This window comes from Tympanuchus pallidicinctus, unplaced genomic scaffold (genome assembly GCF_026119805.1).
Source record: "Tympanuchus pallidicinctus isolate F22 unplaced genomic scaffold, pur_lepc_1.0 scaffold8, whole genome shotgun sequence".
NCBI classification, from domain to species: domain Eukaryota; kingdom Metazoa; phylum Chordata; class Aves; order Galliformes; family Phasianidae; genus Tympanuchus; species Tympanuchus pallidicinctus.
The window spans coordinates 47225865-47286812 of record NW_026294802.1 but is presented as its reverse complement, the minus strand read 5'-3'; the positions used below and the strand labels follow the sequence as shown (position 1 = coordinate 47286812).

The window sequence follows — 60948 nt, the reverse complement described above, 5'->3', positions numbered from 1 at the left end:
TCCCTGAGGTCCCCTCCTCATGTCTGCCTGCTGGAAGGTAGACGATCCACTGCTTCTTGTAGAGCGTCTCCTGGAGCCTTTCCTGCGAGGACGGCGGAGTGCGACTCCACCAATCTATATCCCTCACACAATCCCAGAGGCTCCCCAACCCCTCCACCTTTCGCTCCGTGTGATCATCCTCCACGTGTTCACACGGCGCACAGGCGGTATCTCCGTTGCCCTTGCGTAGCAGTGACAGTGTCAGGCGCTCTTTGCAGCCTGAGACCTGAACCGCTGCGTGGACGTCTGGTGCTGAGTCACCACGTTCCTTCTTGCAACAGCTCCCTGCAGCGTGGGGACTATGGCTGCACCTTGGTGCTGTAGAGGAGGAACAGGCTGTGAAGTGATTGCTCTTCTCCAGCGTGACCAGGTGCCACGGGCACTGCTAACTCTGTGCCCGCACTGACTGCTGTGTCACAGCCTTCTGACGTGCCACGCTGGTTTTGCCCACCCAGTTTGCTGGGAAGGTGCTGAGGAGGACAAAACCCTGTGATCCCAGCACCTAAGGCGGCCCACCTCAGGACAAGCAGAGAAGAAGCAGCGGACAAAGAAATGTGTGGGGGATGGTTGGGTTTATTGTGTTGACACCAGGGGCTAGAGCCAGCACACGGTGTTGGCACACGGCTGTTTCCGTGCCATAGTTTGGGGGGCTGAGTGTGAGGGCAGGATGCTGTCTTTGACTTTGCCCTCAGAAGTGACTTCCCGCCGGGGATACCCTCGCTGTTGGAATGGCTTTCCACGTCATCATTTTTCTGGCTGACCGTGGGGGGATGTTGGCTTTATGTTGTCCCCAGGAGCGGTAACTTCATGCCCGGGATAGCCCCTGCTGCTGAAACTGCTGACTGGAGGGGAAATGCTGGCTTTGATGTCGGACCCGGGAGTCACTTCATGCCTGGAATAGCCCCCGCTGTTGGCATTGTCTCCTGCAGCTTCCTCAGGGCCGGCTGTGGACGCCTGGGACTCGATGTGCCACTGAGGAACGGTTTCACACGCGGGCCTCCCCTGGCCGCCCAGGCCGTTCCCCAGGGTGTGAATACAGGGGAGCCCTCAAGGACCTCCGTGTCACCGGCCTGGTGGTGCTCTGGGCGCTGTCCTGAGCAGCTGGAGGTGGTGTTCGCCTGCTGCCCTGAGGCCTTCTGGTCCGGCTCTGGGAACCTGCGGCCCGACCTTGCAGCGGGGAGCGGCTTCGTGTCCGGCTTGTTCCCCGCTGCCTGGAACGCCTTCTGCGTGCAGCCACTGTGGCTGCTCTGGAGGATCGCGATGAGCCCCGTCTGGTGGCTGGCTGTGAGCTGCTTTCAGCTCTTGGGGCTGCCGTGCGTCTGCTGCCACGGGGTGCTTGGTGCAGCTCAGATGCATCCTGATGGTCAGGAGAATGTGGGGGGATCGTCCCCTGTTCGGTCCCCAGCTCACAGGTCTGACTGCTGAGCTTTGGCGGCTGGGAGCTGTGTGATGGCCCCGATGCCGCCTGGCTGGTGGGGCCGGACCTGCTGTCCTCCGGTTCCTGGGGGCCGTGGGATGGTTGCAGGCCCTCCTGGCTGGCAGTGCTGGGCCCAGCACGCTCCGGGATGGTGCTGGCGGCTGTAAGGGGAGGCGGGAAGGTCAGCAGGATGGAGCTGTAGCCCTGGGTAGGGACAGGTCGCCATCCCTCCTGGGGCAGAGAGACTCTGGCAAAGCTGCCCTGAGCACCTGCTGCCAGGCCTTGCCTGGCCCCAGCGCGGTGCCACGCGGCTGATTGCCTCTTACCGGTACCCAGGCCAGCACAGCTGTCGCACTCCCACGTGGCTGTTGTGTTGCTCAAGGGGGAGCACTGTCGGTGAGTGCCCTCAGCAGCGCAGGAGCTGCACAGGATCAGCTGCCAGGGCCTGGGGAAGCAAAGGGGTTGTGGCTGTGAGGACCAAGTGAGCAAGCGAGGGAGTCCCTGGCACAGCACATCTCTGGCGCTCCGCCCTTGCTCCCCCAGCCTGTGCTGAGGCTGAGATCCCCCGTGGAGCCTCAGCGAGCTGCTGTGGTAACTCACCCCCTTCTCTCTGCCTGCTCTCTGCCTCCAGGGTAAAGGCACCACCTGGCATCGCAGCGCTGGTGCCTCTGGAGGAGGGATTCATAGGAACCGTCGTCGTCCCATGTTGGTCTTCTACGAGAGAAGGGAGGGAAACTGATAAGCCCCCAGCGTCCCCAGCATCAGGTCTAAGGTTATCCCATCTCATCCACCCCGATGCCATTTTATAGCTTCTTCATGAAGCTGAGGCTTCATGAGACAGCCAAGGGCCAGGCCTGCCGAGACAGTGCCTGGGCAGGCCCGGCGCTTGCACCCTCTCATCTGCATGCTTGGACAGGAGGACACCAACCTGGCTGGGATTCGGATTCCCATGGTAGACATCACGGCACAGAATACTGCGTCGTCTCTGCAACTGGGGCACCGGAAGCACGTCGTGCCCGCATTCAATGCCTGTTTCTGCAGGAGAAGCACAAGCAGGGTGAGCGTGAGCAGTGCCTGGTGTTGCTGGGCACTAAGCACGCCTGCAGGGTGAGGAGAGGGCTCCCACCTGGACGCAACCCCGGTGGAACCAGGCACGTGTGCACATGGGGCACACCATGGTGTGATAGTCCAAGCTGCCCCTCACGGTCTCCTGGCAGATGATGCAGATGGTGTCTTCTGCTGGAGTTGTCACCGGTGTCTGTCGAGGGCGGTGCTCCCAACAGAAGGACCTGGGGGAAGACGGAAGGGATGGGTGGGCGCAGTGAGAAGCGCTGTGAGGACGGGGGAGGAGCAGGGAGGAGCCCCAGGCCCTGGCTCTGGCAGGCTGCTGGGAGGCGACCTTGTGGGTTCCCCCCTGGCTTGGCTACTGGGAGCTCCTACCTGTGCTGGGAGCCCTTACCTGTGCTCTCCAAAATGCTGTGTGATGCATTCTCCGTCTGCAGCGCAGGGCAGATGGAAGCTGCGTGCACAGCCGCTCTCTGCACATGTGATGGCAGCCCCCCTCTCGCCGCAGACACAGCATTGCTGGAAAAAGCAGAACAGCCCCATCAGCAGCAGGCACAGGACCTCCACAGCCGGCCGCGCACCTTTGGGCAGGGCACAGGGTGTGGGCACTTCTGGGTCACCCTCTACAAAGCAGCTTGGTGGACAGGGCTGATCCCCTATGGGCAGGCCTTTGTGCCGGAGGCGGTTGGAAGGCCGTGATTGCTTTCCTTGGGTCCGGACTAAGCTGGTGTGAGCCCCTCCTCGCACAGATCTGCCTGCTGCGTTCAGGTCCTCACCTCCTTGTTTGCCTGCTTGGCCTTGCGCGTGAGGGCAGCAAGGTCAATGCCCGTAGATTCCTCCTCTGGGGGTCTTTCTTCAAAAGCGATGTGGGCAAAAACCTGGAGGAGAGAAAAGAGCAGGGAGTCATGAGGACAGGAAGGAAGGGCGCATCCCGGCTGGAAGCAGATGGGATCACCGCTGGGGGAACTCACCAAGCAGAACTCGTGGACAGTCAGGAAATCGCCGCCAATAGTGCGCCCAAAGATGTCCGGGTCATCGTCTGCCCGGCCACACAGCACGCACACTGTTGAGGAGAGAGCAAATGCCAGTAGCGGTGAGCGCCTGGTGGGGCCAGGCGTCCCTGAGGGCTGTCCCCAGGGTCCTGCTCTGTGCCTGCCGTGCTGGCTGGAGGCGGTGGAGGGGAAGGGGCCACGGCAGGCCCAAGGCAGTCACAGCCCACGCTGGGCCCCCTTGCCAAGGAGCAGAGGGGCCCTGCCCCATGCCTGTCTGGGAGCTCCTGCCTGCCCCTTCCTCCCCTCTCAGCTCTCAGCTCTCAGCCGCAGGCAGAGCCCCGGCACCCCTCTGTCCAGTGCTGGGAGCTGTGCGCAGGGATGCTGTGCTCTCACCTGGCTCCTCTGAGCTGGAGGCCTTCCTCTTCTCACTGGACATGATTGTGCGTTGACGGTGAGCACTACCAGAGAACCTGCTCTCTCCACGCCTCACCAAGCCGCACTGACGCTCGGCCTGAGCCCGGCAGCCTTTGCTCTGCTCCAAGCTTCACGCGTCACAATGGCCGCTCCCTGACACCCACTGTGACATCACCGTCACCGCCTCACGGTGTGAGGCTGCGGTGCTGGGCTCTGGGTTTCCAAGCAGGAGAGCGGCGGCTCCACAGCTTCTCTGTGTAACCCCTGAAAGAACTTGCTTCCAACAACCTGTGTCCATCTCCCCTCCTTTTGTCAGTACTTTGTGCATCACGCCCAGCACAGCTCATTCCCTCACTTGCTCGACTTCTTTCTGCGCGGTTGTCCCCTTGCCTGGGTAACTGTCATGGTGCTATGTTTTTTGGTTTTTTGGTTTTTTGCTTGTTTGTTTTTTGGCTTTCAGTATTCCACATCAAAACATCGTGTAGTGCACGGGGCATTAAAGTGTCACTGCCCCAGTCCCTGGTACCTATCCCTGTGCATTACAGAAGTCACGGGATCTGCTCTCATCGCTCTCTTGCTGCGTTGCAGTGGGTGCTGGAGGGTGCTTTCCTAGCCGTTCCAGGCTTTTCAGGCTTGACTCGGTCTCGCGAACTCTCTCTCTCATCTTGTCTGATTTTTTAATCTCAATTTCTATTAAATTGTATTGTATTTTGTTATCTTGTATTCCGATATTATAGTAAAATAAGTTTTCCTCCGTAGCTTGTTGCCGCTGCTCTTTTCCTCCCTTCCTTTCTTCCCATTTTTGTGGGACTGGGGTGGGGGGGGAGGGCAGCGGCCTGTTGCCCCCGTGTCCCCTGTCACGGACGTAGATTGATCTGGTCAGCTGTGTGACAAGAACATACCAGATCTTCCTCAAGGAGATACCTCTTCTTCACTGCTGACAAGGATCGCCCTCACCGTGGAGAATTTCTTCCTAGTATCTCGTTTAAATCTGCCCTCTTCCATGTTTCCCGTCGTCCTGTTGCTACATGCCCATTAAAACAGACAGCTTTCCTGTAGGTCCTCTTCAGGCACTGGAAGGGCTCAGTGAGTTCTCCGCTGTGCCTTCTATTATCTAGTCTGCAGAGCCCCGGCTCCCTCGGCCCCAGTCTTTGTAGGGGAGCTGCTCCAGCCCCCTGATCATTTTTGTTTGTGGCCCTTCTCTGGACCCTCTCCAACAGTTCTCTGTCTTTCTTGTATTGGGTGCCCCAGACCTGGATGCCACAGCACTCCAGATGGGGCCTCACGAGGGCAGAGTAGAGAGGGACAATCCCCTCCCTGTCCCTGCTGGCCACCCCTCTTCTGATGGACCCCAGGTTTGCATTTGCTTTCTGAGCTGCAGGAGCACATTGCTGGCTCATGTTCAGGTCTTCATCCATCAGGACCCCCAGGTTCTTCTCTGCAGGGCTACTTGCCAGGATTGTTCCTTCCCGTTTGTACGTATGCCTGAGATTCCTCTGGCCCAAGTGCCAAACCTTGCACTTTGGTGTGTTGAACCTCATTGGCTTCACCTGGGCCCACCCTTTGAGTCTGTGGGGGTCCCTTTGAACAGCATCCCTTCCTTCCACCGTGTCACAACCGCAGCACTCAGCGTGGTGTCATCAGCAAACTTGCTGAGGGTGCACTCAACTCCATCATTGATGACACTGATAAAGATGTTAAAGAGTATCGGTCCCAAAACAGACCTCTGGGGGGCACAGCTCGTTACCGGCCTCTACCAGGACATGAACCCTCTATCACTACCCTTTGCCTGCAGCCTTTCAACCAACTCCGTATCCACCAGGTGGTCTACCCATCAAATCCCCATCTCTCCAATTTGGAGATAAGGATGTGGTGGGGGACCATCAGAGGCTTTGCACGAGTCCAAGTAAATGACACTGGTCTCACCTTCCTTTTGTCCACCAATGCCGTCACTCCGTCATACGGAGCGACGTTCCTAGTGACATGTCACCCAGGCCCTAAGCAGGCAAAACACCTCCCTGGGGGGAGGGACATGAACGGCATGTGGGGCCCTCTGTTCCCCTCAGAAGGGAGTCCCCCGTGATGACATCTCTTCTTTTTTTCTTGATGGATGGTGCGGTGACACAGGGCAGTCTGACTTGCCCAGGGCAACCCCTGCAACGTGGAGGGTCCTTCATCCACATCTCCCGTCCGTCCAGCTCCAGAGCCTCCTACCCATTCACAGAATGGCCGGGGTTGAAAAGGCCCCGAATGATCAACTAGTTTAAATCCCCCTGCAGTGTGCGGGGTCGCCAGCCGCTAGACCACGCTGCCCAGAGCCACATCCGGCCTGGCCTTGAGCGCCTCCAGGGATGGGTCATCCACAACCTCCTTGGGCAGCCTGTTCCAGTTTGTCACCACGCTCTGTGTGGAAAGCCTCCTCCTAATATCTAACCTAAACCTCCCCTGTCTCAGTTTAAAAGCATTCCTCCTTGTCCTATCACTCTCCACCCTCACAAACAGTCGAGTTTGAGAAGGACCTGGGCGTCCTGATGGATAAAAAAACATGAGCCAGCGGCGTGCTTCTGCAGCTCGGGAAGCAAACGGTATCCTGGGCTCCATCAGAAGAGGGGTGGCCAGCAGGGACAGGGAGGGGATTGTGCCTCCATACTCTGCCCTCGTAAGGCCCCATCTGGAGTGCTGTGGCCAGGTCTGGAGCCCCCACTACAGGAAAGACAGAGAGCTGCTGGAGAGGGCCCAGAGGAGAGCCACAAACGTGATCAGAGGCCTGGAGCAGCTCCCCTGCAAAGACAGGCTGGGGGAGTGTGAGAATCCTTCCTTGGTTTTTGGCTCAAAGCTTGCTTCCTGAGGTTTTTCTTGTGATAAGACTCTGAATGATTTGTTCAGGAGGCAAGCGATGGGTGTTGTGTGGCAATCAACATCACTGTGTGGACAGTTTTACATCTTTGGAGCTGTTTGCCTTCGGAAGACAGTGCTCAGGACTGTTTACTGGCAAAAGATCTAGCCTGCGACCAAAGATCTCCTGTTTGCTGTGGAAGACTGGGGCACAATGCCATTGTATCCTGTGAAGGCAAGATACAAGTTGGCACCTCCCTGCTCCCTCTTATCTGCTGGCAAGGCCAGGAGGATAGGAACAAAGCAGTTTCCTGCTGAGATCCCAGAGCCAGAAGCTGCCACTCCAAGGAGAGCTGACTCAACCACTTTGGATTTGAGCCATCACTCCAAAGACAGCTGACTCGACCACTTTGAAAGCATTGAAAAGGGGCCACCATCGCCATGGTCGTCGTCGTGGTTCTCGCCGTTGTGGTTGCCATCAACAGAACAATGCCCGACGACCCACCCCTACCGAAGATCAAAGACTGAACTACCAACCACGCTGGATCCATGGTGGTGACTATCTCCCTCTTGCTTCCTATAAAGACTCCTTGCTTCTTCTTTTCTATCTTTTCTATCGCCCTCCTTCCCTTCCCCATTACCCTAATTCATAACAGTGTCCGTCCTCCCCTTCCCCATTTCCCTAATCTTAATTTGTAATAAACTGGTCGAACCAACATTTGAGCCGTTGTTTCTTAATCTCACGCCGGGTATACAGGTATTAAAAGAACCTCCTCTCCCTCCTATAAATTGGAGCGAGACAGGGAGCTGGGCTTTTTCATGCTGGGGGTGAGAAGGCTGAGAGGACACGTCACTGCAGCCTTCTTGTGTTTCAAGTTTCAAGGATTATAAAGATGAGTGGCGTCATTTTTTTTGCTCAGGTAGATAGTGATAGGACAAGAGGGAAGGGATTAAAGCTCAGAGAGGGAAGATTGAGGTTGGATGTCAGTGGGAAGTTCTTTACTATGGGAGTGGTGAAGTGCTGTAACAGGCTGCCCGGAGAGGTTGTGGATGCCCCGCCCATCCCTGGAGGTGTTCAAGGCCAGGTTGGATGCGGCCCTGGGCAATCTGGTATCAAATGGGGAGGTTTGTGGCCGCGCCTGTGCCGGGGCGGTTGGAGCCTCATGATCCTTGAGGTCCCTTCCATCCCGGGCCATTCTGTAATTCTGTGAAACAGTCATAGCCCTCCTGTTTACACACTTCTTTCAAATACCCGAAGGCCACAGTGAGGTCTCCCCAGGAGCGCAAAGGGCACCTGGGAAGGTGGCACAGGCTGCGAGGCAAACTGCTTGTTGCCCTGAGCAGGCCCTCGTTTCCATCCCTCGCAGTCCCTGAGGTCCCCTCCTCATGTCTGCCTGCTGGAAGGTAGACGATCCACTGCTTCTTGTAGAGCGTCTCCTGGAGCCTTTCCTGCGAGGACGGCGGAGTGCGACTCCACCAATCTATATCCCTCACACAATCCCAGAGGCTCCCCAACCCCTCCACCTTTCGCTCCGTGTGATCATCCTCCACGTGTTCACACGGCGCACAGGCGGTATCTCCGTTGCCCTTGCGTAGCAGTGACAGTGTCAGGCGCTCTTTGCAGCCTGAGACCTGAACCGCTGCGTGGACGTCTGGTGCTGAGTCACCACGTTCCTTCTTGCAACAGCTCCCTGCAGCGTGGGGACTATGGCTGCACCTTGGTGCTGTAGAGGAGGAACAGGCTGTGAAGTGATTGCTCTTCTCCAGCGTGACCAGGTGCCACGGGCACTGCTAACTCTGTGCCCGCACTGACTGCTGTGTCACAGCCTTGTGACGTGCCACGCTGGTTTTGCCCACCCAGTTTGCTGGGAAGGTGCTGAGGAGGACAAAACCCTGTGATCCCAGCACCTAAGGCGGCCCACCTCAGGACAAGCAGAGAAGAAGCAGCGGACAAAGAAATGTGTGGGGGATGGTTGGGTTTATTGTGTTGACACCAGGGGCTAGAGCCAGCACACGGTGTTGGCACACGGCTGTTTCCGTGCCATAGTTTGGGGGGCTGAGTGTGAGGGCAGGATGCTGTCTTTGACTTTGCCCTCAGAAGTGACTTCCCGCCGGGGATACCCTCGCTGTTGGAATGGCTTTCCACGTCATCATTTTTCTGGCTGACCGTGGGGGGATGTTGGCTTTATGTTGTCCCCAGGAGCGGTAACTTCACGCCCGGGATAGCCCCTGCTGCTGAAACTGCTGACTGGAGGGGAAATGCTGGCTTTGATGTCGGACCCGGGAGTCACTTCATGCCTGGAATAGCCCCCGCTGTTGGCATTGTCTCCTGCAGCTTCCTCAGGGCCGGCTGTGGACGCCTGGGACTCGATGTGCCACTGAGGAACGGTTTCACACGCGGGCCTCCCCTGGCCGCCCAGGCCGTTCCCCAGGGTGTGAATACAGGGGAGCCCTCAAGGACCTCCGTGTCACCGGCCTGGTGGTGCTCTGGGCGCTGTCCTGAGCAGCTGGAGGTGGTGTTCGCCTGCTGCCCGGAGGCCTTCTGGTCCGGCTCTGGGAACCTGCGGCCCGACCTTGCAGCGGGGAGCGGCTTCGTGTCCGGCTTGTTCCCCGCTGCCTGGAACGCCTTCTGCGTGCAGCCACTGTGGCTGCTCTGGAGGATCGCGATGAGCCCCGTCTGGTGGCTGGCTGTGAGCTGCTTTCAGCTCTTGGGGCTGCCGTGCGTCTGCTGCCACGGGGTGCTTGGTGCAGCTCAGATGCATCCTGATGGTCAGGAGAATGTGGGGGGATCGTCCCCTGTTCGGTCCCCAGCTCACAGGTCTGACTGCTGAGCTTTGGCGGCTGGGAGCTGTGTGATGGCCCCGATGCCGCCTGGCTGGTGGGGCCGGACCTGCTGTCCTCCGGTTCCTGGGGGCCGTGGGATGGTTGCAGGCCCTCCTGGCTGGCAGTGCTGGGCCCAGCACGCTCCGGGATGGTGCTGGCGGCTGTAAGGGGAGGCGGGAAGGTCAGCAGGATGGAGCTGTAGCCCTGGGTAGGGACAGGTCGCCATCCCTCCTGGGGCAGAGAGACTCTGGCAAAGCTGCCCTGAGCACCTGCTGCCAGGCCTTGCCTGGCCCCAGCGCGGTGCCACGCGGCTGATTGCCTCTTACCGGTACCCAGGCCAGCACAGCTGTCGCACTCCCACGTGGCTGTTGTGTTGCTCAAGGGGGAGCACTGTCGGTGAGTGCCCTCAGCAGCGCAGGAGCTGCACAGGATCAGCTGCCAGGGCCTGGGGAAGCAAAGGGGTTGTGGCTGTGAGGACCAAGTGAGCAAGCGAGGGAGTCCCTGGCACAGCACATCTCTGGCGCTCCGCCCTTGCTCCCCCAGCCTGTGCTGAGGCTGAGATCCCCCGTGGAGCCTCAGCGAGCTGCTGTGGTAACTCACCCCCTTCTCTCTGCCTGCTCTCTGCCTCCAGGGTAAAGGCACCACCTGGCATCGCAGCGCTGGTGCCTCTGGAGGAGGGATTCATAGGAACCGTCGTCGTCCCATGTTGGTCTTCTACGAGAGAAGGGAGGGAAACTGATAAGCCCCCAGCGTCCCCAGCATCAGGTCGAAGGTTATCCCATCTCATCCACCCCGATGCCATTTTATAGCTTCTTCATGAAGCTGAGGCTTCATGAGACAGCCAAGGGCCAGGCCTGCCGAGACAGTGCCTGGGCAGGCCCGGCGCTTGCACCCTCTCATCTGCATGCTTGGACAGGAGGACACCAACCTGGCTGGGATTCGGATTCCCATGGTAGACATCACGGCACAGAATACTGCGTCGTCTCTGCAACTGGGGCACCGGAAGCACGTCGTGCCCGCATTCAATGCCTGTTTCTGCAGGAGAAGCACAAGCAGGGTGAGCGTGAGCAGTGCCTGGTGTTGCTGGGCACTAAGCACGCCTGCAGGGTGAGGAGAGGGCTCCCACCTGGACGCAACCCCGGTGGAACCAGGCACGTGTGCACATGGGGCACACCATGGTGTGATAGTCCAAGCTGCCCCTCACGGTCTCCTGGCAGATGATGCAGATGGTGTCTTCTGCTGGAGTTGTCACCGGTGTCTGTCGAGGGCGGTGCTCCCAACAGAAGGACCTGGGGGAAGACGGAAGGGATGGGTGGGCGCAGTGAGAAGCGCTGTGAGGACGGGGGAGGAGCAGGGAGGAGCCCCAGGCCCTGGCTCTGGCAGGCTGCTGGGAGGCGACCTTGTGGGTTCCCCCCTGGCTTGGCTACTGGGAGCTCCTACCTGTGCTGGGAGCCCTTACCTGTGCTCTCCAAAATGCTGTGTGATGCATTCTCCGTCTGCAGCGCAGGGCAGATGGAAGCTGCGTGCACAGCCGCTCTCTGCACATGTGATGGCAGCCCCCCTCTCGCCGCAGACACAGCATTGCTGGAAAAAGCAGAACAGCCCCATCAGCAGCAGGCACAGGACCTCCACAGCCGGCCGCGCACCTTTGGGCAGGGCACAGGATGTGGGCACTTCTGGGTCACCCTCTACAAAGCAGCTTGGTGGACAGGGCTGATCCCCTATGGGCAGGCCTTTGTGCCGGAGGCGGTTGGAAGGCCGTGATTGCTTTCCTTGGGTCCGGACTAAGCTGGTGTGAGCCCCTCCTCGCACAGATCTGCCTGCTGCGTTCAGGTCCTCACCTCCTTGTTTGCCTGCTTGGCCTTGCGCGTGAGGGCAGCAAGGTCAATGCCCGTAGATTCCTCCTCTGGGGGTCTTTCTTCAAAAGCGATGTGGGCAAAAACCTGGAGGAGAGAAAAGAGCAGGGAGTCATGAGGACAGGAAGGAAGGGCGCATCCCGGCTGGAAGCAGATGGGATCACCGCTGGGGGAACTCACCAAGCAGAACTCGTGGACAGTCAGGAAATCGCCGCCAATAGTGCGCCCAAAGATGTCCGGGTCATCGTCTGCCCGGCCACACAGCACGCACACTGTTGAGGAGAGAGCAAATGCCAGTAGCGGTGAGCGCCTGGTGGGGCCAGGCGTCCCTGAGGGCTGTCCCCAGGGTCCTGCTCTGTGCCTGCCGTGCTGGCTGGAGGCGGTGGAGGGGAAGGGGCCACGGCAGGCCCAAGGCAGTCACAGCCCACGCTGGGCCCCCTTGCCAAGGAGCAGAGGGGCCCTGCCCCATGCCTGTCTGGGAGCTCCTGCCTGCCCCTTCCTCCCCTCTCAGCTCTCAGCTCTCAGCCGCAGGCAGAGCCCCGGCACCCCTCTGTCCAGTGCTGGGAGCTGTGCGCAGGGATGCTGTGCTCTCACCTGGCTCCTCTGAGCTGGAGGCCTTCCTCTTCTCACTGGACATGATTGTGCGTTGACGGTGAGCACTACCAGAGAACCTGCTCTCTCCACGCCTCACCAAGCCGCACTGACGCTCGGCCTGAGCCCGGCAGCCTTTGCTCTGCTCCAAGCTTCACGCGTCACAATGGCCGCTCCCTGACACCCACTGTGACATCACCGTCACCGCCTCACGGTGTGAGGCTGCGGTGCTGGGCTATGGGTTTCCAAGCAGGAGAGCGGCGGCTCCACAGCTTCTCTGTGTAACCCCTGAAAGAACTTGCTTCCAACAACCTGTGTCCATCTCCCCTCCTTTTGTCAGTACTTTGTGCATCACGCCCAGCACAGCTCATTCCCTCACTTGCTCGACTTCTTTCTGCGCGGTTGTCCCCTTGCCTGGGTAACTGTCATGGTGCTATGTTTTTTGGTTTTTTGGTTTTTTGCTTGTTTGTTTTTTGGCTTTCAGTATTCCACATCAAAACATCGTGTAGTGCACGGGGCATTAAAGTGTCACTGCCCCAGTCCCTGGTACCTATCCCTGTGCATTACAGAAGTCACGGGATCTGCTCTCATCGCTCTCTTGCTGCGTTGCAGTGGGTGCTGGAGGGTGCTTTCCTAGCCGTTCCATGCTTTTCAGGCTTGACTCGGTCTCGCGAACTCTCTCTCTCATCTTGTCTGATTTTTTAATCTCAATTTCTATTAAATTGTATTGTATTTTGTTATCTTGTATTCCGATATTATAGTAAAATAAGTTTTCCTCCGTAGCTTGTTGCCGCTGCTCTTTTCCTCCCTTCCTTTCTTCCCATTTTTGTGGGACTGGGGTGGGGGGGGAGGGCAGCGGCCTGTTGCCCCCGTGTCCCCTGTCACGGACGTAGATTGATCTGGTCAACTGTGTGACAAGCACATACCAGATCTTCCTCAAGGAGATACCTCTTCTTCACTGCTGACAAGGATCGCCCTCACCGTGGAGAATTTCTTCCTAGTATCTCGTTTAAATCTGCCCTCTTCCATGTTTCCCGTCGTCCTGTTGCTACATGCCCATTAAAACAGACAGCTTTCCTGTAGGTCCTCTTCAGGCACTGGAAGGGCTCAGTGAGTTCTCCGCTGTGCCTTCTATTATCTAGTCTGCAGAGCCCCGGCTCCCTCGGCCCCAGTCTTTGTAGGGGAGCTGCTCCAGCCCCCTGATCATGTTTGTGGCCCTTCTCTGGACCCTCTCCAACAGTTCTCTGTCTTTCTTGTATTGGGTGCCCCAGACCTGGATGCCACAGCACTGGATGCCACGAGGGCAGAGTAGAGAGGGACAATCCCCTCCCTGTCCCTGCTGGCCACCCCTCTTCTGATGGACCCCAGGTTTGCATTTGCTTTCTGAGCTGCAGGAGCACATTGCTGGCTCATGTTCAGGTCTTCATCCATCAGGACCCCCAGGTTCTTCTCTGCAGGGCTACTTGCCAGGATTGTTCCTTCCCGTTTGTACTTATGCCTGAGATTCCTTTGGCCCACGTGACAAATCCTGTCTAGTACGAGATCTGGTGGTTTGTGGCACTGATTTGGAACTGTATGATCCTCTGAGTCCCTTCTAACCATTCTCTAATTCTCTGATTCTCTGATTCTATGGATAAGATGATGTTTCAGGTTTTAAGTAGAACATTTTCAGTGCCTGTGCATGAGAATTGCTTATGAATGTATTCAAAGACAAAAAGTAAACCACGGTTATTTGATATTTCTGTAATCTCTTTTTTAGACATTCATTTGCTTGTGTTTGCTTTTATTGGAGAAGTAATTCTTTATGTGCAATACCTCATACTAAATGAGTAGATTTTCACTGTCAAGTGTTTTTTGCTGCCTTCACTATTTTCATGTAGCTAGGCAGAGAGGCACACAGAAAATCTATTTTAAAATCTACAGTAACTGCACAATTAGATATTTGTACAGTATTTTCCTTATTTGTACATTCAGCTTTGACTTTTGTCACTTACCAAGTACATAATTCTCTGTCTTAAAATGAAACACCCAAGAGATTGAAAGAGAGTTCCAGCAACTTGCAGGTATGACTTATCTAGAGACACAGTGAGGTAAACAATGGCCCTTTCCTTTCCTTTCCTTTCCTTTCCTTTCCTTTCCTTTCCTTTCCTTTCCTTTCCTTTCCTTTCCTTTCCTTTCCTTTCCTTTCCTTTCCTTTCCTTTCCTTTCCTTTCCTTTCCTTTCCTTTCCTTTCCTTTCCTTTCCCTTTCCCTTTCCTTTCCCTTCCCTTCCTTTCCTTTCCCTTTCCCTTCCCTTTCCCTTCCTTCCCTTTCCTTCCCTTTCCTTTCCCTTTCCCTTTCCTTTCCCTTCCCTTCCTTCCCTTCCCTTCCCTTCCCTTCCCTTCCCTTCCCTTCCCTTCCCTTCCCTTCCCTTCCCTTCCCTTCCCTTCCCTTCCCTTCCCTTCCCTTCCCTTCCCTTCCCTTCCCTTCCCTTCCCTTCCCTTCCCTTCCCTTCCCTTCCCTTCCCTTCCCTTCCCTTCCCTTCCCTTCCCTTCCCTTCCCTTCCCTTCCCTTCCCTTCCCTTCCCTTCCCTTCCCTTCCCTTCCCTTCCCTTCCCTTCCCTTCCCTTTCCTTCCCCTTCCCCTTCCCCTTCCCCTTCCCCTTCCCCTTCCCCTTCCCCTTCCCCTTCTTCCCCTTCCCCTTCTTCCCCTTCCCCTTCCCCCTTCCCCTTCCCCTTCCCCTTCCCCTTCTTCCCCTTCCCCTTCTTCCCCTTCCCCTTCCCCTTCCCCTTCCCCTTCCCCTTCCCCTTCCCCTTCCCCTTCCCCTTCCCCTTCCCTTTCCCTTTCCCTTTCCCTTTCCCTTTCCCTTTCCCTGCCCTGCCCTGCCCTGCCCTGCCCTGCCCTTGCCCTTGCCCTTGCCCTTGCCCTTGCCCTTGCCCTTGCCCTTGCCCTGCCCTGCCCTGCCCTGCCCTTGCCCTTGCCCTTGCCCTTGCCCTTGCCCTTGCCCTTGCCCTTGCCCTTGCCCTGCCCTTGCCCTTGCCCCTTCCCTTGCCCTTCCCTGCCCTTCCCTGCCCTTGCCCTTGCCCTTGCCCTTGCCCTTGCCCTTGCCTTTTCTTGACTTATTCTCTCTTCTGATTTGTTTTAGTTAATATTCACCTGAAAACTGTATAAGTGAAGACTTGTTGCTCATGTTCCAAGCTTAGTGCAAAGCACTTTTGAATTATATCTTTCAAAACATCCCAACATCCTTCCTCAGCTCTTCATCATTTTCTTCAAAAGAATGAGGCTATTCATACCTATTTTTAAATTTCTGTAGGATGTTCTGACTGCAGAATGACAACTATATTTCAGTTGAACAGACACAACAGAGGAATAATGTACAGGCTATTTTAATAAAGCTTATCCTTGTCTTCTGCAGTTCTTTTTTCTTCTATTCCCCAACTTTATACAGGAGGAAATCGAATGCTTGTGATATCAAAATTTGTGATATCAAAAAAGAAATTGCTAGCTTCTTGGGTAGTGAGACCTCAGCTTTTTATGATCATCTTAAAGATCAATTGGAAATCGATGCAGGTCATTAAAACATAGGCATAATATGCTATCTGTATGAAATACTGTCAAAATAAATAGGCATAACTGCTTTGGTGTTCTGTGGGTTTAAGACATACACAGTGCACATTTGCACAGTAAACTTCTGCAATGAAGTCAAATGCAGGTGAAGGGCAATGTAAATTTGAAGGCACTGGTCACTTTTTAAGTACCACTCCTAAGTGCACATGAGCAGGCAAATCAAAAACATCAGAAATCAGACAGGTGGAGTGGAAGGCCAACTTGTCAGAACAGGGATCTTCTACAGCTTAGGTGGAAAAAGTATGTCTACTGCAAGCAAGGTCAGGCAACATGGAAGGACTGTAGGGATACTGTGTCCCTTACTATAAAGAACATCTGCATGCCCAAAGCTCAGTTAGATTTGAAGATGGCCAATATTGTGGGGTACAATTAGAAACATTTCTTTTTCAAATGTGTCAACAGCAAAATGTAGACCAGAGAGAACATTGGTCTGCTGCTTGATGAGAATAGTGACCTTACAAACAGAGACAAAGACAAAGCAGAGACATTTAATGCCTTCTTTGCCTCTGGCTTTTATGAGCTCTAGGATGCCAGGTGCTCTGGGTTGGAGGACAGTGATTGTGTTAACAGTAAACTTCCAAACAATTCTGAATATGCTGCTCTACCTGGGTGCATATAAGCCCAGGGGGCACTATGGTGTCCATTCCAGGATACTCAGAGAGCTAGCTGATGTCATTGAAAGACATCTCAATTATTTATCAGTGGTCTTGGGGATCTGGAAAGTTCCCAATTGACTGGCAGCTGGCAAACATTGTTCCAATTTTCTGGAAGGGCAAGAAAGAAGACCCTAGTAATTACAGGCCTGTCAGTCTCACTTCAGTGCCCGTTAAAATTACATAGAAAATTATGTTGGAAGTTCTGAAAAACACATGAAGGGCAATGTGGTCATTGGTTAAAGCCAATGTGTTCATGAGGGGAATGTTCTGTCTAACTAAATTCCCTTTTATGACAAGGTCACTCATGTAGTTGAACAAGGAAAGTCAGTTGATGTTCTCCTTTTGGATTTCGGAGAAGCTTTCAATGCTATTTCCCACAGTATCCTCCTGGACAAAATGTCCAGCATACAGCCAGACAAAACCATAATGTGATGAGTGAGCAACTGACTGAAGGGTTGGGCCCAAATTTTAATAATCACTTGCATTTTCCCAACCACTTCATCTGTTTGAAGCATGACATTTAAACTGCTGCAATGTGGTACTACTGTGGAAGGCATTATTGCTAGCATTGTTAATTATTTTGGCTTAAAATAGGTTATGCAAGAGACAATAGATTGTCACAGAGTTAACTAAATCAGTCTATGCCAGTGACGGGGGCAGTAGGACCCTGGGATCTCCCTGGCCCCACAAAATGGGAAGGGAAAGGGAAAAGGGAGAGGGAGATGGGAGCTGGGCTCTAGGAAGGAAAAAAACCAGTGGCAAAGATCTATGGAGGAAAACTTATTTTACTATGATATAGGAATGCAGAATAACACAATATAATACAATCTAATTGAAATTAAAACTAATAAATCAAATAAAATAGGAGAGAGAGTTCCTGAGACCAAGTGAAACCTGAAAAGCTTGGTACAGCTAGGAAAGCATCCTCCAGCACCCACTGCAATGCAGTAAGAGCCCGCCCAACCCTGAAGGGCCCATGACTTTAGTGATGTACAGGGATAGGTACCCAAAATTGGAGCATTAACACTTTAACTCCCAGTGCACTACATGATGTTATGATGCGGAGTACCAAAAACCAAAAAACACAAAACCCTGACATAGATGCTACCTGTAAATTATCGTACAGGATGTTAAAAAATATTATTTTTCCTTCTAAGAAATATTGATATGGATACACTGCATTGTAGCAATGCATTTCTTACTGTAAAGAGTTTTTATGTTATCACTACCAAATTTTCATTCTGTTGTTGCTACATTGGAAACCACAAAAGTAATCCTTATGTCATATTTTAATCTGAACTCATGTCTTCAAAATTACACAGTCTACCACATTAGAGGAACCAAATATGCCAATCTTCAGTTTCAAACTTATATACACAGATGTGTATTTGTTGAAGAAAGATATTTGTAACTAAGACTCAAATATTGACATCCAGTACTTAAGTATTGATATACTGACTCAAATAATAATTTCTTTACTCTGAGCTAGATAGCATTTTCACTCAGAAATACAAAACAGCTAAGAAATATGTCCTAATGTTATTTGCAAAGAATTGTCCTCAGAATTCACACAAACCTTGAAAGGATGTAGACGGATTCATGAATTTTGAGCGTGTTGATGAAACGTTTGAACTGAAGCATCAAAAGAGATATTGCTAGGGGAACATGGAAACTCAGGGGAAAAGTTCACTGAGACACTATTCACAGACTTTCAACAAATAGAGCTTTCCTGAAAATCCCAGCCTGAGTGGAGAACGCACAATAGTCAGTATTGCTTACTCCAATGGTTTAATTTACAAGAGTTTCTCCAAAAGTAATGCCTCCTATTTTATTATGTTGGCCCACTGCATCAGAGGTGGATGTTGGTGGTGTGACAGTAGAACTGGAGCTTCCCACCAAAATCCCGTTACATTTTTTTGCCATGCGACAGATGACAGCAGAGGGGCAGCCTGACAAAATGGCGTCTGATATGGAAGTGCAAATGAAACAAAGGTGTGTAGCTGAATTTCTCCATGTCAAAAAAATTGCATCCATTGACACTGATCAATGCTCGCTGAATGTTTCTGGAGGTCAAACAGTGGATGTGAGCACAGTGAAGCCATGGATGGTGTATTTCAGCAGAGGCTACAATATGTCACCTCTACTGCTGCAGTTTTTTCTGAGCACAGTATGCAATCTCTTGTTTATTGCTGGTGAAAACACATGGTTAGATGTTGACAATGTTGAAAAATAGTGTTTTGTAGCTGCAAATTTGCTCTTTCAAATATTGTTATTGTGTTCTTTGGTCTACTTTCCATGGAAATAAATATGGAGTATTACTTTTCAGAGCAACTTACTTCTGATTTTCATGTCTGCACTCCTCTACACAGAAGACCATAGGCTAATTTGTCCATCTTGCGAGAAAACCCACTTCTAACAGGATCATTTCATGATCCCCATTCATAATGTGTTCAGTTTTTTCCACATCTCTCTCAAACTGATATATTTGCAACCTGGTTCTTGTCTGTCTTCACCTCCATTTTACCAATGCATTTCCACTAGGACATACTGAATAGTTTCACCCAGAAATAATTTTAGGAAACTAGGCTTGCTGCCTTTCATTTCACAAAGGAGAGGACTCTGAGCCATAGCAGTATGAGTTTCATATGAGAGATAGCTTTTCTTAGCAAAGAGCTAATGCTGAAGCATCCAGAGTCTTAAAATATCTAGGTCTGACTCCCTTGCAAGAATCTTATATAATCTGAATTAAAATTGTGTATTATGTGTATGGTTCTCTACAGGTGGAGATAACTGCAGAAAGGCATATGGGATTAAATCAATCTAATAAAAATAAACATTCTTCCTGGAGAGTTATTGACTAGTAACTATCAGATTACAACCATACTTGATAGTGTTCAAGAGAAAATGGGAAAATATGTCAGATCTCTTTGGGTAGTTTTGTAGTTTTCAGAATTAGAAGCTTAATTTTAAATTTTGATTAAATATTTCATATCAAAATTGCTGGGCATCAAATTTTCTGCCAGATTCCCATCTAACCTTGGGAGATTAGCATCCACTGAGCATGTTCAGTTCATTTAGTCTTGGGAAGAGCATCACTTGAAGCTACATTTGACTACTAAAAATAAAATAATTTTAAAATATACATCAAGGCAGAAATGAATGACATCTTGAATTACGCAGTCATTGTAGATACTGTAGCCTAAGTAAATACAATCGTACCATCAGAGTTTTATTCCATGTAACAGTTTCTTTTTTCATATATAGAAGTCTACAAACCCAATCTACGGCAATACACGTTGTGTAATACTTGGAAAACTTTAATATGCCAGCTGGCACTATTAACATAAAATAAGTTTTCTATAAAAGACAAGCAGGGATTTCAAAAAGTAATGCAGCTAAAAATGAAGATTTTTATTTTTTGTAATTGTTCAAAAATGCAAGGATAATGGAATTGAAAGATAATCCAGAATATTACATGTATCCCAACCTCCATCTTCCTTTACAGAGCTAAGCACTGTGCTATCTCTTTTGTATTTGGCACTGTTCAAATGTTTTCTGTGGATGTTGTATTCCTTCATCATTTGCGATAGTAGTCCACTATTTTCCTGCTCTCAAGTTTAAGTAATGTTTAATCATGGGCTATTGTCTTTTTCTCAAATTTAATTAAACTCGCTATAGCAGATTTCCCTTTCTTAGTAGTTGAATATGCACAGAAATACAGGAAGAACAATTCTGATGAACTACACGAAAGTGATAACTCACTTTTCACCCTCAGGATCTGATGCACTAAGCACAGCAGAGCCAGATGGTCAAGAGAGGTGATTCTCTCGCTACATTTAGCATTTGTGCAGCTTCACCTTGAATATTCTCTGCAGTTCTGGACTCTGCAATCTGAAAAGGATATTAAGGTTCTTGAAAGCACCCAGAAGAAAGCAACAGGGCTGGAAGGCATACTCTATACAGAGAGTCTGAGGACACTCAGATTATCTAGTCTGGAGGGGAGGAGGCTGATAGATGGCCTTATTGCCCTCTACAACTTCCTGAGAAGTGCAGAGTGAGGTGCTAGGCTCTTCCCCCGGTATCTGACAGGACACATAGGAATACCACAGAGTTGTGTCAGGGGAGGTTCAGATCAGACATCAGGAAACATTTTTTTACCCACGAGCATGATCAAGCTTTGGAACAGGCTTCCTAGAGAGGTGGTTGATGTCACATGCTGTCCCATCTCACTCAGTGGATAATTGTAAGGTAACTTCAATTCTCTGTGTGTTAACTAGGAGTAACAACAATTACTCCAGAATTTTAAACAAACTACAAATTTACTTAATACTCAGTGGAATTACAACACATTAGCCTGGCTAAATTTGCAACATTACTTTTTTTATGTGCCAGCAACAAAATCAGAGAAAGAGGCAGCGAGAGGTGAGAATCCACTGGATTGGGTCCAGTGATGGTTTCTGCTCATAGCGGTGGTCCTCCAGTGGTGGGCACTCACAGAAAACTTGGGTTTATGTCTTCTATAAACCAGATCTCTGACACTCGGTCCATTTTCTAGGAGCTTCCAGAAGGGAGTGGACTCTACTTCCGTGCTCTCCCCTCTCTCTCACGGTAAATTAGTCCCTGAAAAGTGCTATCTGGCCTTCACAAAGTATCTGCAAAATCTCTCTTCTTGTGCTGAATATTTGAGACATTAAAACTATTTTAGCAACTCAATCTCTTATTCATGCCTGTCAGTGTTCACAAAACATGTGGACAATGCTCTGATTAATATGCTCTAAATTTTGGTTAGCCCTGAACTAGTCAGGAAGTTGAACTAGATAGTCTTTGAATGTTCTTTCCAACTGAAACCTTCCTTTCTCTACATCTTATCCTATCCCATCCCATTCTGCTCACTGGCCTCTCAGAGAACTGCTGTACGAGTCATTGTACTAAATACCCACTCACTCTCTGCTGAGGGTACGGTAAGAATAAATAAAACTCTACGATCACAGTGAAAACCCAGGCTTAGCTACAGAATTGGTGATTCTGGCTTACATTTTCTCCTTCTGGACCTTCCTATTACACTGCAACAAAAAGACTTCTGAGCAGTCATACTCAAATCTGTTCTGCAGGGAGTCTGATCCTACCTACAGATCTGTCAGGCATGGTGGCTATTACTATCTCTCTTCACAGCTAGCGAATGCAATTTTGTACTGCAGTTGCTGCCCAAGAGAGTTGTACAAAACACAGAATCTCCCACAGTAATATGAGTCTTGTGTGAGCTGTGTTAGGCAAAATTTACTTATGGACTAAGTCTGAGTTACATTTTGCTAAAATCTACATTATTTGAGAGTTTGAATAAGTGTCTGAGCATTTCTGAATAAACAAAATAATATTTTGTGCAGACTGTGTCATCTTTCCAACTTTCCAATCAAACATGTCCCCATGACAAACGTTTTTTAGGAGTCCTTTCTGGGAGTATAAGAGCAGTGCAAGAGATGTATTAAAATGAAAGGAAGTGTAAAATATATTAGTCTAGCTATACAGCTGCTTTCATTTCATTAATCTCTCTCTCCCTGTTTTGGCTGCATATCTTCATTTAACCAGGAAGTGCACTAAATGTAAGAGATGCTACTGCAGTGACATTTTGCAGTGTCACCTGTACCCAAAAAACAATCCTATAAGATACTAAATAGAGGTCTGCCATTTAAAAGGAAATGGCAATTGGAAATGAAAATGAAAAGCATACCATAAAAATCAAATTGAAGAACATTTTGGAGTGCTAGTTTATACAGAAGAGACTCTCTAGAAAGCCATGGGTCAAAATCAATCAATTTTAAGAAGATTAGTACTAGCATATTTGAGGGATTGTATAACCACAGGTCATTAAATTCAGAAAATTATTGTGATATATTTTTGGTGGCTATATGCGGCAAATTCTCAACCATTTCAATGTTGAAATACAAAGGAAACATCACGTTATATTACTTGCAGTGATCCATACCTTTAAATCATTAATTTGATCATTACAGAGGCAACTGAGAATTTGTTGCTGAAGACAAATATGGGTCACTGAAATCCGCTGTGCAGGCAAATGCCAGGGTCTATTTCTACCATATATTTTTTTCTGCTTGTTTGAGAGTCATTCCTTTGATGCAAAGCAAAATGAATTAGGGCTGCAGAATTTACAAGAGAACTGTTTTGGCTTAAACCAATGACTTAATTGGTGCAACTTCCTTTTCAGAAAAATAAGTAACGTCCAGTTCTTTTGAGAAGAACTGACTAGGGGAAAAATTTATTTCTTACTGCAGGCAGTTTTGTGTTTGGCTTATGCCCTAAAGCATAAACATTTACATGCTGTATATGTTTTGATTTGTTTTATGAAAAAGTTGCTGATTTTAATATAGCTATACATTTTAAAACATTTTTAATCCCAATTTTTTGACATCCTGTTATGTGCCTAGGTAGTGTTTAAGAGCTCATTTGAGACAATACTCAGATATTGATACCCTCTATTGACTCTGTTTATACATGAGTACTTTAAAACTTGGAGCCCTACAAAAATATAGGTAGATACATATAATTTCTGTTCTCTGAGCAGGTTGGAAAATGGAGATGTGTAGCATCATTGTTTTATAATACTGACATCTTCTATGGTACGGATTTCATCTTCTGTTTCAAATTTCAGAGTGTGATGTGTCAGACAGATTGGAGCAAGTGATATCCAGATCTTCAACTGTGAGAGGAACACTCAAGGCACCTCATAAGGAGAATAAAGAGAATGCAGAGGATAGGTATATGCAAGTGAGTCTTAAAATCCCATTAAAGAAACTTCTAGGAAACTTCTGTGAAAAATGTATAAATATACCATGCATACCTGTGACAAAAATGTTCAAAAAGATAAAAAGCCCAGGAAAAAGAGTGGAAATATTAGAAAAAAAATAGATAGATTACAAAATACCAATTCATGTTACTGAGCTTATACACAGCTTCCCTGATATTGTACATGGCTGCATATGAACTGTTTTTACTGAGAATATTTTATTAAGCTACATGACTAGTGGCTTATTCTTGAAATTAAGAAGGACAACCTTTGCCTTAATGATTTGATTTCTAAATTCTGTGCAATTGTCATGATTAGAAATGAAAGGTTTTCATTCCACCATTTTATGTCCAAAATAAAAATCAAACAAATAATCCCATCTAATTCCAGCATCAAATATTTCCTTAAAATACGTTAGCAGATGAAGTTGTGAGAGAAATACACAGCCTGAACTGATGAGAACTTAAATTCAAGGTCTTACAGCATTTCAAATTCTTTTGATTAGAGGGAAAAAAAAAAAAAAAAAAAGGTCATTTGTGAGTCTACAAAACTAGTGAAGGCAATTATAGGGAAATTAATATATGCTTCTTCCTGTCAGAAAATAATAGCTTCTTTCAAAAGCATTAGAGTAAAATAGAAAATAGTTAGGTAATCCTGTACACAGCATACCCACTAAATAATATATAGGAGCAACTGAGATGAACTCTTAGATAAATTCAAGTAGATGAAGAGATCTTTCAGACACTGATTGGATGACCCTTATTGAACTCCATTCAATAAATCCTGTTAAAAGGTCTTTTCATTTTCTCTGCAATACCAAAAAATATGATATCTTCCTTATGAATAAAACCTACCACTTGAAGAAGATGCATGAATTTTGGAAAGCAGAGTTGCAAGCAATTTCCCCCTTACTTTTGACAACTGATTTCTCAAATACCTAAATATGCTAATATCTTCTGTATGGGAATATCCTACCCATATGAATGGCTTTTCTTTTGAATTCCATACATGAATGAATGCACATACAAGAAACTTCTAAAAATCTTGAATCTCATTTACTTGTTTGTGTGTTTGCTTGCTTATTTAAGCAAATAAGCTTGACCTGTGTACATGTTTAGATAATCATAAGGAAATCACAATAACGTTATAGTTGGCTCACAAAAGGAAAATAAGGACTATATTCTTCAAACACTCCATAACAACAGTATCAAGCCATGCATTTTGTATTATTCCCATAGAATAGCTGCATTTTCTGTATTTTGACTCAGTCATGAATATAGTCCAACTGACAGAAAGCTGATATGTAATGAATAAAACAGTGGTAAAACAGATGTGGTAATAAAATGAAAATAGCATGACAAGATGTGTGTGTATTTTACAGTTTATGTTCTGTAACAGAGAAAGCCATTTAAGGCATCCTATATACTGAGAGATTTCAGTATAGAATCATAGAATCACAGAATCACAAGGTTTGAAATGACCTATAAGATCATCATCTAGTCCAACCATCTTCTCATTACCACTGTACAATCATTAGAGCCTAGAATATGATTATCCTTAAACAAAGGTAGAATTTTGCTGAAAGAGTCTTAATGATTAAGCAAATGAACAATTTATAAGTGAGGTACTCCTAGATTAATCTACAATTTTACATTGTAAGGCAATAGTAAATACAAAGCAAAACAAAACAAGAAAGAAGAAACAACACAGAAATAAATAGACTAGATATAATTATACTACATGATCTACAGGTCATCCAGTCTGGCCATAAACATGACCATGAATGGGGCATCCACATCTCTTCTGGGCAAATTGTTACAGTGCCTCACCACAATCATAGTGAAGAATTTCTACTGTTTCTAAATCTGCTTTCTTTCCATTTAAAACCATTACTGTTTTACCTACCACTACATGCCCTTGCAAAAAGCCCCTCTTCAGCTTTCCTATAGGATCCATTTAGAATCATAGAATCGTAGAATCGCAAGGTTGGAAACGACCTGAAAGATTATCTAGTCCAACCATTCTCCCACTACCATTGCAACCACAAGCCTCTAAACCATGTCTCGTAGCTCCTCATCCAGATGCCTCTTGAACACTGCCAGAGATGGCGACTTAGGTACTGGAAAATTGCTGTAACGTGTAAGGAATCTCCAGAGTCTGTTGCAAAGGTAACTCTGAAAGTAATGCTTCTTATTTATTTCCCTGAAACTACAACAGATTCAAAAAGCACAACAACATTATTTATTATAAGAAATAATCAGTTGTTAAACACTATTTTTCAACATAGTCACCACCATTAGCTATGCATTTTTTATTAGTGATCAGTAAGAACTTGCATGCCTTCCTAGTTAAAATCTGCAGCAGTGCAGTTCACCTACTGTTTCACAGTTGCTTTGATGGTGTAGTTGCTAGGAAAATGTTGCTGAGACAGTTCATCTTTCAAGGGCCTGAAGAGATGGGTGTCAGAAGGTGTCAAAGCTGCACTGTACTGTTGGTGTGGTAGGACAGTCCAGTCGAGATTGGCAATGTGTTCCATTTTCAGGCTGGTGTGAAGCCTGGTATTATTAAGGTGTAAGAGAAAGTCATTTTCTTCTCTGTCTCATTCTGGAAGTTGGGAGTGTTCAGCTTAGTCAGTGTCACGATGTAGAGCTCAGAATTGATAATTTGTCAAGGTTCCAGGAAATCCAGAAGGATCAATCCTTTCCTGTCCAAAAGCCAATGCAAATCACTTTACCCACAGAGGGCTGTGCCTTAAATTTTTTCTTTGATAGAGAATTAACGTATTGCTGCTCCATGGACTACTAGTTTTAACTTCAACTCATAGCAGTGATATCACATCTGGGCACTGGTAATGGTGCAATCCAGGAAATTGTCACCTTTAGTCTTTCGACAGTGTAGTAGTTCCTGAGAAGCTTGCATGCAGTGCTCTTTCAGTTCCTGTGTGAGCATTCATGGGATCCACCTGGCACAAACTTTGGAATATTCTAGTGTTGCCATTATTGTTCCCAATGCACTGAAGCTGATAATCCACACACAGTTCCTGGGATGCAATCTGTCAATTTGTATGAATGTGGTGATTAAGACACTCTTCATTTCATGCACTGGCATCCAAATTACAGCCAGTCTTTCATGTTGCTGTCACCACTGTTGAAATACCCATTCTTCCCTCTCTGTGCTGACATCCACATCCACTGCTTGGTCCCCATAAACGTTCAGCAGATGTTGATGAACGTCAATGGCTGCCATTTTTTCTTCAAGAAATTCAATTCCACACCTTTGCTTCATATGCACTTTCATGTCAGGTGTCATTTTATAAGATTGTCCTTCTGCTGCCATCAGTCAAACAGCAAGAATGCAATGGAATATTGGCAGGAAAATTCAACATCTACTACTGTATTACAAACACCTGATTCTGACATTATGGACCAAAATAATAAAATAGGACTTAAGCTTTCAAAATAGTCCTCATCACAGCCCCATCTTACTAAGCCTGTATTCTCATCATTTTTGTGGCAGTCGTGAAACCTATATTAGATTCAGCAAGGATTCCAAAAGCAAAATTTACTAATCCATAGTGTAAGTTGTTCCTACATGCTATAATTATTACAATCTCTCCACTTTTTCAATCAGGCTTGGAGTTTAATGCTTAATTTTTTGGGGTTGTTACTATCAAATAAGAGGAAGTACAGTTCTGGGTTTCAATTTGCAGTACTGCTTCTTCACAAGGCAAAAGTTGTTGAAGTATAGAAATTTTCATCTTTGCTTAATAATTAATTGCCAAGTATTTTGAAAAAAAAAAAAAATACTAGTTCTCATTCAAATGGAGAGCACTGGAAAGAAAGTATGTACACTGCAGAAAAAGGACATATGTACACACATATTTTCATTCTATTTCAGTTTAATACATACATTTTTTATCTTATGCCTCTGGATCAAACAGAAGTTGAAATCTAAAACCTTAGTGAATTTGTTCATGATTAGTCAAATGAATCTGCACACAGTAAAATATGTAGATCTTTATTTGTATAGACGCACATAAATTAGTCCAATTTCTATTAAAGTGTTGCTTCATCAATCAGTAACACCCCAGAGGCCAGTTATGACTGTTACAGAAATTCATCTTTAGAGCTGAGTAATGTTTCATCATTATATTTATGTCATGATTTCTCTGACAGGCTAATTTCAAAGATAAGTTATTGAGCATTCAGGCATATTTGTCAAACAGACAAATGAAAACATTCTGTATATTCATTTTCTGAAACAACAAAACAAAACAATTTTAGAGTTGGCAAGAACTAAAGTTGAAAACTTCTACTGCATTGTGCACCAGGAATTTTTTAACATTCAGACACAGAAAAAAAAAAAAAAAGAAAAAAAAAAAAAGAGCTTTTGCTGAAATCAGTACCAAAAGTTCTGTGCAATTCCCAAGACCAAGAATATACTTGTGCAATTCTAGCTCTTTGAGCTACAGAAAATTCATCAAAATCAGAACATAACTTCCTTTTGCTTTCAAGACTTTTAGAAAAAGAATTTTTGCCTTCATGCTTTTCACATTGTTAGAATAATCTTCAAATCTTTTAGTTAAAGGATTCATATACAACGTTTTTCAAATGTACATCCAACATGGCTTTCCACTCTGTTTTTAGTAGGGGACAGTTAAACAAAATCATTCTGTGGAGGGAGTAACTAGCCCATTTTTCTATGCGCATTCATTTCCTTTTTTTTTTAAGAAGGCCTGTGTGAAATGAGTCGTCACGTAATGTTCACTAGTCACAAACACAAAAAGGAACAAGAAGGCATTCTACAGACCGAAGAGAGTGCAACTCTTTTAATAAAAGAGCCAGCACTGTGCTCTTGAAGCTCAGAATGCCAACCATATTCTGAGCTGTATCAAAGGAGTGGCCAGCAGGGACAGGGAGGGGATTGTTGCACTCCACTCTGCCCTTGTGAGGTTCCATCTGGAGTACTGTGTGCAGGCCTGAGGCCCCCAGCACAAGAAAGATGAGGAGCTTTTGGAATTAGTCTACCGAAGGGCCAGGAAGATGATTAGAAGGCTGCAGCACCTCTCATACAAAGACAGGCTGAGGTAGCTGGGCTCTTTCAGTCTGAAGAAGACTCTGGGGAAACCTCTTTGAGATCTTCCAGTATTTAAAGGCAGCTTATAAACAGGAAAAAAAGAAACAACTTTTTACACAGGTAGGTAGTGATAGGAGAAGAGAAAATGGTTTTAAACTAAAAAAGAAAAGATTTAGATTACATATCATGGGAAATTCTTCACTGAGAAGGTGCTGAGGCACTGGCACAGGCTGCCTAGAGAAGTTGTGGATGCCTTTAGATGCTTAAGAACCAGGATGGATGTATATTTTTGATTGCTTCCTCCCTTATAATAATATGAAATACATAATCATCTAGGTTGAAAAATACCCTCAAGAGCACCAAGTCCAACCCTGAATTTGAACCACCAAGTTCCATCCGTAAATCACATCTCTTAAGTACTTACAGGGAGCGGTAATCCACCACTTCCCCAGGCAGCCCATTCCAATGCTTGGCCTCTCTATCTGTGGAGTTCTTGCTGTTACCCAATTTAAACCTCTCCAGGTGCAAACTGAAGCTGTTTCCCCATGCCTTATCACTTTTCTCTTGTGAAACAGATTGACACTCTCCTCACTGCAACATTCTTTCAGGTGATTACGGAGAGGACTCTGCATTTTCATTTGATGCTTTATATGAGTCACTTGTCTTGGACTAGTTCAAGACATGCTGCCTAGAATACCAGAACAGCAAGCTCTGTTAGTTGGGTTATCCTTTTATTCAACGTGTTTGTGGAGGGTCTTACACTTTACTGCTAAATTCAACTTGATTTCCCTAAGTGCAATTTTATTTAGCAAGATTTTTGACATGTGATAAAAACAGCATAAACACTTTTAAATGATTACTTCAAAATAAATCAAGCATTGTGTAACACTGTCTTGTGTCCTATTCCATTGATGCTACGATGAAAGAGGGAGAACTTTTCACAGAAATGTGTCCTTTGATAGTCAAGTATATCAATGCAGGATGTGTTGTATGCTCTGTTCCCATCACAAAACTTATGCGTGTGTTGTAATCAGCAAGTGGTGTAACAACACATTTTGTCCTGCTTGGAAAAGCAGAAAAGTGGCTTCCTCAGCATATTAATACAATATGCCCTGAAGAGCCTTATAGTAGGAAGTAGGTGTTATATTCATACAGTATGTCTGTTCCCTCATTCTTTATCATTACTTGTGGGTCTAATAGGATCCCTGTTAATGTATTTGGTCTCCTTATCCCTACCTATCATTACACATATGTATTTTATGCTAATTCCACGATTAATGACAGTCAGCTGCCTTTTGTGTTCACTGAATAACTGCAGAAAGCAAGATGCATAGGCTTTAGCAAAGAATTAACAATTGGATGAGTGTTTCTTTTTCATGTGCTGTAGTATAGTACTTGCTTATTTGGATCAATATTCAAAATAGATTTTTCTAAAGCATTTTCAGGTCAGTGAGCAAAGGCTTTCCTCTTTGAAATACAGGAAGAACTTTTCCATTTCCTGCAATTTATATAGATCCTTATGATGAAGCAACTGCTGAATGCCTTCAGTGAGACAGAATAATTGCATTTGAAGACATTTCTTACATGATAAGAAAAAATAGGACTAATTTGAGGAAACCATATGGAAAACTTTAGAAATACATACTTTGGAATGTGATAGATTTGGGATTGTACAGTGATTATTTCTGTATCTGATGTATATACATTTGTCTGAATTTTGCAAAGGGACTGACATAATTAGGGTGATGTTCAGTTACATCATTTACAGAATTAATTCAGGGAAAGTCTGTCCATGTGCAGAAGGGTAAATGGGCCAGAGAACAACTTATCAGCAAGAACTGCTGCTGTAGTGTTCTTACCTGTGACTTCCTCTAAAAATTATCTGTGATGATGTAATCAGGCTCAGAAAAAATACCAGCATTTAGGCCAACAACAGCACATTGTCTGAGAGAGGGGAATGAAGATTCATCAGGCACTGGAGGGTCTGCAGAAATTCATACATGTTTCATACATGTTTCTATGAACTCATTAACATTATAAATACTATAAAGGATCAAATCTGGGCTGATGTACAACTCCAACAACAAAAGTAGGACACTGATGGCTAAGATATATGCAGAAGGAATTATTTCTTTGCTCTTCCTCTCTGTACCTCAGAACAGCAGGTGATGACAGGAGTAATCTTGCCTTCATTCTTCATATATTGGCTTCAGGCTCTGCCAATATACTTTATATACCCCTCCCCAACACAATAAACAGAACCAAGACATGCTTCCTTCTCAACATTTCTTCTTCCTCTCAAGTCATTCACTCTTTCTTTCAGAAATACAGCAATGCTCTGGCAATGCTACAGGCTTCCTCCTGTTCCCTCTCCTTTGTTTCCTTTTACTGTGCAACAACACAATTCTGGTTTTGTTTTACAGAGGAAAAGAAGTTGATTTCATCCATAGCTGTCTCATATATAGTGTCTGTGTCTTCAGAAAAGAAAAATTAATGCAGGTTAAATGGAACCCTCTTGAACACTAGATTGAGTGCCATCTTAAATGATATTTTTAAGAAGAGCTTTAAAGGCTATTGTATTCACTCATCATGATGAATGGTACATACCTGAATTTGTCCTCCATACTGCAGGAAATGCATTTGATCTTCCTTCTGACTGAGAGAATCACAGGAATCTTCTAAGAAAGATAAAGGCTTAGTGAGTACATGTGTATATATTTATGGAGGGAAAGGTGGAGTGGGAGAAAGGGATTCACTAAACTAGAAGTGGAAACCTCTGAGGAAGAATCACTTCGAGCCAGTGTCATCTCTCAGAGTATTTATTTATTTTTTCTTTCCTTTATCCACTGATTTAATTTGGAGGTAATTACCACTTCCAAATGTCATTTTTCCAAATAGCCATAATCACCTTTTATGCAATATAATGTTTAATATTAATATTGATTTATTATGTGTAAACTAGCAAATAATGCTAATCATATAGATGCCTTCTCTGTATTTCATTGGAGTGATTGCAAGTAACAATGATTTATGCCAGCTGAGAATGTGAGTGTAAATCAGGGACTTACATATTACAGTCAAATAAAATCAGAGGAAAATGTAAGGTACTTAAAGAAAAAAAAAAAACCTTTAGCTTCAATGTCAGCCAAAGAGACATTTCATCATTTCAGTAAATATGAAATTAGCCACCAGGAAGGGTGCATGACTGTTATTAATCCATAATTTGTCTTGGAAAGTGATTCAGAGAAAGGTTTAGGGATCACCATAGCTAATCACCTAAACATGAGCTGTTAGTGCAAGGTTGAGGTGAAAGGGCCTAATGCAACCGTTGTAAGTATGAAGTAAGTAATAACAAGAAAAAAGGAATGTTGCCCCTCTGCAACACTGACAACACTGTTCCTGGAGTATAATTCTCCATTTTTGTGTGCTCATAGCAAGCAGGATAGTAATCTTGAACACTGTGTGAACGAGATCAGCCTCAGGAATATCAAATTGTTTTCACTGATATAAAAAGTGATCTTGTAATTCCATAATTCCAATATTATTATTTTACGATCCATAAGTAATATATTTCCTAATTTCCTATCAGTACTGGCTTGTGCTGATCATAACCAAGGAAGACCATGTTGGAGATATGAAAGCAAGTGGCAGTCTTGGCTCTAGTGACTACCAAATTATAACAGAGTCCAAGGTCCTGAGGAGCTGAAGAAAGGACAGCAGTAGTGTACAAATGCTGGACTTGTGGCAAATTATGCATGTACACATGGAGGCAGGAAAATCCTATAAAATGGGGGAAATTACAGTGATCCGATTTGTTTCTGAACACAGGACGAACCTGGTGATGAACAATCTGCTTTGTACAGGGCAAAATGTAACAAAGATGCACGTGGTAATATTTGTTGTCAGATTTCTAAACCTGTATCACTTGGAGTTAATGATAATAGTTTTAAGAATATATATGTTTTAAACATTTCTATTTATTCTTACATCAAATTTTCAAGTATTTCAGCTGTGCATTACAACTAATTCAGCAGAATAGTTGATAGTCCCAACTATATATGTTAAACAAGTATACTATCTTTTAAAAAAGCAGAAATATATCACAGTAGAATCACAGAATCACAAAATGGCCCGGCTTGGGAGGGACCTCAAGGATCATGAATCTCCAACCCTCCTGCCACAAGCAGGGCCAGATTGCAATGACTGCACACACACACACAAAAAAGTGTAATTTTTGCATTCAGAGCAGCAATGCTGGAGAAGAAAGTGCTGATGAAAAATAAAAATATATTATTCCATGACTATTTGAAGAAAAAATGTGCTAATGATTTAAATAGGTATTTTTCTAAAAGATTATAAACATTTAAACATAAAGACGTCTTAAAATATTTTTTCCAGGTATCTTCTGTTTCTTTCAGAGCAGAGAACTAGAAACTGTGATAATTTCTGAGTCAGTGGAATATTATGACATCATTATTTTAATTTAAGCATTAAGCATAGAGACTAGCAAAGACAGCTTTGAATTGCCTACCTATTATTGTTGTTGTTTTTCTTTTTTTTTTTTTCTTTTTCTTTTTTTTACAAAAACTTGTCTTTGCCAGCTAGAACTAATTGAATTTACCCTAGTCTGGTAGGATGAATCCAGGCTTCAGTCCTGGTCTTCTTATGCCAAATGTTGTGAACTTTTAAAAACATATTAGAAGTTGCTTGTTCTTAAATAATTTATTCTTTTGATGACAAACTATTCATATGAAACTCTCAAAGCCAGTTTTAAGTCGGCAGAAAATAAAAGAAAAACAGAACTTAAAACCAATTCATCTTTTTGGCCTCAGTATAATGCTTAAGCAATGACATATGACAAGGAATGATGAAACTGTAATTCACACCTTGTCCAAGAGTCAGTACAACACTGAGTGTTGTTAAATTCACAAGGTGTGATATATTATACCATAATTCAACCACCAGTCAGATCTTAATTTAAGAGGGGAAAAAAAACAACCAACACATAATTGGAACTTAGTACAACAAGAAGCATGACTTCATATTATCACCTTAGTAATTCTGTGTAATAATGCACCAAAAAAAGGAGTTTCTAGGTATGCATTACTCAAATGAAACAGATAATTAACACTTTTTCCTGTAGGTTTTCAGAAGATTCAGAAATGTATCTACATACTGCTAGACCGGGTGAGCTCTGAGTGATGCATGCAGTTTACTCTAAGCTGCTTGCCACCCTGTGAGATGTGGTGGTTAGTGCTCCAGCAGTAGCTGGGGAGTAAAGCTACCCTGACTCTAAGAACCAGGCCATTCGTGCAGAGATAGGAAAGCGCAGAGGGGAAGATTTTAGAATTGTAAATTCTGAGGATATGAGTTACAGGTGCTGTAGGTAACCAGAGGGTCTGCCTTCTCAAGCCTTTGTCTGTGTACTGTATTTATAAATAGCTTCCTAGTCAGGTTACTGACTGAAATTCAGCAGCTGGTGTATATTAATCTTTTTGAATTCTCTCAAAAGATTGTTTGGCTAACTGTTCATTCAGCCTTCAGCTCAGAGAAAGAATGAAAATCTGTAGAAGTTATTGGGTTTTTTGGTTTGTTTATCATATCTTCCCAATTACGTTGTTTAACTACTTCTCTGCAATTAGTCCAGTCTAAAACTCTATTTTCTTAGAGAATTGTGTGTAAGAAAAATTATCTAGTAACCTTGCTTATTCTTTTGATGAGTTTTTCATGCAACTTTTCCCCTCAGAAATTTAATAATTATATTTTACTTTTTGTCTCATCATAATAATGAAAAAACTGGAGAGAAAGTGAGACCTGAGTTTAGAATATAAAATCAAGGTTCAGAGACACTGAGAAATTCAGTTAGCCAATTAGCCAGCCAGGAGGTCATTTTCTTCTATTACAGTGAAAATAGTGAAATATAACTAGAAGTCTGTATCGTGATACAGATTCTGTCGTTGTCTTTTTCATTCTCTACGAAGTTTAAAATCTGGGATTTTTTATTTACTCTTTAATAAAAATGTATCTATCTGAGGAACACCAATACTTCCTATGTATCCACAGACTGAAGAAGTTATCCTTCATTTCCTTCTTACTCAAGATAAATTCAGTGGTAGTTACATCAAGGGTCTTTATTCATTGTCAGCTTTGATCAATCATTAATTCTGAAGTTTTCATTAATTACTGAATTTAATTATTACTTGTCTTCAATCAGTGATTGTAAGTGGTCTTCTTTGCCACAAGGATTCATCAGTGGTTCATGGTCAAATTGTCCATCAGGACCTCCCAGTCCCTCTCTGAAGAACTACTTTCAAACTGACTGAACAATAATGTGCATTGTTGCATTGAGTTACTGTACCCCAGGTGCAGGACTTGGCATTTCACTTTTCCTGAATTTCTTGATGTTCCTGTTTACCCATTTGTTGAGGCTGTTTGGCAGCACGCACATCTGGTCTTTAGCCACTCCCTCTTAGTTTTGTTTGACATGTAATGAGAAGAATGCAGTCTTTGCTATTATGCAACTCTCCAAAGAAGACCTTAAACAGTGCTGTCCCCTAGGGCACGCTGGTGGACATCACACTGTTAATTACACCACTCTGTGAGCCACACTGCAACTGGTTTTCAGTTTGCCTCACTGTGCACTTGGCTTATACTTCATCAGTTTCTCGAAAGTGACATTATAATAGACAGTAATGGAAGCCTTGCTAAAATATCCCTTCATGCAGCAAGCCAGATTTTTCATTGTAAGAGTTTTTCAGGTCAGTATATAGGTTTCATATTTGGAAACTACATGATATTGATTGCCTCCTAGTCACTTTTTGTTCTTCATAGTTTTAGAAGTTTCCAGGATGATTTTCTCAACCTCTGTCTCAGGGATTGAGATGAATTTCACTAGGCTTGACAGATCCTCCTTCATGCCCCTTTTGAAGGTAAGAGTGATATTTTCTTTCATCTTGTCCTTTGGAACCCTCCCTGATAACCGGAAGGCCTTTCAAAGATGACCCTGAAAAACAGTAGACTCACAGAGATACTGGCAAGTCCATCAGCACTCCTGATTCCACATTTTTACCTCCCATGGACTCGTGTCTGTCCTTTTTTTTTTTTTTTTAATGCTCCAAAATTTAAACATCTGCCACTGAAATACTTCTCTGCTGATCTCAGAGCCTGGGATTTCTAAAGGAAAATCTTATGAGTAAAGAATTAAGACAGACTGCACTGAATATCCTGACTTTTTCTGGGTCTATTTCAACAACCATCATGCTTCACTCAATGTTTGGTACACATTTTCCCTACTCTCTCTTACTTGCCCTTTATATTCCAAGCCAGATTCAACTCCAGATGGACTTTTGCTTTTCTAACTTCCTTTTCCATTTGGATACTCTTTTTCTCAGGTCATCTGTTCCTGCTTCCTGCTCTTGCACATGTCATTTTCACGCTTGGTTTTTGTCAGAAGACACTTTTTCATCCATGTTACCTAAGCTTTATTTCCTGCTTATTTCGAATAGCATCTCTTCAGTTTGTCTTGTTTCCTTGTCTGGAGATCCTGAACTCCACCATCTAAGTCACTGCAGCCAAGGCTGTCACCGCATCTTCACATTCCTCCAAGTTCTTCCTTGTTTGTAAGTACTAAGTCCAGCAGAGGACCTCTCCTCTTTCTGTATCCAGATCAATATTTATATTCCTCCATCTCAGCTCTCCAGTTACATGAGCTTTCCTACCACATTTCCATGATCTTATCTGCAACTGCCCTGTATCTGTGCACAGACCTCTACCCCCCTCTGTGTGTGTTATTAATGCTTACTGCATCAATGTAGAGGCATTCTGGAGTGTCATTTACTCCTGCCCAGTAAAATAATGAGAGTTCTCCCTCGTACTCTTGTCTTAACACCTCTTAATTTTTGGGCACTCATGCGGTGTGGGATCTCTTCTTCCCTCCGCTTTGTTGATTATAGAGTCTTGCCACATAACCCTGCTCCATTTGCTTCTCAACCTGTTTCATTACTTTCTCACTTGTTTGTGAGTTACCATCTCCCTTCCCCCATCAATCTTAGTTTAAAACTTTCCTAACCAGATTTGCCAGTGTGTTGATTAAGCTTTTCTTAAACTCAGGATATATACAGACATAGTAACAGTGGCCATAAATGGCATAATTCCTGTATCCTATAGAATTTTCAATTTATTTCTCTTCCTGTTCTTTCTCAACTTAGCTTTATCTGAGTTATATATAAGCTGTTAGAAAATCTGAGGTTACAAAACATATAAATTCAATATCAAGATGTTAAACTACAAGCTGCTCTGCTCCTTGAAAAAGTAGCAAGGTTTAGCCATCTAGATGGCAGCTGTGATTGTGAAATGTCTAAATCTTAGCTGCTGTTCTTTCTCTTTAGACAATATAATAAAATGTCATGAGAGGGCTCTTAAATATTATTCAATTCACCCACGAAAAAACTTCACTGTACAAAAAAAAAATATATTTAAAGTGAGACGAATTTAATGTACCTCAAAATAAGGAAAGATCTGTGATTTGCATCTTTTGTCATTCATGGAACTGTAAGATAATTCAGGTTGGAAAGCTTCTCTGGAGGTCTGCAGATCAAACTCACCACCAAAGCAGAACCAGCCACTGTTGTTCAGAGCTTTAACCCATCAAGTCTTGAAAGTGTCCAAGAGATTGGAAAACCTCCTCCAATGATTTATTGGCTTCATGATTAAAATTTTGTTCTATACCCACTTGGAAGCTCTTTGGTTTAATCTGTTTGATTTTCTCTCATCTTCTCAGAATGCACCTTTTACAAGAGCTTGGCTCCATCTTCTTGACGACTTCTTTGCAGATAGTGGAGTTACTGTTAGGTCTGCCCAAAGCCTAACACCCCTGCAGGTTGGGCAAGACTGAATCCCTCATATGTTTCTCTCAGGACAAATGTCAGTGACTATTGAAATTGCCTAATACAGAAAGCACTTCAGTTTACCAATGTCTTCCACTTGCTGAAGACCTAATGTGGATGCTGTATCATTCCAATAATGGATTTCAACTAAATAACAGATATTTTATTAACCAATCCAACACACGTAGTACCTGCAAACACAATTACTAATATTTTCACTTAACAACTTTTCCTAATATATTTCCAAGATGCAGGTGAAGAAAGTGTGGCAAGTTGCTGGCAGAGGAGAATGGGACCTCCTGAAGAACACAGATAGCAGGAAATGAGGGCATCTAGTAATTCTCTGTAAACTAAAAAGAGTAGAAGAAATACAAGAGAAATATAAAAGAGAAAAATTCATCCCAAAAGACTCAGTATAAGTGTAATATCTCTGGTTTAAGAAATTGTTAAGCAAGAAATCCTTGGAGTTAATAAGGATACACCAGTCTTGTGCTTTAATGTTGTCTACTCCTTTTTTAGCACCAACAAAAGGTAGGCTATATAAACTTCAGTCAGACTGAGGTATCAGTTTGTCCTTATGAACTAAAAGTGAAAGCTCAAGATCATAGCTGCTCTAAAAGGTAATGTCTTCTTCTTTGAAAAGTGCTGTTAGTATCTACTTCCAAGGATAGAGGCAATATTTGAGCACAAGCAGATTACAAAGTCAATGCATTTAGGAAGCAAGGGGCATGTTGTCCTCTCTCATTTCAGATAAGTGGTCTGGAAGAAGTCATTTCACTGCAAGGTTGTGAAAGAAAAGTGATTTATCATGCAGTTAGGTAATCAACAATGCATTATCAGTGACGAATAACAGAACAGTTCATCTTGTATCTTTTATATGTAGTATTACAAATAACTGTATAAATGCTTTCCCTTTCACAGGTCTCCTGATGGTTACTTAGGTGATCTCTGGGGACTGTCAACAGATTTGAGAACAAGAGGTAGCACCAGCAAATGAGTTCACCTCAGTAAGAACTGCTTGAGGGAATAAAGATGTCCAGATAAGACTCGAAATGTCTGATTTTACTACATACCTGGAATCTTCCCGAAGTGAAAGCACAAGCAGTAACATATGCTAGATTTTATAGTCTGTTAAATAGCACACTGGTCATAGCAGTAATTACAATATGTCTTCTAAATAATGACAACTTGTGTCTAGAAGACAGTGAAATAGTGAATTTTTTTGAATTAACAAACAAAAACAATTGAAGAACTAAGAATAATCTATGAAAATATGATTGCTCATTTATTTTGACATTAAATTTCCTCTATTTTTGATATTTTGTAACATGATACACACTATAATGTGCTTTTCAGAAAAATGATAGTTTAATCGTTAGAACTGTTATTAAAGCACTGTAATGTTTAATCTTTATTAAGAGGTGGAAAGTGATAACACAACAAGCAGATTATTGAAGTTAAAGGGGTTATGCTATATTTCAAATGACTATTACTATTATACTGTATTATACTCAGCTAGTTCCTTCCTTCCTTCCTTCCTTCCTTCCTTCCTGCCTGCCTGCCTGCCTGCCTGCCTGCCTTCCCTCCTGCTTTCCTTCCTTCCTTCCTGCCTTCCTTCCTGCCTTCCTTCCTTCCTTCCTTCCTTCCTGCGTCCCTCTCTCCCTCCCTTCTTCCCTCTCTTCCTCCCTCCCTCCCTCCCTCCCTCCTACGCTTTCTTTCTTCCTGTTTCTTGTATTTGTTCTCAGGAGGCACTTACTTGGTCTGAGTGGAGAAAATGATGATGAATCCTAGTGGATCATGTTACCTCAGGCTTGCACTTTCCCTGCCATTTAGCTTTAAAACAGCTCTTTACTCCTGTTTTCAAGAAGAAAGAAAGAGCAAACACAGGAGTGGGAAATGCACGACACTAAGAAGAGGTCAATCAGACGGATTCAATCTTCACTTTAAAGCATGAAGATTTCTTGTGGCTGTGCATACTAGCAACTAGCATCTACACTTTTGAACTCTCAAAGTAAGATTGTTACATCATCATCTGTATGGGCTATATGTACAGCATGTCTGAAAACTTTGGCCAAAATGTACTGGTTCACTCATTGTAGAAGGTACTCAGAAGATGTAAAAGTAATTTCCTTAGACAATAAAGGAGCTAAGCACAATGCATCTTTAATTTGGAAATAATTTGGAAGAAGACAAACAGCCAATCCATAGAAAACAACAGATAGTATATGGAAAATAAATGAAAAAAATATTTTTTAAACTTTTACTATGAAAAGATATGTCAACTTACATTTCTGGGTAGAGATTTAGCATTGGCTGAACTGGAAAAATGTGCTACTATGGACAGTATGTTTTCAGTTATTTCTTGTATCTGAATCTTTCTCATATACTGCTAGCCTACCATAACTGCTGTTGCCTACCATTCACTAGCCTAATAATGACACGCTGTACCCGACACTGGTGAACAGATTTTAGTCCAAGTCTTGAAACCTGATTGAAACTTTACATCAGAGCCCTGAAATGATGCTGAAAGAGTTAGATTTGTCTTTAAAGCGTACTTATTCCTACTCCAACTAAGGAAGCTCTCTCTTCACAGGCGTGTGGAGTTCAGCAAGTATTTGATGTGTTTTTATTTTTCAGACAATTAATTAACTTATTACTTCATTTCAGGTGATAAGGTTGTCTATCCTCTGGAACTTTGGCTGCATCTGTGAGTCAGAAAGAACATAGGAAAATTGATTTCTTGAAGCTATACACTATAAAATACTAAAAATTCTTGCATTGATTGACGCTCCTGCTCACTTAACAGATAGGAGTGAAGCACAAATCAGTTCTCCATTGATGTAAGAAAGGCAAAACAATATGCAATATGATATCTAACAGAACTGACTAACCTATCTGAAGTTTTAAGCTATGAAATTTAAGTGGAAAAATGTTGAGATATTGTGTGTGATTAAAAACCAAATAAATGAAGGAAAGACATTTACATAGGGTATTGCTGCTGAGTGCACTGGTAATGCTGTGGTTTTTAATTAGTTAGTTAGTTTTTGTCTATTCAAAATACTTTGTAAGCAAATACCTTAAGAACAGTAATAAAGATCATATATAAAAAACTATATTGCACTTGACACATTGTCGTTAGTCTAATCTTGATAGAATATAATTGGGAGAAGTCATGCCAAGTCCCAACAACTGTATCAAACTGAGGGCTACTTACAAGAATAATCTTACCCTGCAGCTGGATGAATGTATGTATGTGACAGTTTGAGCTAAGACGAAGCATCCTTCACTTCATCTATAAGACAAATGGAAATAACAGGTACAAACTCTATGCTATGTGACAGAAGTAAATTTACTTGAGGAACTGCACTTAGTACTGATAGAGCACTGCAAGGAATATATCCTCAATGCAGACATAAGTAATAAACCGTAAAAGAAATAGGAGGAAGATAGTTATCACAAAAATAGCAGTAAAACAAGGAAAAGACAATCCCTTTTTTTTTTTCATCTACTGAATTCATTTTTTACTAACATTACAGATTAATTGAGGTCTCCCAAAGACTTTAATGTGTGAGATTTATAACTTAGGAATGTATTTTATAGTTAAATTTTAGGAAGGTAGTGAAAATATCATCTTGAATTCCCAGAATAACAGACAGGTGCCTATGAAGACCCCTCTGTGGACAGTGTGTCGGCTTTACTTAAGTATTTAAACAGGAGAAGACATACACTTTCTGTAAATTTCCAAAAGCACCTTCTATTCATGACCATCAACATTCTATCTCAGAGAACATCTTTTCTCCACTTCTATGCATATGTTAAGAGAATTGATGGAATCACAAAGACTAGTTGAGCAAACTCACTATAGATCGTACAACTAAACCCAGTACATTATTGCAGAGATATATACATTTTGTATCTATTCTAGAATTAACAAAATTATTTTTTATTAACAAAATTATTTTACCATATTCAAAAGTTGGGATCTAAATATTGAATCCTAAGAATGTGGAATTCAAAATTTAGTGCTCCTTCACTTTGAAAAGCCCTAATAGAGAACAGAGTAATGAGGAAAAAGAATTATGGATGAACTCATCAGATTAATATAATCAATGGAATTACACAAAGAATAGGTATTATTTACTGTGTGGAACAGTGGAACAATCAGGTCTTCAGACTTTTCTGTAGGCAGTCTATTAAACTGTTCTCCTTGGAATGAATTTGTTCAAGTAGGATTTTTGTTTCCTAATAAAGTTATTTATTTGAAGAATATTATGTATGACAGAGATCAGGTTTTATTCTTCTCATGAAACATATAGCAGTAGAAGTACACTGGCCTGAAGTGTAACTATGCATAGGCATCAAGAGACATCTGACCCTGCATCTTAGAATCATAGAATCAGAGAATTGCTCAGGTTGGAAAAGACCTTAAAGATCATCAAGTCCAACCACAACCTAACCATACTACCCTGACTCTAACAACTCCCCGCTAAATCATATCCCTGAGCACCACATCCAAACAATTTTTAAACACATCCAGGGATGGTGACTCAACCACCTCCCTGGGGAGCCCATTCCAGTGCTTAACACCCCCTTCTGTAAAGAAGTTTTTCCCGATATCCAACCTAAACTTACCCTGGCACAAACTTGAGACCATTTCCCCTCACCCTGTCACCTGTCATCAGTGTCATCAGTGAGAAGAGACCAAACCCGCCCTTGCTATAAGCACCTTTCAGAGGTTGGAAGAGAGCTCCTCTCAGCCTCCTTTTCCCTAAACTAAACAGCCCCAGTTCCTTCAGTCACTCCTTGCAGGGCACATTCTCCAAGCCCTGCACAATTTTTTTTTTTGTTAGAAGTTATCATTTTCATTCATTTCAGAAGACAAGCAAAAAGTGACTCATATTGACTCCACTTGTTGGTGTTTGCTACCAAGAATTTATGGAGCTTAGAGAGAGCAAAAATGTCCACTTAGTTCTAAACTCTTCTGTATGTTTGAGGTAATTACTTCATGAAGGAATTATACAGGAACTATTGCTGAAGTGCAAAGAGACTTGAAATGAAACAGGAAATCGTTTAAAGATAAAATCAGAGGTGACTGGCATATGTCTTATCCAGCTGAGTTTATTAACCTATTTTTGCTAACTTAATTACAAATAATATTTTTATGACTTAATCTTACTAGGAAGCATTGAATGAAGAAGTGGTTTATATTTAAATGAAATAAAACCAAACAGCATGTAGTAAGAAGGAACTGGGCTGTTTAGTCAGGGGAAAAGGAGGCTGAAGGGAGACCTTATTGCCAGTCAGGATAGAATGATTAGGTTGCTGGCTGGACTTGATGATCTCTTAGGTCTTTTCCAACCTGAGCAATTCTATGCTTCTACAATATTAAGGAACTCCCTATCTTTTTATAGGATGACAAGTGTGGGGAAAATCTAAGTTATAACTCTGTTCTTTCACAAATGAGACTTGTGTGTATTCAGCCATTTGAAATTGAACTCTGCCTAACAAAATCTGTGTACAATGCATGTGATGTTTGCTTTGACTAACAAAGGTGATATATTTTATCTACTATTTTCTTCTGCCAAGAAGAAAATGAAATCCCTTAGATTACTAGGTCAGTAGAGCTTGAGAGAAGCAAAGAAGAATTAAGATGAGGAGTCTAGACATAACAATCTCAATGCAGCTACTAAGGTAAGCAAGCTTTTTTCTTCAGAAAAATCTCTGCAGATTCCATGTAGGGAACATGTAAACAAGTTAACTTGAAGGAAGAAATGTAAAGAAAAAAGTAAGCAAATGCATTACCAGTCTCTGAAAGAAGTCAGCAGTGTATGTTTTTTGACAAGGCAAAAGTTTTTTGCAATTATGCCTTTAATTCTTCAGAAGATTTTGCTAGAAATAAATAAGTCAGGATTACAAACGTGTACATTTAATCACATTTTAGCTGAAGAGCAATATATTCTTTCTGAATTATCTTAATTGAAGACTAGTAGCTGCAAATTTGGTTTACTTCAGCAGCTATTCAGAAGAAATAATTCTCAAAGGCTGCAATATGACAAGGTGGATTTGAATGCTATAAACTGTCTAAATCATTCTCAAGTTTTCTTCTGTGTAATGGAACTTAGATTTTCCAATGTGACATTCATTATATTTAGGGAAGATGAAACAATGGTAGTTGATGATTCTTAAAATAACGGTGATGACAAAGTAATGAACTTAAACTATAAAATAAACTGCTGATCTGGCTTTCTGAAAAGAAGCACTGTCTTACTTCATTGCTTAGTATATTGTGATAGAGGATGTATCTAATATACCAATATTCCACAGGTGCTACGTTCATTAATGAGATGTTAGAATAGCTACTAAAGACATGAAGTGAGAGATTTCATAAGGTCAGCCATGAAGGAGGTTTTTCCATTTTCAAGCCTCTCTCTAATAGTAAGCGTGTAATACAGTGTTCATACAAAGAAAGTTATCATCTCAGCAACTTTTTTTTTTTTTTTTTTTTTTAATACATACTGCAACTATGATGCCCTCACTGAGGTGTGGTGCAGTTACATAGAGGCTAATCCATGCTGAATTCCAGTCTTCTGCAGAATAATTTGGCCAGTTTCATCTTAGGCTAAGTGCATCTTCACAGTGACTGCAATTAAAAACTTGCCAGGGATCTATTCTTTCTTTCATCATCAATAGAACATGAATCACAATTAGATTTAGAATTGGAATGGAATCAGAAATCATTGAGAGAGAATCTGAAAGGATCTCTGAGTCTTCAGAGCTTTTCCCTCTATTGTTGCAGTTGTGGTAATTATAAAAGAGAGGTCTTGTTTGGGCTAAGAAGTGTAGTATCATGAAAAGAATCACGAGGGCTTTGGAAGAAAGTGAAGACAGTTTTCAATTCAAAATTCATTTGGATTATAATCTCTCCCTGTTATATTGCCGTGATTTAACCTAGCAACTGCTCAGCACCACACAGTTGCTTGCTGACTCCCTGATCCCAGGGACATGGAAGGGAATTGGAAAAAAAGTTGAAGCCATGGACTGGGGCAAATCTCTTCACTAAGAAAAGGGAGAAAAAAGGAAAATAATAATAGTAATATTAATAATACAATATGTATTTACAAAAGAAGTGATGCACACCTGCTTACCACACACTGGCTGATGTCTTGTTAGTCCCCCGGCAGCTGCTGACCCACACTAGCCAACTCTCCACAGCTGTCAAACTTTACCTCACATGATGTCATATGGTACAGAGCATCCTTTTGGCCAGTTTTTGTCAGCAGTCTTGGTTCTGTCCCTCTCACAACTCCTTATGTCTCCTCAGTCTCCCTCACTGGCAGGACAGCACAAGAAGTTGAAATGTCCTTGGCTCTGCACAGCACTGTTCAGCAATATTGGTTTGTTATCAGCATTGTTTTTCTGCCAAGTTCAAAACACATCAGATCAGTCACATGAAGTCAAAAAAATCTACTCTGTCCCGGCTGAAATCTGGGCATATGTATTTTCATTTGTAATTGTCTTCCTCAAAATTACAAATGATTGGCATGGGAAAATTGGACCAGTGTTATATTATTCTGAGGTAAAATATTCTTGACTGTAGAAGCTATTCTACAAATGGATAAGTCATTAAAGGACATAAATAAGAAATAAAACCTACCGAATGAACATAAACCTAGGAAGCAAAGGCATCTTTTAGCAATACATAATCCATACATGAAAACACCTACAATACTAAAGCTGAAGTTTTCTTCAAACATGTATAATATTTTGAATATTTTAGTAAAATATTTAGTGAATATTTTCACTAAACACTAGTTAAAATAACATACTGTCTTCTGAGTAAGCAATGCTTACCTGCTCTAACCTATGCAGTGAACAACCAGAATCACTTCTCTTTATGTATGACCTATGTACCAGTTTTATTTGTAATTCATTTTGCTCTAATTGCACTGATTTTAAATTTACAAAAAATAAATCTTCCTCATACAGTAGAGTCCTTTTTACCATAAAAGCCCATAGTAATACTTAATAAGACAGAATTTATTAAATGAGCAGATTATATCTCTGAACATTTGGGTACTTCTGAAATTACAGTTAATTGACTTGACCAAAAGCAGAATTCTCCGTGCATGCAGAGAGCAAATTACTAGAGATACAAAAATTTACACAAATTTGAGTGTAAAAGTTTGACTTGAACTTATATTTTCTATTTATTTTTTCCAGTTCAGAAAAATGTAAAATAAACAATGATCTTATTACTTAATCCTTAATGAGAGCTGCAAGAAATTTTAAGTAGCCCAAAGTAGATGTGACACAACTGGACAGAAAAGAGATCATAGTCAGAAAGTAATTGTAAATGTAAGTTTGAAGTAGAGCAAGATTTTATTTTCAGGGCTTTGTAAGTCTCTTGCTCTTAAACTTTTGTAAAATTTTACAGCTACAGCTACCAATTTCATTATAATCTTCTAAGACAATGTGTGTATGCAGACTGCCTTTATGTTTTGAAATGAAGAATAGAAAGGATGACTACCCTTGTATTCACCTTCAAAACAAAAATCAAACTTTGTAAATCGTATGTATATTTTTTAAATTGTTTCTAGTTAAATCAAGATGGACCATTTACTGTGTTATGCTCTATCTCTTTGATTTATGATCACCAATATAATAAACGTATTTTGCATCTGAAATAGTGTCTGTTATTAAAGATTTCTTTAAAATAGGCAAGCAGCTTTTCTCTGGTCATTTTCGTATCTTCATAAAATATATTCCTCCCTATGAAAACTACATATTTAGAAATTGCACTTTTAATGAATAAATCCACTAAGTTTCCACAAAACTATACTATAAATCACTTTGACACTTAAGATAAGTATCATATTCTTTCCCTATTCCTTTGTGAAGGAGTCCAAAGATTTGCTAAAGCTTGTGTGAGATAAAAAACATCTGTTAGCCTTTTTAATAGTTGCACACACACACACACATAAAAGAGGTTTTCAGTTTTTTATGATACTGCAATCTAGACTGTGTAAAACTTTGAAAACCCACAGTTTCTTCTGCAAGTATATTCATCTTAGTTTTATAATGCCATCGATGTCATATAGTTAATTCATGTGTTTAATGCAGATGACATGGAGCATGGTGTCTTGAATGAGTTCACTGGATTTATTTTCTACAAAGTCTTAGACTGGATTAATGTAATAAGCTCATGTTCAGATTTAAATAAAGCTATGACAGATCTATATTTGCAAAACTGTTGTGATGAGCTCACTTTAAGTAGTGGTTATTAAAGCAAATTTAAGAAATGTTCCTTTCAACAGCTTCATGCAAATCACAGAATAGAGATCAGTAAGGTTAAAAAAGAAGACGCCACAAAGTCCCTTTAATGGGCATGAAGTAGCATTTAATTTATTTTTACTCTACAGAGTCTGCTCCTTTCTCACCCTCATGTACAACAAACACTCTGGAGCATTTCTCTTAGATTGCACTTGCACCTGGAGGGATTGGAAATAACTCAAATCCTCAGAGCTCCTAAACATTTTGTCACTTAAAATTTACTTCTCAGTTTGAGATAATAAGCAAAGTACACTCTGACTCAAGAGCTCTTGATCTTGATGTGGATTAAAACGTAGATTTTAATGCAGAAATGCTCTTATATTAGGCCTGAATTTCAGTGAAAGTGTTTTCCTGGTGACTGAGAGGTTTCCCAGTCATTGATTTTGTTAGAGGAAAAAAAAAAAAAGGAAAAGGAAATGGTAATGGTAATGGAAAAAGGAAAGGAAAAAAAAAAAGGGTGGAAAAATTATCAAGTTCTTGCAATAATTTCTAGTGTCCTTCCTGAAGAGTCTATGGAGCTGTATGAAATGGTAACATTCTCCACAATGTATTCTGAAAGATAACATGACATATAAAAGACGTAATTTGAATTATCAACTTTTCTTCCTCTTATTCTTGTGAATATGTACATACATATAGGTGACTCTTCATCTTGCTCCCTCTTGATTAGGCTCTTCTTTACATACTACACCTGGATATAGAATTAAATAAACAGTTGACTCATTTATTTTCCGGCAGTGTAGAGACAAATTTCATATAAAACTCCCATTTATGACAAATAGCAATAAAAATGTTGGCTGTGACTTACTAAAGCTTCTCCTAATTTGGCATCGCTGCCTTTTTATTTTGAGGAATAATCAATTTATATGAAAAGAAATTTTGTCAATAATAAAATTGTTTGTAATTTCCTCAAATGTGATGTAACTGACACATTAATAATACTTATTATACTTTTTATTATTATTAATGAACTATTACAGATATTTAATATTCCATTCACAAATTCTGCTGGCTCATATCCAGCCTGTTCTTCACCAGATCACTCAGGTCTTACTCTGCAGAGCTCCTCTCCAGCAGGTCATCCCCTCATCTGTACTGATGCATGCAGGTATTCCTCCTCAACTGTAGTATCTTACACTTGCTCTTGTTGAAACTTATGCCCAGCTCTCCAGCCTGTCCAGGTGTTGCTGAATGGCAGCGCAGCCTTCTGGTGTGTCAGCTACTCCTCTCAGCTTCGTATCATCAGTAAACTTGCTGAGAGTGTACTCTGTCCCTTGATTTAGGTCACTGATGAAGATGTTAAATAATACTGGATCCACTCCCTACCTCCAAGGAGCACTGCTAACTTCAGGCCTCCAGCTAGACTCTGCACCACGGATCACAACTGACTGAGCTCTGCCAGTCAGCCAGTTCCCAGTCCATCTCACTGTCCACTCATTTATCCCACAATTCTAAGCTTACCTATGAGGATGTTATAGAAGACAGTGCCAAAAGCCTTGCTGCAGTCAAAGTACACAACATACACTTCCCTCTCCTCATCTACTCAGTCAACTGTGACATCACAAAAAGTTGTCAGATTGGCCAAGCACAATTTCCCCTCATTAAAACCATGCTGCCTATTCCTGATAACCTTATTTTCTTCCACATTCTTGGAGGTGACGTCCAGTATGAGTTGTTCTATCACCTTCTCAAGGACAACGATGAGTCTGATGGGCCTGTATTCCTAGACCTTCCTTTTTGCCCTTTTGGAAGACTGAAGACAATGTCTTTCCTTTGTCTTTGGGCATCTCTCTCTCTCTTTCTCCATGACATTTCAAAGATGATAGAGAGTGGTTCAACGGTCTCTGCTTGCCAGCACCCTCAGCACTTGTGGGTGCATTCTGTTGGGACCTATTGATTTGTACCTGACTGTACTCTTCTCAACCAAAGGGAAGTCTTCCTTTCTCCAGACTCTCTATCTTACCTCCAGGATCTGATTTTCCTGATGGGAAGATGTATCAGTAATAACCCAGCATGGAAATGGAATTGAATATGCTCACAAAGCAGCCAGTATTTACCTTGTTTTCTGACTGAAGGCTAACTGGAACCTATAGATGGTCAAGTGGGAGTGGTATGGAACATTTTTTTTCTACTTGAGAACTGCTTATTTGCATGAGTTCTGTGGACTGACTGAGATTAATATTCAGCTTCCACTACATTTCAGTGTCAGCTAAAATATTCAACTAAAATATTAGCTGTTTATGTTAACAGATCCAGCAATGCTTTCCATCTTCTGTGTCTGGGTGCATCCCATAGTTAACATTTGTTTTGCCTTTCCTCACATATATACTGGTTTTGATGAAAACAAAATCCACATATGAATGAAATAACACAATTTTTCAAAGAGATCTTTTCCAAATGAAATAGTAATGGTGAATAGAAGACATGCTTTTACACTCTTTGTTTCTTTCTGGCTACCAGTAGTCATTACTTTAATTTCTTGTTATGCTAAGGATTCAATTGTAAGGGCTCAGTACATTTATTATAAACCCTTACTTTGATTTTCATTATTTTCATCTGAAAATATAGTTCAGTACAGGAGGAAAATATAAGAATTAGAAAACTTATCTAGAAATCTCACAGATGATAAAATAGACTAGCATTCAATCTTCAGGCATCAGATAATGGATGCTTCCAAGTGATGCTTGAAAACAAGGTCTCAAAGCTATTTTGTATACACCAGGGATCTCTAATATATACTCTGAAATCTTTAATCTGAATGTATCATCAATATGTACAAATATGGAATTCATACCTTCTAAATATTTTATTTCTATGTCTGTAACCAAGCTTTTCAGATATCACCATGAAAGACAAGCCTCAACTGCTAATGATACTGATAGGAAAGGAGTTAGTAGAGAGATTGAAGAGACAGATTTTTCAGTTGCAGATATATAATTTACAAACTTGAATATAAGGCAGGTAACTTGCAACACCAGGTGAATGCATTAAAAACTGATGTTGGGCAAGAAAATATTCATTCTCTGGCAAATATATTCTGTCATAAAGAAAAGTTTTACAAATGTCATGAGGACATTTAGTAGTTTGCATGTGATAGAAACAGTCTTCATAACTATCTTGTAGATGAAGTTTATGCCATAGGTGATTTTTATAAAGTATGAGACATTAAATAGCAAAAGAAGTTGTTGTTGACAAAAAGTGTTAGTGACAATCAAGATAAAATAAAAAACTAATATTGTTGCATTTTACCCTGCAGTGAATATAAATGGGGAAGAAAAAAGAATGAATGCTGTATAAGATGTGGAAACTTTCTGGCAATTTATTTTGTAGCAGAAACTGGAAGCCTATATGCAATGATCAATGTGAAATTTTTAACTTTTATAAAACAAAATTTCTGGGAAAATATTAACAGAAAATACATCTTCAAAGTACAGAATTGCAAGGAAAATGTGACACCTGTTAAATATGATTTGAGACCAACTTGAGTTTAGAATGATTAAAGATACAGTCAAACCATTAGGAATTTAAAAATACTGCAGAAACTTATGATTTAAAGCACATGAATTTCAGATTATTTTTAATTTACTGTTTAAAAGGAACTGATAATGATCATCATCAAAATGATATTTGAAAACTGAAAAGTCAAGTTCAAATCCACACTTAATACTGCTAGATTAGAGTTTATCATGCTGAACAGTCCTACTTGCCCAAATATAATATAATACAGCCAAGCCAGATAATCAAATTAAGGGCCGTTAATTAAAAATACTATTAAAAATAAAGTTCTAAACTATCATATGTACTATGAAAAAGTGAAAGATCACATCAGTGAATACACTGAGATAAGCAAGATGTGTATAACAGCAAAAAGCTGCAATTTTCTATAGGCAGGAGCTTGTTCACATGACGTTGCTTTTAAAAAGCGGGAAAACTATGGATGGAACAAAGACACACTCAACTTCTAGAGAAGCAGAAGAAAAAAGGTAGATTCAAAGTCAAACTGATTATGTATAAAATAAGAGAGGAAAAGGAATACTTAACTAATACCTTCTGTGAAGCTTCAGAGCTTCAAGTCAAGAAAAGAAAATAGGATAAAAGTCACATCAAAACTTCTTCATATTACACTTTTTCCTTTTTGAGAGTGAGACATCACAAGAGATGAACCTATCAAAATAGGAGCCAAATCATGATTGAGCATTTGAACACCAGAACAAGTTTCTACAAGCAGACTTACAGATACTCACTGGTCACTGTTCCTCTGTCATAAGCACAGTTTTCTCTTTTTTTCTTGTCTGCTTCTTGTAAGGTTAACGATTCATGTTAGTTCTAAATCCTGACTTAACCTTAGTGTGCAATTCAAAGAACAATATCATGACATTTATCAATTCTGCAGAAAAATTGTGGGTTTTTGACATGAAAATTCATCAGCAACAAGATCTCATCTTGCTTTTTCTTTAGTATCTTTTATGCAAGTACCTTGTTTACAGTAAATCTGAGCTTACAGTAAATCTGAGTGCTAGTCAAGTAAGTTGGGACAGTGGCAAGCTGCGGGGAGGTTAACTTCTAAGATTTTACAGGTAAAAGCTGCAATATACAAATATTATGTATGTATATGCAAATATACAAACATGCAAAAACGGAAAATCACGTCGTTGATGTGCTCAGGCAGTGTCATCCACTTGTGGGTATTTCTCAGGCATAATCTGGTGCCAGGGATCTGGAAATAATGTTCATGTATGCTATGGACAGTTACTGATCTCCTGAATCTCGACAAAAAAATTACAGTATCTCACTTCCCACCAGTACATATTTCTAATTTACCTTTTTGTCACCCAGAAACCTGTGATGAACAGCAATTCTGCATGATGGAAAACATAGAATTGCCTTAATTCTTCATTTTCTATGCTATTATAACTAAGGCAGTAAAGCATGAAGAGTTCAGGGATAGGTTTTTGCAAAAATGAAGGGTCTGCTCTTACGGAATACCTAAGCACACTAGGTGGAAGAAAAGGACAACCTCTAAAACCATATGAATAAAAACTTACACGTTCAGAAAAAGGCATTTCTTTTCATTTCCTAATATTTTCTTCTGCAAATTCTTCTTTTTTTTCCCTTCTTATTGCAGAAGATATAGATATTCAGATATTCAGATCTTTAAAAGATATCTAGTTACACAAATGAAAAACTGAAGAGTTTTTTTTGGAGGATGAAAAATGTTGGTGATTTATTAGACCCAACCAATACTGTCATTAACTATTCACTGCAAATTATAATATTTCAGGAGAGTGTCTTTAATAATTGTGCAAAGTAAAGACATTATTAATGAATAAAATTATAGTGATACTTCTATTATTTCATTATCAAAAGAGAATCCCTATTCGAGTAGCCAAACTGAAGAGATTGACTTGCTCAAAAAATTTCTCTTCAGAAAGCAATCACTTAAGACTATATATTTAGCATAAATAAAATACTTGCTTAAAAGTAATACGAGAAGGAGATCCTCAGTCTTTCAGGAATCCTTTATGAAGTACAAGGGTGAGAATAAAATAAGGTGAAACAAAATCCACCTCATATTTTCCTCATACGGAAAATCACCTTATATGCTCAATTTTAACCACAGCCAGTCTCCTCCTTGCATTGATGACTCTATAGGGAAATACTAGAAAAAAATTCTACTAAAAGAGAGACAACAAGCAGTAGCAGCATGCAGTGTCTCACATACGGAAGGTAGAACTATGAAGAACTATGACTGCTGGCAGATACATAACTTCTGCAATATCTATAGGTCCCTAAGGCTACATAAGATAAGGCTACATAAGAATGGATGAAGGTGCATGAAGAATCCCATGAAGTGAGAACAAAGGCAAATAAAAATGTGTGGCTTTTTTTTTTTTTTTTTTTCTAAGATATAGTCATTTTCTAGAGATTTTGTGGAGACATCGTTTTCAAATGTCCTTTGTTCTTCTCTGCCACTTAGGGAAGTTTTTCCAGCAATCCAACATTTAGTTTTGTCTGAACCACCTCCTTCAGTAAAACATCTATGATTTCAGTAGGTTGCTCACAGCAGCTTTCTCAGCACACTTTGTATATATATGGCATTTTTTTTCTCCTTTCCCCCTCATGATGAAGCTCATTTCTCGTATCATGGAGGCTGTCTGTCAGCAACCAAGTGCATGGGTTCCAAGAGTTGCAAACAACTACATTGTGAATTACAAACAAGGCTTATTAGTGTTAGAAGTGGATACTTTCCACAGAAAAAAAGATAAAACTGAAAAAGGAAGAGTGAGAAACTCCTGCTATTCAGAGTCGAAATGGCCTGGCTTATGCTGAATTTCTTGTGGTATTTCTAACTGCAAAGCCACAGAACTAGAAAACAGTCCTGGAACCATGAAGACAATGGATGTCATAATACAGCTCCCTCAAAAAAACGAAAAAAACAAAACAAAATTCTATTTTAAATTTTGTATTTATATAATGTATATATGTTTGTATAAAATGTTAACTGAGTCATTCAATAATTTTCTATTCTTAAATCAGTTACAACCATCAAATATACCTTTGCTTAAAACCCAAAACATTTTATAGGAATTAAAACTAGAAGGAATAGAATGGACTGGACGTGGCTGGACTGGAACAGAACAGAACAAAATAGAATAGAACAGTACAGCTGGAAGGAATCTTCAAAAATATTCCTGTCTGTCCTGACATCAGTTACCAGGGAAAAGAGCCCAGTACTTCCCTCTGTAGAGCTGGAGAGTATATTCAAGCTGAGGCCACTAAAAAAATGTGTCACTCCAATTTATAGGAGGGAGATGAGGTTCTTTTAATATCTGTATACCTGGCCTGAGATTAAGAAACAACGGTTCATATGCTGGTCCGACCAGTTTATTACAAAACCTAATCAGGGAGACAGGGAAGGGAAGGAGGGCGACAGAAAAGATGGGAAAGATGCAAGAATTGCGTAAAGCGGGGATACTCACCACCAGGATCCAGCAGCGTCCTGTTGCACGGCGTTTGAAGGTCCGAGGCAGACGCAGCGGGGGGCGGGGAGCAGCAGCGTGGCGGCCTTGGGCAGCAAGCGGGTAGCAAGAGGCAGTCATGGAACCAATCCTGGAGGAAGCAGCGGAGTTCAGGCAGCAGGCCCAGGAGAGTTCGACAGCATGCAGGTGTCACCTCACGAGGAATCTGACAGTCAGGAATCCTTGATCTTCTTCATGAGGAATCTGCTGCCAGAAACCTCTCCTCATGGTGTTCAGTTCCTCTTTTATCCTCCTTGTTCTCCTGCCTGCGTGACAAGGATGGGCCTTGAGCAAGAGTCACTGAGTACCCGCTGAGATGGCCATCATCTTGAGGTAAACCCACACAAAGGAGCACTTCACAGCTATTGAGCTGCAGCTCACCTCACTCTCGTTGCCCCTGGCCTTGTGCATCTGTGCCCCCCAGACAAAGGATCTCACAGCCTTTGCCCAGGACTTACCTGGACTTGTGCAAGTCCATCTGTGTCTCCAGCAAGCTTTGAGACATAGATGCTAACAGAATAATATCTTACAGCCACACCAGTGCTAAATGCAGTGAGAAAATCACCTATTTTGATCGTCTGGCAATGCTGTTAACGTCCCCTTGGCTGCCAGGATACAATACAGTCCGAAGTTGAGATGCAGTCACCAGTGACCGTAGATCGCTTTCTGCAGAGCTACTATCCAGCCATTCATCTCACAGGTTGTAGCTGTGTCCAGCATTACTCCATCTCAGGTGAAGAACTGAGAATTTTCCTTCATTGAACTTCATGCTGTTGCTATTTGCTCAGTGTTCCAATTTTTCTAGATTCCTCTTCAGAGGGAGAGGAAGAAGAAAAACGGGAGAAGAAAAGAAAGCAGGAAAAAAAGTAGCCTGATAATTGAAATGGGATAGATGGTATGAATGGACACAGAGACACAGAAGGATTTTCCCAAATTACAAAAACTGGAACTGAAAGAGCTTATATGTCATGACAGTCAAGAGGTTTGAAAAAGCGCTTAATTCTGTTGGTATGATTTTTAAAAAAAGTTAGAATATTTGTTATGTATTCTTCGAGATTATTACATAAATCCATAAAGGACCAAACAGGATTTCTGGATTTTGTATGGAAATAAAAAACTAATTTACTGTGCCAGAAGTGATACTAAATATGTCTTCATCAAATTATTTTCTACTCTTCTAATTTTACACATCAGACAAGTGCTAAACTGCACCCCCAGGTTTACAATAGGGAAATTAAGACCTTTTTAGACCATGAAGAGAGATCTCCCATTGAGAGAAAATTGCCAAGTAAACAGCTGGTGAAAATGATGAGAGAGCTGAAGGTGATGAAGAACAAAAAGAGTTAAGATTATGAGGTTGGAAAGTGATAGAAGAAAACTGTTGAATTCATAAGTGAGATTAGAAAGTAAGAATAAAATATTCTCTGTTTCCTTGCACCGAATCTTATTTTCTCTTTCACTTTAAGATTTGTCTAGATAGAAACCCATGCTATTAATTCAGATTGGGATTTTACAGAGTCCATGTTGGCTTATCTGTGCTCTCATTAGTAACGATGCAAAGTTAATTCTTCAAGTCAATCAGCCCTAAAACATTATTAACTGCTCTTGAAAACCCCCAGGTATGTTTCCCTGAGGATTTTCTACAACTCAAAAAAAAAAAAAAAAAAGAAAAAGAAAAAAGGAGTGTATAAGTGTAGAAAGAAAGTGTAGACAGACACCCACTGAGAATAACTCACCCATACTGACAATTCCACTTGTCAGTATGCTACTAGTATCCCCTAAACATGAACAGTAGTGGAAAAGAGGACTGTATTACGAAGCAGTATTATGCTTTCTCGAATGTCCTTTACATATTAAAATATCCATGTCATTTACATTCATATTTACCCTTTCTCCCTGTTCTCGTAGGCATACGGTATTTGTAAATTGAAAAAGCCTGTGCCCATAGACTGTTATTCAAATCCTAAGCATGTGATATTTTGATGACAGACATCTAAATGAGACAAATCTCATTTTACCCAAAACACTACATTCATTCCCCCAACACAATATTACTCTGCAAATTTCAGAAGATATAGCATTGTTCTAAAAGCATCCATATGGACTTAAGCATTTCTTAATAGTTGCATTTCATTTATTAGATGGTCAATTTTTTAAATATTTAAGCTATCTATGTTGCATCAGTGTGAGGAAGGTAATGAGACTGATCTTAGTGATTATCAGTTTAAGTCTATTTCAGTCCAAACCAACAAGTTCATAATGAAGAAATAATTGCCAACTAGGTGCTTATTTAATCACTGTCTTAAGTATCATGGAGATGAGGCTCCAGAAAATGTTCAAAGTAAAAGCTGAAGTCATTGAAGAGTTTGCCCTCCTGACAATTGATTTTACAGTTTTAAAAAATATATCAGCCTCGAGTGTTTCTATGAATATGCTTTCTCCTGTGTATTCTTTCTCTAGACTTCATTACTTGAAATTTCAGTGAGGAATATAGGTGAATATATGGCTTTTGAGTTTGTTTTGATTTGTCTTAATACGAGGCTAATCCCGGTGTTTATTTGCAGCAGGTGTCTACTTGGAAATCCATTACAGCCTGTATGAATTTTCTTACTTTTCATTTATTTTCAGAGATCCCATTGGAAGATGTATCTGATAAAGTTATATTGTATCAATCACATAAAGACACTTGGAGAATCCTTTTCTTGTATACAAGAAAATATGACAGATATTGAGAATGTGTAAAATATAACCCAGGTAGTGTGAGTTGTACTTAGAACATTTGCTGATAATTTTGGTGTTATTCATGCTCATGTTTCTTTAACTATCATTTAATTGCTACTGATTTTAATAGATGTTCTTAGGTAAATAGGGCTTTCACTAGTTTTTCACTAGAAAAAACTAGTTTTTCACAAAAGTCTTCAGTTCATCAAGAACAGGGACTGCAACTGAGCCCAAATTTCTTCGAGTGATTTCTATTTTTAAGCATTGTACTGAAGAGAACAGTATGAAAAACACTTCACTTTTTCAAAATATAATTGACTGTTGAATTAACTGCATTTTCAAAATTCAGGAAAGATGTAGTTGATTTTTATTATTACTTAATTCACCTTATGAATGTATGTGTTAGGCTGCTAACTATCATATTGAACAACATAGACAATAACATTGCTCAAAATCTTTAGGTGCAGCCCAGCTTTCATTTATTCAGTTTATGAAGATGTAGAAAGCACTCTTGACTAGAACTCAGATAATTATTCAGCATTTCATTGGAAAATCCGCACATCTTCTATATCTGAAATCCCTCAGGAACACTACTTCTAGTACTAATTTCCTCTAGCTAATACAAGATGTGAAGTAATGACTCAAAGCTGCATAAAGGAAAGTTCAGATTGGATATTAGGGGAAAAGTTCCTCACTGAGAGGGTGGTCAAGCATTGCAACAAGCTCCCAGGGAAGTGGTCAGAGCTCCAAGCTTGCTATTGTTAAGAATTGTTTGGGCAATGCTCCTAGTAAATGTATGGCTTATCTTTTAGGCAGTTTGATGTGGAGTCAGGAACTAAACGCAGGGGTCCTCATGGGTCCTATCTAAAACAGGATATTTTATGATTCTATGAAAACGCAACTGTTGAAAAGTGTTAGAGGACTGAGCAAAGAAATGGTATCCATTTGTATCTTAATTTAAAGTATGGGAACAGTCCTCTGAAGGTTGAAGCTTGTTTTATCAAACTTCGGATAAAGATTTTAATACCAAGGTTTAACTGTGGATTCACGAGTTCATCTATGCCTTTCCTGTTCCACATAAGTATGGACCATACATTCTTCCTTCTACCTCATTTTATGAATAAGGTACAGTCTGTTCATTTAAGTACATCTTTGAGAGTTACTAGATGCAGATTTAGTTCCTACTGAGTGAGAAAGAAGACAGTGTTTAAGACTACAGCTCTTAATTCTTTATTGCTTTGGCCTTTAGATCTTTTTGTTTCAATTCCATGGTCTTAAAATGAAAACATTTTTTTTTTCTTACCTTAGGAGTTTTGTGAGGAAGATTACAATAAAGATAATGAGATACTTAGACACTATCATGATGAAGCCTTACATGCGGATTATTGAAATGGATAGGTTAAGATTAAATGCTTCTTTCTTTCCTAATGAAATAATTAGAAAGCTTTTAAATGTAAATGAAACACCACTCAAACTGCCTATCTCTGGCATAGTATGTGACCTAGAAGTCAGATAACTGTAGAGATGATTAAAAACCCAGTGAATAAAAGTGTGAATGATAAGAACTCAACAAATGTTGTGAATATGAGAATGTATATCTCTTTCACCTATTTGTATTTAGATGATTCCACATATCTCCTAAGAAGCTGTTGCATCTCTTAAGCTGAATACCCCCAAAAGCACAACATGCGAAATTATGTTTCTCCATCAATTCATGATATTGTAGTATGACAATTATGGCCCACAAGTAACTGCCCCGTCCACATGGCAATTTAGGGCAGATCCTAGAAAACTAATCTGCATAACAACAGCAGCAAATATAAAAACTATCTCAAAATATTTTTTCAAATGTACTTTATATTATGTATGAGTAAAACAAAACCAACAAGAACAGAAAAAAAAACAAAAACAAAAACAAAAAACAGACAACAACAACAAAAAAAAACCCATGCATAGTAGGAGCTGTTTCACAGTCTGGTATTTTAGCAATGTTGTTTTAAAGTTGAAGACAACCACTGCAAATGTAGCACATCTTTTTCTCTTATTTTTTACTGAGCCATAATATAATGCTGCATAAAATCTTTGTATCACTGTGGATCATACTCAGCAGAGAGCTGTGACTTCTAGCTTTCAAGCTTTCTGTTTCTTCTAAGATAGTTAAAAAAAAACAACTGCTTCTAAAAAAGGATGGCTGAGGAAAGGGAGTATACACTGTAACTGAGCAGATAAGTAAAGGAGAGGAATCTATCAGCAGGCTACAAGTAGCATTCTGGTGATCTCCAAATTAAAATTAATGCCCCCTTATTGACCTAAATTTGTAAATGTTTTTGTAAGTAGTTTGTTGTGATGGATCTGGCTAGGATTGTAGCACGACATTTATTTTCTTATAGTTGTCTATATGGTGGCTGCACTTTTCATTTTTGGTTAAAAACAGTGTTGATAACACACCAGTGTTTTAACTACCATGAAACAGTGTTTGCACAGCATGAAGGTGTTTTCTCTTTCTCACTCTGTCCCCCCCAGCATGTACTCTGGTTGAGTGAGATCTTTTGGGAGTCAGGAGTGAAGGAAGACACAGAACAAGCTAATAGACTAAGCAGCAGACTGGGTCATACAAATTAATTTTCATAAGGCCACACGAACAGTTAGATGTCCAGAACAGGAATGACTACCACTCCTAGAGAATAAAAACCACATCCTTCTAAACAAGGAGTCATCAAAGGATTTTGTGGGAACAAAAATTTGCAAAAAAAGAATAGTGCAATTTATCAGCATGATGTCTTTGCTAAAAAGGACCAGTGCCATTCACAGGGGGATACACTGGGTAAGTAACGTAACATTTGTACTTAACACGTGATAGTAATAGTGGAATCATGTGTACTTTCTTTTTTTCCTTCATAAAAAAACCACAAATGAAAAAAATTTGAGATACTAAACAGTTTATCTTTTCCCAGTTATGTTAAATGTCTTCTAGTGATTTATCTAGTGAGAGATACCAAGAACTTTATCTATTTCATCTTATCAAAAACATATTGATTGACTTTAATTAAAGGCACAAGCACTTCAACAGGAAGAGTAGCCGTGTACTAAAATGACCCTTTTACCTAACAGAAAAGAGCACAGAAATTTGAGTTCTAGCAAAACACTGAATTAGGAAAGTCTGATAGAAAATTGTTTGCTAAGGAAGACAACACATTCCCTTAAATCTTGGGAACAAACAAACAAAAAACAAAACCCTTGTTTTCATTAATAGCAAATTCTATTAAAGTAGCTTATTTCCCATGGAATCAAAATTTTACAGTCAAATTTGGAGATGATACGCTCAGCACTGTAAACAATATACTCAAATAAGTGTAAAAAAATGTAAGAAGAAAAACAACTCAGACTTGGCAGTAAGGTTGTTATCTCTTATTCCATTAGAATAATATAATGGTTTGGATTAGAAAGGACCTTAGAGGCCATCTACTTCCAATTCCTCTGCCATGGGCAGGGACATCTTTACTAGATCAGATGCCCAAATTCCCATCTAACCTGACCTTGAACACTGAACCTACACCTTCATTGGGCAACCTGTTCTAGTGCCACATCACCTTCATATTTAATAGTTTATTTCTTATATCTAATGAAAATTCACCCTATTTTGTTACCCCTTGTCCTATTACTGCACTCTCTGATAAACAGTCCCTGTAGAACAAGGTTGGGTACTAGAAGGCTTCTATAACATCTCCCTGGAACCTTATTTTCCCTGGAATAAGCAATTGCAATTTTCTTAATCCCTTCTTCATGGGAGATTTCTCTGATCATCCACATGATTCATCTCTGAACCTCTTCTAACAGTTCCATGTCCTTATGCTAGGAATCCAGAGCTGAATACTGTACTGTAGGTGAAGTCTCGTAAGTGCAGAGTAGAAAGGAGAACCAATGCCCTTGATCACACTTATCACACTTTTTTTTGATGCAGTCTGGGGTACACTTGGCCTTTTCTAAGGAATTTTATTTTAAAAGAGTGAATACTACTTTACAAAGTAAGGACCATTATGGATAAGACTAAATTTATTTATTATATGAGGAAAAGTCTGGGAGTTTTCTCCGTGCAGCTACTGTTTATTCCTGATGACCTTCTCTGATGGCTCAACAGAAAGAACTGGAGGAAAAGAACAGAGTGGTACCAACTATGCATCATCTTCCCTTGTGTCTGTCCTTTTTTCTGCTACAGAATAAGGAATATTGAGCTCTTCAACTCTCTTTTCTATACATAAGTGTTTTATTTCCCAAAAGAATTTACGAAAATACAGTCTGAAATGTTTTATTTCTTTTGTGTGCATTCAGGCTCTTTGGGCTGGAGGAAACATAATTAAGCCTTGGTCTGTGTTCCACTTCAGGGTGTGAAAAACTGTGAGATATGTCACAGAGAAGCTTCTAGATTTGAAAAATGCCACAGTGAAGCACTGATGGAAATTACAGATAGTACCACAAAAGATGGCTGGATTTCACAGGAAGTAACAGTGAAGTGAGAAACCATGAAAACAGATGCTCAGAGGGAAGCACTGGGGACCTTGTGAAGAGTAGAATCCTGCAATGCCAATAGAACCTATTTATCCATGTGATCAATATATAAGGCCGAAAGAACAAGCCTATCACTGTAACATGGTCATTTGAGGAAAGCTATGCGGCAGCTCTGAACTTAGGTAACTATAGTTTAATTGAACAATAACCCAAACCTGTCAGACTGTAGTACAGAGGTCAGTCCTTCTGTATTTCACTCACTATTACCCCAGTTTGTTAGCATGGATGTTATGGCAGATAATTTCAAAAGCCTT

The 60948-nt window shown here is 41.6% G+C and overlaps 3 protein-coding genes across 3 annotated transcripts; all 3 read right to left on the bottom strand.

Moving 5' to 3' along the window:
* Positions 1–1024: 1024 nt before the first annotated feature.
* LOC128073759 (PHD finger protein 7-like) lies at positions 1025–3949 on the bottom strand. Its single transcript, XM_052668943.1, has 9 exons — positions 3907–3949; positions 3493–3584; positions 3298–3399; positions 2916–3040; positions 2583–2745; positions 2385–2491; positions 2057–2170; positions 1783–1901; positions 1025–1617 (listed from the first exon to the last, which is right to left on the bottom strand). The coding sequence occupies exons 1-9, from the start codon at positions 3947–3949 to the stop codon at positions 1025–1027; spliced, it is 1458 nt and encodes a 485-aa protein (XP_052524903.1).
* A 5204-nt stretch (positions 3950–9153) lies between these two features.
* On the bottom strand, positions 9154–10545 carry LOC128073681 (PHD finger protein 7-like). Its single transcript, XM_052668822.1, has 4 exons — positions 10514–10545; positions 10186–10299; positions 9912–10030; positions 9154–9746 (listed from the first exon to the last, which is right to left on the bottom strand). The coding sequence occupies exons 1-4, from the start codon at positions 10543–10545 to the stop codon at positions 9154–9156; spliced, it is 858 nt and encodes a 285-aa protein (XP_052524782.1).
* An 18-nt stretch (positions 10546–10563) lies between these two features.
* On the bottom strand, positions 10564–12078 carry LOC128073758 (G2/M phase-specific E3 ubiquitin-protein ligase-like; the record flags this gene model as incomplete). Its single annotated transcript, XM_052668942.1, is given in 6 exon segments — positions 10564–10698; positions 10700–10874; positions 11045–11169; positions 11427–11528; positions 11622–11713; positions 12036–12078. Coding segments are annotated over 6 exon segments (672 nt in total), but the record flags the coding sequence as incomplete, so codon positions are not given.
* Between the last annotated feature and the right edge of the window lie 48870 nt (positions 12079–60948).

Bases quoted from the DNA above. Each gene is read 5' to 3' on its own strand.
- LOC128073759 (XM_052668943.1), bottom strand. From the start codon at position 3,949: ATGTCCAGTGAGAAGAGGAAGGCCTCCAGCTCAGAGGAGCCAG. The intron at 3,585-3,906 runs GTGAGAGCACAG...TCTCCTCAACAG, and splicing joins CTCCAGCTCAGAGGAGCCAG to TGTGCGTGCTGTGTGGCCGG. The intron at 1,618-1,782 runs GTAAGAGGCAAT...CTCCCCTTACAG, and splicing joins CTGTGCTGGCCTGGGTACCG to CCGCCAGCACCATCCCGGAG.
- LOC128073681 (XM_052668822.1), bottom strand. From the start codon at position 10,545: ATGTCTACCATGGGAATCCGAATCCCAGCCAG. The intron at 10,300-10,513 runs GTTGGTGTCCTC...CTTCTCTCGTAG, and splicing joins GGAATCCGAATCCCAGCCAG to AAGACCAACATGGGACGACG. The intron at 9,747-9,911 runs GTAAGAGGCAAT...CTCCCCTTACAG, and splicing joins CTGTGCTGGCCTGGGTACCG to CCGCCAGCACCATCCCGGAG.